The sequence below is a fragment of the Epinephelus moara genome, chromosome 22 (assembly GCF_006386435.1).
Source record: "Epinephelus moara isolate mb chromosome 22, YSFRI_EMoa_1.0, whole genome shotgun sequence".
Taxonomy (NCBI): Eukaryota; Metazoa; Chordata; class Actinopteri; order Perciformes; family Serranidae; genus Epinephelus; species Epinephelus moara.
In genome coordinates, this window is record NC_065527.1 from 21,523,541 (window position 1) to 21,595,629 (window position 72,089).

General features: G+C 39.2%; 3 protein-coding genes across 10 annotated transcripts in view; 1 reads left to right on the forward strand and 2 right to left on the reverse strand.

The window, feature by feature from the left end:
- Positions 1-15,978: 15,978 nt before the first annotated feature.
- On the forward strand, positions 15,979-52,355 carry LOC126383456 (myocyte-specific enhancer factor 2D homolog). Of its 7 annotated transcripts, none has more exons than XM_050033954.1 (13): positions 15,979-16,181; positions 24,966-25,364; positions 29,678-29,881; positions 30,300-30,437; positions 31,595-31,811; positions 32,697-32,753; positions 33,436-33,617; positions 35,813-35,842; positions 39,482-39,611; positions 41,378-41,579; positions 44,569-44,637; positions 47,473-47,523; positions 48,014-52,355. In XM_050033954.1, the coding sequence occupies exons 2-13, from the start codon at positions 25,311-25,313 to the stop codon at positions 48,486-48,488; spliced, it is 1,809 nt and encodes a 602-aa protein (XP_049889911.1). In that variant the 5' UTR covers positions 15,979-16,181; positions 24,966-25,310; the 3' UTR covers positions 48,489-52,355. The 7 variants fall into 7 exon arrangements, with proteins under 7 accessions (XP_049889911.1, XP_049889912.1, XP_049889914.1 ...); XM_050033955.1 differs by having other exon boundaries at positions 31,598-31,811; XM_050033957.1 differs by lacking the exon at positions 47,473-47,523.
- Positions 52,356-56,795: 4,440 nt separating this feature from the next.
- LOC126384075 (transmembrane protein 79-like) lies at positions 56,796-67,886 on the reverse strand. 2 transcript variants are annotated; one of them, XM_050034949.1, is made up of 5 exons: positions 67,584-67,886; positions 63,615-64,427; positions 61,073-61,267; positions 60,734-60,956; positions 56,796-58,212 (listed from the first exon to the last, which is right to left on the reverse strand). In XM_050034949.1, the coding sequence occupies exons 2-5, from the start codon at positions 64,312-64,314 to the stop codon at positions 58,023-58,025; spliced, it is 1,308 nt and encodes a 435-aa protein (XP_049890906.1). In that variant the 5' UTR covers positions 64,315-64,427; positions 67,584-67,886; the 3' UTR covers positions 56,796-58,022. The 2 variants fall into 2 exon arrangements, with proteins under 2 accessions (XP_049890906.1, XP_049890905.1); XM_050034948.1 differs by having other exon boundaries at positions 63,615-64,430.
- Positions 67,887-69,072: 1,186 nt separating this feature from the next.
- LOC126383846 (chromosomal protein D1-like) overlaps positions 69,073-72,089 on the reverse strand; it is a 5,317-nt gene continuing 2,300 nt past the window's right edge. The window contains exon 2 of the mRNA XM_050034563.1: positions 69,073-72,089. This exon is cut by the window's right edge and continues 585 nt beyond it. Within this exon, the coding sequence (XP_049890520.1) occupies positions 71,167-72,089 (923 nt within the window). The 3' untranslated portion in view covers positions 69,073-71,166.

Sequence of the window (72,089 nt, forward strand, 5' to 3'; positions counted from 1 at the left end):
CCACATATATCCAAATAATACGGACTTATAGAGAGTTGTAAACATGCCAGTGAAGATATGTTATAGAAATCATATTATCAGTGTCTATTTTAAGTCTTGTGTGCTCATTATAGCTAATGTTTTATCTCAGCATCATGAACATCACCACTTTGGACTATCTCCAATGTATATTAAAGTCTATAGTGTCTGCTGTCCTATCCTGAAACCCGTTAAAACTGATTGCAGGCCAGTGGTTTGTTCATGAATGCAGTGCATCCTGAGAACACAGACTTAAGATGGTTAGATGTGAAAAGTCATTTCTTTGTGTTTGGCTTCTCACCCAGAATTGACATATCTCAAACATGTCTCTGTCTGCAGCTGAAACTTGCGGAGACAGACTTGAGAGGCGCTCCGGCTTGGCTAATTATCATGATAATCACACCAGAAATCTTTTGAGTCAATGAAAGACGAATCCTCTCGAACGTTATTGTATAAGGCCTCAGTCTTGTCTGTGTGCATGCCCTAGATGGTGCTCATCATTTGCATTAGATAAAGTTAACTCAGACATGTTGATCCATCTAGAGTCTAGACTACATTAGTGTGTGGACATGCCTTCACACACAGGCCGCACTGTGGCATCCCCGTTTCCTCCACTCCCTGCAAAAACATACAATTCCTACATTTCAGAAGTACATATACCTTTTTGGTAGCACCTTTTGATAATAATAAGATGTGTTACAAAGGGTTTATAAGTTGTAGCCTAACTAATGGCTTTATTAATGGTTAGTTTTGTACCATTAATAAGAGCAAACTGTGGGTGATGAAAAATGCCTTTGACTGATTGTAGCTTGTTTCCTGCCAGTAAAAGATGTGCTCGGCCAAAATCCATTTACTTACTGCAACTTACTTTTACACTCTATACAAAAATGGTACAAACAGTACCCAAAGTGATTCTCTGGCCTGTTTTGGTGTTATATAGAACTCATCTTTGAAAGTGCTCTACAGCACTAATGGTGGTGTTGTCCAGAACTATAGGTGCACTATATTGATTTTAATATTTTTGAGCCTAGGGGGCCTTGACTGATGTCAGATAATACCATGAATGAGTCAATATGCTTATAAATGCCACTTTTACTTAAAATATGAATCATTATCAATCTTGTATTATAAAATATTGGTTTAAAGATTCATAGTCCTGTACTTAATGCTCACTGAGAAACACAACACCTTTTCAAAGCTGGAATATTTCCATGCGCAGCTACTGCTTTAACGTGTTATCCTCTGGAAATAGGCTGTTTCAATGTAGGCTAGTGTTTCTGTTCTTTCTCAAGTAAACTAAACTAGACTGCAAAACCAGTAGAGGACCTTTAAAAAACATATACAGAGGTTGAAAAGTTCTTTTTGTTGCAGCATTGCTGTATAGCACCCAACCCAGGCAGAAGAACTGCTTAGGAATCATCATTTTTCTGTGTAGGCTATATTAAGCATCTATTACCAACATTTATGCCATCATTATTACATTATTAGAGAGTGTTTGACAGCCTGGCATTGTAAAATGTGTTGTTATAATGGCACAAAACTGATAAGGAGTCAGTAAATGATTTATTAACCATTAATAAAGCTATTAGTCAGACAATATATAACCACTATATTAATGGTGGTTAATTAGTGGTAAAGTAAAGCCATTGTGATTCACTGATTGTGGCTCTAGCTATCAAAACTGCAAGTTAACAACACCGGACACAAATGAAACCCCACATCAGTCCTGTTTGTCAGGCTGCCAAAGGCCTGGTGGAGCTGAGAGATGCTCAGTAACCCGGGCAGAGCCGCCGGTACCGGACTGGCGGATATTAACGTACAGTGTGGCCGTTTTCCTTGTGCTGTATGCGTGGGAACCAGACACGTTTACTGGTCTGTGATGACATAACTCAAGTTCATTATCAACAGAGACCCTCCAACAACGCGTTCTCTGGGGAGCTACAGCGCACAGAGGCGCGCTCACATCAACACCGGCACGCGCATTGTTGCCAGGAGACCGTTGTGCCGAAAAACCAACCGGCAAGAAAACATAAACGTGGTTATAATTCTGAATAGTTTACAGTCCATAAAGTAGGCTAAATATTCTACTAGGCCTATTTGTGAGCTACACCTCAACACAGCCTTGTTCATAGGTTTAGGCCTACTTAATGATTTGACCTGCTGCCCGGGAGAGAACGGGACTGGCCGTCACACTCCTTAGGCTACTTTCATTTGAAACCATCAAAAAGTGTAACGTTAATAGTCTCCTTTTCAATGTTGATGAATGCCTAAAATGTCAGACAGGAATGGTGTGACCTCACTCTCCTGAAGCTTACTCCGTTCAAAAGATGGGGACTGACAAATAATCTACATTGTACACTTGTGAGAACCATCCCCATCATGGGGTTGGTTGTCCCTGTCTTTTTAATGGAGGGAAATTGAGCAATCTCAACAGTTAATTTAAAAAGTTTATTTTAATTGAAATGTTTTATTGAAATGGAACTACCTGACACATCTCCTGCATCAAGAGAACATAAACAGAAAAAATAATCACTAGGCCCATATGTAGGCTACATGTTCTATCCTTTAAAAAGAACAATACACGTGACAACTGACCCCGAAGAGATTGTGACAAGCATCCCCAACCTCAATGTTTTTGCTGGTGACAAAGCTAACAACCACATGTTGTAGCCCAGTTAACAAAGCAAAATATATCTATAGCTATCCTTTCATACTTTTCAATGATAATAATTGTTTTATTGTAACCTCATTGTGTTATAGCCTTGAAGAGAAACACAGAAACACTGAGTATTTACATTTAAACTTAATGTCAAGTGTCTTACTCCTGAAATGACTCTATAGGTAACCTTTGACCCCAGTTCAGAAAATATCAGTACCAACCTTTTTTTTTTTTTATCATGAGCCCTCAAAGGAGCGAGATCTAGTGAATGTGACCCATTCTGACTTACCTTAGAATTAGTTTGACCTGTATGGCCCCAAATCACAAGTTTGTCTAAGTGCTTTATAATTTATAATAGCACAGTTAGAATAGTACATAAGCTGAAAGACGTACAAAGAATTGATGCTAGTAACAGGATTTCAATAGGGTACTGAGGACCTGATTTAGCCCATAAAAATTTTTGGCCTATCATACACTCATAGGTCCATAGCTGCAGGAGGCCCATAGAAGTAAAATAGTTTTAATAATGTGGCTATGGGTTGTAGAAAAAACACCACAATGTAAAATACTGATCGTAAAAGTCTTAGGCCTACTTTAAAAATTATTCTCAATCAAAAGTGGGCTGCAGAAAAGTAGTGGTGAAATTCAAAAGTATGCTATCTTTGTTCAGAAAAAGGTGTCTCTGAGTGTTAGTGTCTAATGTAGGCTATGTTGGCAGCATTGATGGTTGTGATGTTAATAATTTAGATTAGGCTACTTCATATTGCTGGGTGGTTTAATCTAGACTATAACAACGCCATAATGTTATGTGTAAATCACGTTTTGTAAAATCAGTGAAGTAAAACCTACAATGTTGACCTCTGAGATGCAGAACTAGGCACATAGTGTAGCATACTATAGCCTGAATTACTACAATAAGACTATACCTCAAAGTTGTACTTCAGTACTTTGCATAGCCCTCCTACCAGCTGATAAAAGGCAGAATGGTTTCTCTTGATGGGAAGCACTAATACCAAAAGGTTACATTTATTGTAAGATAAAATAAAACTGAAAGTGGCTGATAAAACGAGTTATGTTGGCAACGACAGCAGCATCCAACTGAACTTTTTTTTCTGAGATAAAAGTAGCCTACGATTTTTTTCCACTTTACTTGGTTCGCACAAAGTCATAAAAAACAATAGCTTGTTGCCCTGATACTTATTGTAACGCGTTACACGGGCCGTGAGAAGCAGACAGTCTTTTGGCTGGTGGGTCACAGTCTGTCTCAGACCCTCCGACAGCAGTAAACCACCCTCCATTGTTTTACTGCTGCCTGCCAACCCAGACACCATGCAGGCTTCAGTGCGCACGGAGAGGCGCCGCGCATCGCGACAAAGCCAGCTTTTACGCACGTCGACGAGCAACATGTCAGTACAGTCGATACGCACAAACAACTCACCTGTTATTACAGTAAATATGAGCTGTAATGCCTTTGCCTGACCACAAGGATTCAGTGTATATTGGTGCCCATGCATGCATGCAGGGATCAGACCTGGCACCCTTTCACCCCCACGTCGCGCCAATATTCAAATTTGGATCCTCTGATTTGAATAGGAGTTTAATGAGACGCGGTGGTGTATAATAAATGAAAGTGGGGGTACTTCATGAGATTGAAGGCATGCAGCAGAGTTATTTCAGAAATGCTGCAGGAAATTAGAGGTTTGCATATTAAAACACTTTTTAAAAAAAAGCAGCCAAATAATAGTGACAGTTGCTTTGACCCCAGCTAAATGTCAAGAGTGTATAGGAGAATATATTTGCTGTTAAATCACAGTATATTTTTCTGGTGGATTTGATCCTACATGTTATCTGACAGCTGAAGCTCCTCAGAGGATTGCAGTGAGTCAACTGGTGGTCTTTGAAAAAGGACCATCAGCAAGTTCTCCGTCACTCTCAGGGGTCAGAGGACTCCTTGTTGTCAGGAGAGAATTTATATAATGTTCCTCTATGTTGTGCAGGACAGTCAAAGTGAACACAGATCTTTGCCATCATGAGAAACTGGAGAACTGGCACAAGAATTTGTAGTCAGATTTAATTATCTATTTATTTGAAAGTTTTTGCACTCAAGTCAAACTCTTGTATTTGTCCCTGCTTCGAGAAGATGGTCTATTGTGCAGTCTCATTTTACACTTAACACCACTGTGACATGGTGAACTTAGTGGCTGTCTCCCTGGTGTCCTGATTTAGGGAAGAGTGATGATTTACTTGACAAGCCCTGAAAGGAAAGCAAAGTGAGGTTTGTCCTTTTTTTGGCTTTATCAACGTGTGTTTGATAAAGCTTCAGTTAAACACCCTGAATGAGCCTTGAACACGAGCACCTCCTTGTTACTGCTCACATGAGGCCATATGCAGCATATTTTTTTAGTGTTTATTATTTTATCATAAAGGATCCTTGTTAAAAAATAATTAGCTATCCCTCTTGGGTTCCAAATATACCACAAATAGCTTACATTGAACATATTAAACTATTAGGCAAAATATAACTACAGACGAAATAATTCCCTGATGCAGTGATAAGGTCTTACTAAAGTCTGAAGTGTGTTTTAAAAGGCTTACACTCTGATTGTTTTACACATGCTCTCTACATTAACACTCTCTGTTGTGACCTGACCACTTCAGTTTTCTTGTTTTGTTTTAGAGGTGAACATTACTGTAAGCTTTTATGCTTTCTTATATGCATGCATGATGTTAACTGAAAGGAGAGCCCAAAATAAAGTCTCTCTGCTGTCACTTTATATTCCTGTAGCTGATACAAAAGTTGATCTTGATGCCCCACAGGTAAAATCAGGTACAAGACTAGATAGATGGATAGGTCCATTTTTTCCCCAGTTTAGTGTAGTTTAGATTAATGCCCTCCAAAAAGATTGAAAAAATTAGAATAAGAGTGTTTCTTGATTTCTAAAATAATTTTGATTCATTTTTATAGAAAAGTGAACCCTATTTGTTTTGTTTAGGTAATATGACATTTAAACTCCTTATAATATTTAATATCAACAAAATTAGGTTTTCTTGTGCTTTCCTTTGCTGCAGAAATGAGCCTAATTTTAAAAGTGTAAATTAAGGTTACACAGAAACAAAGCGGACAGACGGAGTGAGTGGAATTAAATGTCATAATGGGTCAATGTTCAACAGGCTTTTTGTTTTGAGCTTGTCACGAATGATAACTGTGGGCTGTGAGTTTCTGTGACTCGACTCTGAGACCAACAGGTTGACTTCAGGTACAACTTAACTGGAAAACTACGCAGCTGTTTACATAAATACAGAAACATTTAGGCTCGGATATGTCTGTGTGTAAATTAATTTAAAAATCCTGCTCTAAGATAAACACGTTTATGACAAATACTTTTTTCTGTATGCACACGTACCTCTAATGTTTAGCAGAGCCTGGAGGTTTTATTTCAGGTTTGTTTTTTTAAATTTCACACAGCGAAATAAACCGCACTGTCCTCTTTTTATTTTCTGCCTTTATGTTTTTATGCGCAACTGCATTTTCAACATCGACCTTTTGAAATTGAAAACTCAGATCCAGTTAAGAACACAACAAATCCTTTGTTCTGTTTCAAGACATTTTTCTCTAGTTTCACGTTTTTCTAAAATAACGCATTTCTGCATATATCGTCCATTATTTTGGATTTTATTTTGAATCCATTTGATTTCTCCTCCTTTCTTGAAGTCACAACAGAAAAAGGCCAAACCCTCATCAAATGAATTGCACCACCGTCAAAAAGGCTACATTCCCTTTTATTTTCTGTCTCACGACTGAAATCGATGATTAATTTACATTTTCAAACAGGAGTTGCTCACATTTTTATCTTTACAGTCTTGTAATTTTTGATTGCCCATTAATCATGAGTGTGTAATCGTTTCGGATACCATGCAGAGACATACATACACATGTCTATGCAGACATGCATAATCTGTTGATCTGTTGATCAGGTAGAAGCAGCTGATCAACAGATCATTTTATTAACTAGGATATTGGCTGAACAAATAAAAAAAAACTGGCACTGTATCAGATGTAAAGCAGCTGCAGTCTTTGAAAATATTTTGATTTTTGCAAACCAAAAACATCCGTTATTATGAAATCCTATCTCTTAAAAACATTAATATAAAAAAAGCATTATTCATGACAGCTTATCGATCACACATGAGGAACCTCAGTCTCGTATTTTCATTATCAGGGTACAGCGCAGGTCTTTTGAGAGGAGCAGCCGATTTAGATTTCTATGCATTTTTATTTTGTGGGGCTGGCCTCCACATAATGCACAGTACAGTGTGGTCTTTTTGCTGCTGTGGTCTTTAGGTAATTTCACCACTTCTGGTTATTTCTCAGCTGCAGTAATCAAACAGGTAAAAAGGTTTGAACCCCTAAAATCCTCTCCTACAGCATGTGGTGTGTTTGCAGTGTTTCCAGTAAAATCCAATGGTTTAATACGTTTTTTACAGAGTGAGCGCTTATACAAAGAAAATGTGATAAAGATATTTGGCCTCGTGATTGTACCATCGAGATGGCAATGCTGTTTTTGCAGCAGCTCGATGAGACCAGTTGAGGAAACCGACTCACAGCAGGATGCATGTTTCTCTGTGCTCGTGCTGCCATCATGAGGACATTTAGTGTATTACAGTCACACCACTGTGGATTGTTGAATCACAGCTATCTGCTGCCCCTTCTGGCCAAAAAGTGTACTGTCAGGGCTCCTGGACTAAATTATCTTCCCAACTGCTTTCATGCAAGCACCAATAATAACACAAATACTTCTCCCATCTCCTCTACAAATAGGGTCATTATGGGAATATGATATGGGCTGAGGAATAGTTTAAATTCTGTTATCACAAACAAACTACACAAAGTGGGGTTTGAAAGCTCTTTGTGAATTTGTTTTAATTAAGTAATAGCTGTTTTGTAAGCAAAAAGTAAATATAACACAGTGATTTAGACTTTAAGAAAGCTTTTCACTATTGTCATGGAACATAAATGAACAGTTAATTGAATTAATAGAATGGGAAAGAATTGACGAATCACTATGGGATAGTTCAGAGGGTATTTTTATTGCTTTACCTTGCCTTCAGACAGCCTGTTCCAATGCCATTAATGGCTTCACTTCCTCATCTGTGCTGTCTTCCAAGCTACCAGACTCCATTGACAAAAAAGTTATTTTGGCTCACTGAGCACAGCTGGTCTACCACCACCTCGATCAGTTATTGTGTGACTTTGGCTTTTAAAAGTGTCAGTTCAGATTCACCAAAGTCCCATAACAATGCAAACAAGCTAACTGATCGAGGCAGCTGTAGACCAGCAACTCCTGTGTTCTGCAAGGTAAAATTATTGTTTTTCTCAATGGAGTCTGGCTTTGAAGAGAGCGATCTAATGGCCTCAGTTCTCTGTCGGGAATCACTATCTGACAGAATGGTAAAGCGGTGAAAATATTCTTAATGTAGCCTACACTTAACTCATTAATTTTTCTTTAAATGGGACTTTCTTTGATAGCTGAAATACATTTTTTTCCACAGCAGTACATAGCTTAGCTTCCATGTTGGACTCCAGCCTGCTTCTCCAAACTGGGAGCGTGCAGACTGACATCTACTGTAGATGATACAGTGATTATGGATAAGTACCTCATAACACCACTTCAAGAGATCTGAATTATCCCTTCAAGTCAGGCAAGGTTGAACTGAAGAAATTATGTTTTTAACCTACTATTAGCATGGAAAATAACATCAAGGTGTAAAAATGACCTCCTTGTGTCTTCAACTGAATAAAGCATTAAAGGGACAGTTCACCGCAAAATCAAAAATACATGTTTTATCTGACCAGTAGTGGTGTTTATCATCTAGATTGTTTTGATGTGAGTTGCCAAAATAATCTAGTTCCAGTATAATGGAACTAGATGGCACTCTGTTTGTGGAGTTCAAAGTACCAAAAAAATACATTTGAAAAACTCAACAGCTATGTCTCTTTCATGTAGGAACTTTTTCTTTCTACTGAGCTACAGCCGCCAACTGTATCATCATGCAAAATTAAGCATACAGCTACAGCTAGCTCACCCAGCACCACTGGAGGAGGACCCATCCATCAGTTGATGCATGCTTCTCTGTGCGTTACACTTTTAGCACCACAAGCTGAGCACTGTCTAGTTCCAAAATATTTGAGAGAAGGCAGACATCTCTACGGCTCTGCAACTCACACCAAAAAAATATAGATTGATAAACAGCACCACAGGTAAGAGGAAAAATATGTTTTTGATTTTGGGGTGAGCTGTTCCTTTAAAGGAAAATGGTAGAATGATTTTGTTACTGGTTTTCTTGTCAGTAATCTTGTTTTATTTTTGTTTCATGTTATTTGGTCCATATTCAAATATTCTTGTGTGGACTGAGCAAAACACGACTGCTGCTTTATCTGTGAAATTACCAGCAGCTGAATTATGAGCTTTCTCTCTTTGTAGGTCTGCATGTTTATGGGCACATTTATCAGTGAAAATACATTTATGAAAAACACAAACTCCCTGCAGTAATAGAGTGAAGGCAGACTGAGGGAGAAGAATAGAAGTCGAGAATAGGAAAAGCTACGCAGGCACAAAGAGGAAATTTAAAATGTATAGGATACTGCGTTGTGTCATGCTGCCTCCCTCAGATTACTTTGGTCAAATTACTTTTTATTGTTTCTCAAACCAGTTTCTTTAGAGGTAAAAATGGTCACAACATGGTCACAAGTGGCAATACTGCTACGCACAAGTAGCTAAAATATCTTGCATATAAGATTTTCAAAACTACAGCAAAATGTTCTAAAGAGTATTAAAGTATCTACTTGTTTGGGCAGAGTGGTCCTTTTCAGAAAGTGATATATGTATCACATTATTAGTATCTGTTTATACATTCTCTGTGTGTGTGTAACGTGGAGGGGGCTACAACTAGGCCTACATTTTATTGTGCAATCCTGTATTGTAAGATGACAATAATAAATCCTTTAATCATTATTACTGATGCTAAAACAGGTAAGCAGCATTTTCATGTTACAGCTTTTATTTTATGATGCCCACGCTACTGGAAATTACATACAGTAGAGCCAACAGCAAGTAGGTTGTTAATAGTGATGGTCATCATCACCAGAAACTTTCAGCTCTGATTTGCAGGTGTCTGGGTCACATTCAGGTCATTGATTAACACGTGTTTGTGGGTTGGGTGGGTCCCATTGGCTCTCATAATAATTTCAAAAAAACCCTGACACACATTACTAGTAAGTAAGATTCATCCTCTTGGGACCATGAATGTCTGTACAAGTGGTATAAAAACAGACACAAAACAAGCATTGCTATGAAATGGTTATGCCCTAATTAGACTGACCAGGGTGCCATTAAAATTTGACAAAACTGCTACTAGTTTTTCCAAAGCTTTCAACCATATCATGACACAGTCTTCATCAGTAGCTGGGGTTTGCTCAGTTGTAATTGAGATGAATCTGTCAGCATGCAAGCTCAATGATGATTATGAGTTAATCCAGAAACCTGGAAAAAATCCAGTAATGTAGGTAGTAGCTAATTAGTTTTGGCTTTGTTTTTGTCAAAGGGTTTTGTGTAACTCACTTATGGCAATTAGTTGTGTAGCAGTAAAACATAGAAACGCCATGAACATAAACAAACATACAAATATAAATTAGTGCAAAATGTCAATACAAAAGTTAACTATTTCAAAATAAGCTCAATTATATATGCTCATATCACCTTTGAATGAACTTTCATGCTTAACTTATTATTGGTTTTTTTTTTCATGGTATGAGAAGTTGTCACATTTTGGCATGGTACTTTATTCAGTATAACTTGTTGATTTATTTTATCTTGGGAAGATATCAAATCAAGACTGACCTATTTTTCACTACAGTAATATGGATCTCAAAAGTAGCCCACTACTACTAGAAAACACACTCATGAGTGATAAGAGTGACTATTCTCCATTGTAAAATGAGATCATAAAAGAGGAACATGATGGCAGAGTGCAGTGCATGTGGGAGGCAGTGTGGAGTGTGCGTGGGCTGCAGAGTGGGGTAGACCTGCATGGAGAGCACTTTGGCTTGTTTTTGTCATTACCACAGTGACTGTAAAGCACATTACCAAGCATGCAGATGGGAAGTGATGACCCCTCACTACTGAGGATGGAAACACATTTGTCGGACTTGCTTGTTGTGCTCAGGGTGCACATGTGAACACGATGACTGTTTAATCACGGATGGTGGCTGCATAACTCCAAACCTGGAATATTTGCTGGAAACTGGTGGAATTATAACAAGAGATTTGATCTAGGTTTGTGCCAAATGACAATATAGATTGGCTATATACTGCGGGACAATATTCATTTGTCAAACATTGGAGATTGTGCCATACTGTTGCAGCTTTCTCTTTTGTGTCTCTGGGAGAGAAAGTTGTACTATGTGGTGATGCACCTTGACCTCACATCTATCTATCTATCTATCTATCCATCTATCCATCTATCCATCTATCCATCAAAATTGTCATGGGTCTATATATCCATGGACAAAAGACTTGTGCTTATGATGACATGAGATGTAGCTTAGTTGTTAGGTTAGCTAGCTCACTGGTGCTAGGTAAGCTAGCAGTAGATGCACCCTTCCTTCTTAGTGGTGATACGGCTCGAGGAACGTGACATAGACCTCAAGGTTTCGACTAGACCTCCAAATTCTCCAGATTCCAATCCAATTGAGCGTCCGTGGAACGTGCCGGTACCCTAGAAGTCCTGTGCCCATGCCTCCACAGGCCAGAGCCAAGTCCTATTCACTGTTGGGCCTCAGATTTGTTGACGCAAGGACACAAGACCCCTTGGGTTGTCATGTGGTGTCTGACACCGGGGCATGGGCGGCAGGCCTGTGGGTTCCGAGGTAAGGTATTGGCACGTCCCACCAATGCTCGAACGCATTGGGATTTGGGGACTTGGGAGGCTAGGTCAACACCTTAAGCCCTTTGTCACTTTCTACAGGCCATTTCTGGGTGAGCTTTTGAGTGAGTGCCATTGATATGATGGGCTGTACTTGGTCTGCAATTGTGTTTGGGTAGGTGGTGTGTGTCAAGTGGTATCCACATGAATACCAGAACCCAAGGTTTCTCAGTGGAACATTGCATTGTAACAAGATGATCAAGGTTATTCATTTAACCTGTCAGTGGTTTTAATGTTTTGGCTGATCGATGCTGTTATTGGTGGTGTTGTTGTCACGTTGCATAATTGTATTGTGAGGTGTTCTCTGTCTATGCCTAGTGGGCTACTATACATCCTGTCTGTATATGCCCCTTATATTGAACTGATGCTTAGTAACAGTAGCAGGCTATTGACAACTAGAAGCAGTTGTACAGGATCGTCGCCCTTACATTTTTATTGAGAATGCTGTTACGATTTGAAAAAAAAAAAGTCAACAGAATCATCAAACAAGCTTTTCACCCATGTAGCACATCGCTTAACAAAATCTCTTTTCAGATGAGCTTCTATCAACTCCTTACAGTTTACTCTCTCTCTTGTAAAGAGAGTTTCCAGAATGGAAATAAGTCTTGTACACTATTGAGTCATCCTTGACATTTTGTAGCTGTGTGTGATTCAGACGTCTGTCTGTACAGCTTCACCGCTCACAGTTAACAGCTTCTGCAATTTGGGGTTCGATGTTTAACTCAAGGACACTTCAACAGCACTGGCTCAAGGATCAAACCACCAACCTTGCAATTAACCCGCTCTATCAACTTATCTACAGTCGCCACACTAAATAGTTCAAGCTATTTAGACCTTTCTTCAGCTGGTGTTGAACATTTAACAGATGCCCACTCTGTTCTTTTGAGGAGCCTGAGGCCAATTCTTTCTGGAGTTTCTTCAGCTGAACTTTTCCTTCCTTTGCTGCCTGATCTCTCTGCCCTCTGCACCCTGCATTTTATATCTTATGTCTGCCCCTGGACACATGATGCTGCAGTATTTGAGTTTATACTTACCAATGGATTTCATTCAAATGACTTCTTTAACCTTTAAAAACTTCCAAGTCATTACAGGGTTGTTGCAATCCTTTGCTGCTTGTCTTTGGGGGCATTTAGGTCCCTTTACATGGTTTCTTTACTGCATCCACAAGAGCAGACCTGGTTCTTCTTATCCTCTGCTGCTTCACTATTCTATTTGACTGTCCTCCTGGTCCATAGTGGTGCCCATGCCTGTGCTGGGTGTCCATGACTCATCTTTATGCCTATTTGTAGCTTGTGGGTTTGAATCCAACAAATCAAGCCAGCCTTTGATACTGTGTTTCTAATCCAAGATGTCCCTTATGAGGCATTTTTCCAAGATGTCATGTGTTTTATCTCTGTCAGCCACTCTATTCCCAGTGGTCCACAGCACTGGGTCTGATACAGCATTTGTTTTTAAACTAGGACACAAGTCTGCCTAGAAACCTAGAGGAATGAAGAATAATGCGGGCAGCATGTTACTAGAGATGCAATGTTTTTTTAAAGCATTTTCTTTTCTTTTTTTAACTCCCTGGAGAGTCAGTGCACATCAGAGATCACTATTATCTCAGTTACAGGATGAGCTGTGCCCACTGGTTTCCCATTGGTAGCATATATCTGAGTCGACTGTCATGACTTGGTTATTTTAGCTTCAAAATTTGCATAAGAGCTCCCACTGAACTCTCCACAACTCCTCTCTGTGCATAGTTTATGCTCTTTGTAACCTCTGAATTCCCAAATGTGGAAATAGTTTAATATTTTTGGCAATACACTTTGCGTTCTTGCAGAGAAATAGATAAGAAGAGTCAGTCAGTCTGAGCACATATGTCCTCGTAAAAAACACATTTTAGTTTTTGTAGAGATTTTAAAAACAAGTTACATTATGCCAATTAGTGAGCTTTAGATGTGGCAGTAGACAGATTACTACCGGCTGGCTCTATAGCTTTATATTTAACGTGCAAACATGATAGCTTTATATTTAGCGTGCAAACATGACAGTGGTATCAATCTTTTCATCCAACTAGTATTTTTACAAAATATATAACTGATCTGCTAAGCACAGTGCAGGTAGCAGAAACAGATCATGGCAGCTTCATTGTGCACCCAGAGACCAACCAGAACTCCTGTTGTGGAATAAAACTACCTCTCAGGGCTCCAACATTTCTGTTAAATCATAAAGTTTCTTAGGAAATACATCACAATGTGTCAGTGTTTTCAAATGCAGTAAACCTTTTCACATTTTTTAAAAAAGGTCTGGGGAGCAACAGTATTACCTTGTTTAGTATACTGGATTTCATTTCCACACATCAAAAAAACCCTTCAAAGTGCCTGTCAGTGTTTTTTTCATTGATAAGAATGAGATACTGCTGCCAGCAAGCTAACAAGCGAGAGTCACTCACTGCCTGCTGAACCCATTTGAATGAAATTGGCCATGACAATAAGATGTTATTTGGCTGACAAGGACAACAGACAATTTCAATATTATATCACTAACTGCTCTTTAATTATGATCAAAACAACACATGGAAATGCTCTGTAGTGAAGGATACAGTTACAAACCTACAGTAAAACAGAAATAAACTTAAACCTATAGTTAATATATATACAGGTAAGAGCTTGACAGCAAACTACAGTGTCTGTGGACAAGTGAGGTTGTTGTATATAGCTTTGGTTGTGTTACAGTTAGTGCAGCTGTCCTGGGGCCCCCTGAGTGCCACAGTTTGACAATTAATTTGTGGTAATTTGATTTATTTGGCTTTTTTGGGAAGTATAGACTAGTGCAGCAATGAATCCTAAAACCCAGAAAAGAGTTAGCATTTTAGCACTCCTGGTTCTCTCGTCTTGAAGTCAGTGGGTATTTTGAATGGGTTTTTGGATAATTGCCTGAAATAAGGTATGAGGTTAACACAAGCTTAAGTTTTTTTCCACAACATAAAATATGTCAGTAAATATACCACTTGTGGACTTTGAAGCTTTTATGTGTCATATAAAAGGCGGTTGCTAACAAGTGGTTAAATCAGACAACAGCTCATCATCATGCCGAACATGACTTTACAGCATTGTTGTTGTGGCGATGTTAAGTCATGTGACTGTAGGGTAGTTCTTTATAGCCTTACATTAGCTTTTTACATCTCTGGCGATTGCATTTAGGCTTAAAAAAGTCATGAAAGTGGTGTAAATTTGTTTAGATTAACTTGCTGAACGATACATGTAAGTACCATAAAGTTTTGTTTGCTCAAGTTATTATCAAAAATCCAATGGTTTGTCCAGTTTTCCAATTGTCCAATCCAATTTTTGTCGAGGGAACCACTGCGATGCTAACTTCTATATTGGCCTACAAATTAATGTCATTTCTGCACCCCTCCATGGCATGACATAGTGAGGGCCTGCGAGATGGATGCTGCATTTGTGGAAATCGAATTCATATACTTTCAATATATCAGTTGATATTATACTTATGTGGTGCGTATTCCAAATAAATTTGTGTGTAATCAAAATTATTTTAATTTGGGAAGAAGATAGAGGCACCTGTAGGTCATTTTGCCCCAGGGCCCTCTAGCATGTTAATTCGGTCTGTATTGGATTATAAATGAGTCTGCAGAGAGGTGGTTTTATGTGAGATTTTATCTGTTCAGTAGGCTTAAATAGTCAGAGTATACTTACATATGATGATATAAAGATATCATGTATGTGTTGCACTATATTATATAAAGTACAGTGTATGTATTACAATGTATTTCACACATATTTTAGACCTCATGTCTGATCTAACTGTCCCCATATTTACTCTTCATGGGAACATTTTCACAAGACGAGCAGTTGGAATAAATCATTCCAGCAGGCCATTGTGTGATGCCATAATGTCTGATGGCATGATGAAAGAAGGTCTGGGAGAACAATTTCAGACGATTAACGCCTCACAACACTCAACATTTCTCTCCATAACAACCCTAACAGGCCTTAGCGGGCGGTTATTCGCCGCTTTACAGGGCTGTGGTGGTTACAGACGTGAAAAACAAATGGCCTAGCGGGCTCTCTTATGGAAAGCAGGCAGGGCACAGTGGGGCTACAGTGACATTTTCCCCACATGCAAAATCATGCAAAAGGTAAATACTGAAGCGGAGGGATACAAACACTATTGCAGAACATGGCCGTCACCTCCGTCATGTCCTCTCGCAAGGACCTGCCCACTTTTGCGACACTGCGCTCTGATTGGACGAGCGGCTCGCACGTCAGCTTCTTATTGGATTTCCAACGGGTCAATCACGGGCTAATGTCAATGACGTCTGTCGTACACTGGGTACGGTGTATCGCCTGGGTGGACAGTATAGTTACTTCAACATTAAATGGAATAAAATGCCGCGGATTCATGTAAATAAAGACGTCGCTTTAGCGTAATTAATTAACTGTTCTTAATTAAGACGTTAAGACGTCCGGAGCGCGCGACGGCAGGCCCATTTTCGGCTTTTTATCAGCAATATTTCAGGGTAAGTGGAGTGATACATTTCCTTCCTGCGTCTTTTCTCCTCGCTCAGGAGCAGACCTGCTTGCTTTATGATTTAAATATAGCAAAGTATATAGGCAACACTGTGCTGATTTATTTTACACAGAGGAATGGTGTTAATTTGAATACAAAATGTCCGTAATGTGATTGAAAGTAGTGCGTGCTACAGCTCGCACAGTCGAGTTATATGGAGAGTGTCAGGAAGGTAATGGCTGTCGGTCGACTCGTAACTTGAAAATTGTGAAATGGCCTGTTTAGAGTAGCTCGTCCTTGGCTCTTTTAATCAAACCCGGTTGTGGCGTCTTGACTAGGGGTATTTGGTCTGCTCAAAATCAGGACACACGGTTTGATAGCAGTATTAGCTCCCAACCTGTCAAATTAGACCCTGTAGGATACCTGCTGTCTGCCGTCAGTGGGCCTACTCAGTCTCCAGACTCCATCTGTCATGTTTGTAGGATACAGCTCTGAGTCCTGCTCCCGCTTTGATTAAAATCATTTAAACCTCGTGTGGACTCCACATACAAGATCTAACATGGTCAGTAGTTTAATGACGTTAAGGACAAAACAAACATATAAGAGACCCATTGTTCAAAGCTAGTCATCCAGCTGCTTTCCCCCAGCCTTACTCTTGACAAGAGCCTCCAGAAAAATAATAATATTTTCATGCACTGGTTTGAATTTGTGTGTGTAGTGACATGGTGAGATTTTGTGCAGAATACACGCCAGTATTTCCAGATGCCAAGGGGCAATGCTGATGGCAGGCGAAGGGCATTTTCATGGCTTTATTTACTGTATTGTTAAACATATACCATGCGAGCAACCTTAGTCAAATTAGGGCACCGATTGTGGTTTAACATGGGGCTGTGTGCATTCAGTGCAGTGGAAATCAGCAGCCATGATTTTCTGTGCCATCCCAGGGTAGATACCAAAGCTGTTGGGCAAGAAGTAGGCCAGTTTGACAGAGTGATACCGCCACTGTGTGTGCCATCCCTGCAGATGGATTCATATCAACATCTGAAGGTAGCACTGTCCCAGTGATTAAGAGCAGCGATGACACATTTCAGCAATCAGCTCTGTACCAGTAGCATGTTTTTTGTAATAAGTGGTTTGGATTTGCTGCTGGATCTGTATTCTTACGAGTCAAAGCCAAGTTCTCCATGTCCCAAAGATTCCTGTCTCTCTACTTGCCTCAAAGCAGGATCAACAACTTGGCTGGCCAGAAATCCTCGCTACAGTTTCATCAACAGAAGTATTTTATTAAAATGCTTGAAATAACAGTGTTGTTGAAACTTGCAGTTCCTATGGGCAGGACATTGAGCTGACAAAGCTGGGAGTGGTTGCCAAGATGAACAGAATTAAATCAACCGAGGGTTTCTCAAAGTCCACAACAGCAGTTCCTTAAGACTACATTCAGATCTTGAATTGGTTCGTCTGGGGTATGGGAGTTTGAATTTTTGTTTCTAGAGTAAAATAAAGCCAGACACCAAGCGGCAATGCATAGACAGCAAATCAAACAATTGATGATATTTGTTGATTTAACACAGATGTCTATTATAGAATACAACCATTCAATTTATTTTGAAACTGAAGTAAAGACAGTCAGAGAGGAGAGACCAGAAAAGAGGAGATTTTCTAAAATGACTGAAATAGACTTAAAAGTATTAACTGAAAGCAAACACTTAAAATGTACAGTTTGCAGTTAATGCAGTTGCAACATCTTTTATTCCACATGTCAGCCCTCTGAGTTGGTTGAAATACTTCTCGAAGTGTCCAAAAAGTTGTAATTTATTTCCCAACTTCTCAAAGTTTTACCAGGGTGATAATATTTACTTTCCTCGTTTCTCCTTTTGAGTCTGTCAAGTGGAAGAGGTACAATAAGACCTCTGGGCTTTCATTTGATTTGTCTTCTAATGGTAATTTTATAGCAAGGCATGAGGGAAAATAGTCCAAATGCTAAAGAGTTAAATGAGACATGAAAAATATGTTATTAAAATTGTTTAATTGGTAAGGTATTATGTTTTGAGGTAATGTTTTTTGTGCAGTCAACTTGTCTAATATTGTTTATTCTGTGGTGGTCACAACAGCTTGTTATCAGAGTGAGACTTATTACACAACTCCAACATGACACTTTTAGACACAACATTCAAGAAAATGATCAGCATGGTAATTGACAATGAAAACAAAAGTTAGGTTCAGCTCTCTAACGCTCATAGATGGCATTTATGGATCTTTCATCATGTTTCCTTTTATTGTCAGATGAAAGGTTGATGCAAAGTCAGAAGACTACGTTAGTGCACGTCAACGCTGTCCATCTTTGGGGAGTGGAGATTGAGCCATTAAGGCTGTTCTAAACCCCTGTCAGAGCCATGGATGGGCAAACCCCACTGCACGTCACGTTTGAGGCTCCGACCATTTATCTCAGGGCTTTGGCACATTTCATTGGCTAGTGCATAATCCACTAAAGGTCACAGCCACTAATTACACTCCTCCAAAACAGACAGATGCCTACTCTGAGCTTGATTGCGCTCTCCTTCATCAGAAGAATATTCATGGGTTGCATAACCATCACTTGGATGATTCAAATAACGTGCGTGGCTCACTTTACTAGAGTGTCCAAATGCATGCATGATGAGGCCAACCTGGTCCAGTCAAAAGTTATTAATTTACCACTATTATACACTTATCTCTAGTGTCATTAGATCGACTTGTGAAGTGTCTTTTCTGCTTCTTTGGGTTCCCGTATGTCACACAGCGAGTACGGTTTGGCTGGATGCAGGGCTCAGTTTTAGCCAAGCGGCGACCTCATTATCTTGGCGTCCAATCAGTCCTCCGGCCAGCTCCTAATTGACCCATCAGCGCCTTAAGGGGGAAGAGGAGGGATGAACGTGTCAATTACAGTAATGAGAGGGCAGCCATGCAGAGGGCAGTCAGGGAGAGGGAGGCTAGACAGAAACCTTGCAGTGTAGCCCCATTCTGGTCAATTCACAACTAATCAAAGGTAATATTGGAGCTTGACAATGGCAAAGTTACCCTCTCACAGTGGGATATTCCTACATGTTTTTTTGTTTAGATTTGGTGCCTTACAGTTGCAGCTAATGAATGATCTATGGTGATGCCCAGTGCTGCTGTGATTACAGATATAGTATAATGTATGAAACCACACCATACATGAATCTGCCTTTTGAAGTATTGTTAGTTTTGCAGCCTGTCCAATTTAATTGCCAGTCTGTATGTTGTTTGATAATGGACATCATTAAGAGGCTTTAACCACTTTCAAAGTCTTGTATCTTCGCTGCCATTACACAAAAGATTTGTATAAACATCTTGTAGCATTTGCTGTCTTCAACATAAATGTACTTTTCTGACACTATAATGTTATATTCAATAAACTGACTAAGTAGATCCTTCTACAGCAGTTTTTCCCAGCTGAACATCCTTGCATTTAGAGGGTGCGTACATGTTTTGAGCTAGTAGAGGCTATTATAAACTAAGGTGGCACCTAACGATTATTGTTTACTGATTAACAATTCTTAATCTATATTTAATCTATCAACTCATTTATTAATTCTTGTAAAGATGTTTTTTTCATTACTTGACTAATACAATGACAATTTACCCTCAAATAAATATAAAAAAAATATTTATTTAGTCACCTCCCCCTAAAAACAATGATAATGGCAATATTTTATACAAATGTGTCTAATTTCCACGTCTCTGCTGTATAATAATAATGATAATAATAATAATAATAATAACAATAATAATAGATCCTATTTTGTTAGATTCCTGACGAGAGAAATCCAGGACAGCAAATTCAAAAGGATTGCTGTGACACATAGATATATTTTATCACTGGCAGCCATTTCCCTGAACTGGAGAATTTGTATTTTTACTGAAGTACTTGACTTAAAACAGTCTATCACTGGAGTAATATGCAGTCAAGATAATTAGTGACAATTGTATTTTTGCATCAGTGTGGAGCAAGGGAAATTACTGAAACAATTTACAGTCTGTAGCAACGGTCTGTAAGTTAGTTTAAGCCATTTTCTTACTCGTGTATGGCCATAAAGGAAAACAGAAAATATAAAATGGCCGAATTACTTTTAGCATGGGCATGATAAAGAAACACTTAGAAAATCAATTTTGAGTGACTACTGCTAATATAAACATGTTCCTCAAGTTCATAATCTTAATATACCATTCTTGGCAAAAAGTAAACAGGACGGTGCTGTCCTGCCGCTGTCTTGGCAAAGCGCACTGGGATGCTTTCACTTCAAGTGTCTATGCACAGCAGTTGCAAATCGACGTATTTTCATTATTGATGATGTCAATATTTCACTTCAGCCCGACTGTACACTGCTCAAACAATTAGTCGATAGGCAAAAAATGGTTTAAGTTATTTATCAAGCAAGAATACCAAAGATTCACTTTTCAGTAGTCATGATTTGCAGCTTTTCTCGCAGTTTATTGTGTATCTTATGGGTTTTTCACTGTTGGTTAGACAAAAACAAGATGAAACAAGACACATTAGGCTCTGGGACATTGTGACGGACATTCGTCACTTTTTTTGTGACTTTATATAGATTAAAATGCATTGGTCAATAAAATGTAAAAAAAAAATAACTAAAAAATGCCAGTGTCGACTTTGCGGGGGTCAGAGTGCCCAGTGTAGTTGCACAAAAAGCCCTTAACCCAAAGTAATACAGTTTACTAATATACAGTGTGACAAAGAGAGGTGAGCATATCCTTCCATGTGAAAAGCTGGAATCCAAAAATGTGTTTCACCTTTCACTATTTTTGCTTAAAAATATCTGATATTTGACCAATTTACTGACTAATCAGTCCAGCTGTAGTTGCAGAACTGATAGTCACAATGACCAGCAACGATCCAGCTACAATAAGCTGACTTCACAGGAAATGCCCTTTTAACCAACCTGAGTCAGTTGTAACGCCTTAGCACCAAATGTTGTGTAAAGTCTGGAAATACATCAACATTTTCTCTCCTGATACTGTTACTGGTTGCTAAATAGAAATCATTGGAGTCATTTTTATGTAGGGTAACTTGAGGCCAGGAAATGCTATGGCCACTGAATGAAAAGTGATAGTGAAAACACTGAATTTTTATAATGATATAAACTAAAAAAACTGTATTTATGGTGGATGGTCACCTCATGGCTGACACCTGATCTACTTAATCAGGTCAGTATTTGTACTGATACTGATCGGGCATATCAAATTGGTGTGACCCCCCTAAAAAAACTAGTTAGCAGGCAGACAGAAGTCAAAATGGATTGCTAAAAATAAATACGGGTGATACAGAGGGCTGAAGTTTCATAAACTGCTGTTGACGTAATGCATGGCACTGATAAATGACACTGAGATTTTCAGAGTTGAATCTAATGTGCTGGATTTTATTACAACTTCTGATTAATTCTCAAGCTGGACACTCTGAAGTGTTGAAGTGTGGCTTGTGGAGGCCCCATGTGCACTCCACTGGCGTTTTCCAATTTTTTCCGTCTGGCCTAACAACAGTCCCTCAGGACAGCACGGACATGGAGGGTCAAGACTGGAGGGAAAACTTAACACGACTGGGCTGAGGCTGTGTAGGAAGGAGAATGGATTTCTTTTAGGGGAGCTAATGTATTTAAGAAATGTAAAAGTCTTGTTTTGTTTCCAGTTTTCGCCTCAGCAGTGTTGTCTCATTTTCACCTCCAGAGATATGGTCACACATCAAACCAGTTCATATCCCTCTTCCATGATGCAGTATATTAAACACACACACACACACACACACACACACACACACACACACACACACACACACACACACCCGACATTAATGTCAAGTATGAAGTTAAATAAAATGATGCCTAATTTAAAGATAGTAATGGAGCTGCATTCAAAATCATAGTGGAAACAAACCTCTAACATTGAAGAAGTTGAAACCAGTTCATATGTGGCATCTCTGCATGAACAAATAAAAAAAAATCATCAATCAATTATATAAAAAAATGCTGCCAATTATCTTTCTGTCGATCTTCTAAATAATTGCAGATTAATCGACCATTCTTTTCAGCACCAGAGTGTTTGATTAAGTGCACCAGAGCAGCCCTCCTAAATGCAAAGCATCAGCATCACACCTGAACAAGTTTAATTGTTTAAGCTAGAGTTGTGATTATGAACTGTGCAGTGCTACTGTAAACTTAAATCACAGCTATTGATTATATTTTATATATTAATCAGAATAACTCCATCTAAATGGTGCCACTAAGCCTGTTACCCCGGCAGGAATATCACTTCGGAAACCATTAATCATTAGATTGAGGAAGTGTGTAACATGACAGTCACCAGTTTCCTTTGTAACTCATGCAGAGGTGGCAGAGCTCTCAAGGCTTTTCCTATTCATCATCTGTACATTTTTTCATCTCATATTCATAACTCTCAGCCCTTCATATCAAGGAGGATTTCAAAGTATGTCCAAAATAAAGATCACCAAACAGTGACTCAGTCAGCACACAAAGCCAACTGACAGTACAGCTACAAAGACGTGTGAAGCCCTTATCGTTGATAATATTCCACATAATGACGACGTGCAACTTTTGAACTGCTCTGGGTGAAGCTGACAATAAAACCTTAAGTTTCATATTGTGTCTTAATTTCTTTCGTGTGTAAATATGATCTAAAACACTTGAGCCTTGACTTTTGCAAGCTCTTAAGCTGCCCATACTGAATTCAGTTCACTGAAAGCTTTTATAATGTAGCCCTGCTCTGAGTTTCCTTCAAAAGGAAAGTAGCGTTGCTTGTTTCAGTGTGATCACTGAACTGCTCTGACTGTTTTCTTGTACCTTCTGATGACTCACAGGTTTAAGTATTAGCATTAATAATGTGTTAATCTACTCAATCAATTAATCATTTAGTCAAACGTTAATCATGAATTTCCAAAGTGATGTCTTCGCATGATTTTTGTGGCTGTAGATTGTTATGTGGTTATAAGTCATCAGGTATAGTCACATAAATAGAGTCACATAAATATAACTAGGTTGGCAAAGGTGGAATTGTGCATTCTTGGCTTTTTTTAGTATGAAATAGTGTACATATATATGTATATAGCATGTGACGATATGAATCATACTGCAATCATTAAACCTTACATTTGATTGAGAAAATATATAATTTTTTTGCATCACCGATACAACACACGTTTTTTAGTGATCATTTTTTGAGGTCGGTGCATACACAGCCTGTTTTTGCAGAGTCTGCCATTCATTGTTAGTCGTTCAGCAGTCTCTGTTGGTGCTGTTTGACACGATATTCACCATTATTCCATTCCCTTGTAGGAAATTTATAGGATGATATATAACAAGGAATTTTTAAACTGTTTAACACTCAAGTTTGTTGTTGGACATGAGTTAGTAATCCACTAGGTAGAATGTAGGTGATGGTAGGTATGTATGGAGTGATTTTGGACACAGCTAGTGGAAAGTAAAAGACTCCTCACATTTGAAAAGCTTTACTTTAATATTTGACTCATTAGCCCTTTTTAGATAGGAATTGTGCAAATTTGCAGGAAAGCCCAATCAGTCTTCTTTCAGCATTGGCAGTATAAAAGCAAAATCGGGGAGTGCGGTAAAATGCCGCCTGCCTACTTTTGTTGATACAGAATGTGCCTTTTTCGGGGCAATGGGGGGCGTGAGCAAGTAACAAAACGTGTAGCTCAGCGTGTGACGTAAACAGTGACATGCTCCGAGGGAAACCTCGGCTGGTCAGTCCTTAGGCCATTCTCCTTTAAGTCGGCCCGTCCTTCAACGTCCCCGTCATTTGACGGTTAATGGCCTCTTCATTTGCGAGGGCAAGGAGGGCGCGCAATTCTTTGTCTCCCCAGTTGCTCATCTTTACAGTGTCATTCAGGTTTGCATTTCCCTCTTGCTACTAGCTGCTTGATCATTCCTGCTATCAGCTATTTCCTGTTTATCCACCACCAGTGGGTCGCACATGCGGCGTCATCAACAGCTCCTCCCACAAGTCATCAACAGGCCCTCCCATGGCGGAAGGGCGCCTCGTTCTTTTTAAACCAAAAAGGTTCCGGCAACCCGCCGTCTGCCCTACGAGGCGGAAAATTGGGCATCTCGGATCAACTTGCCGAAAATCTGGCAGTGTAAAAGGGGCTAGTGTTGTCATTGATGAGATCGACATTGGTCTGACATTGAAGCCTAACTGTCTTTTTCAATACATGACAGTGTTAGCATGTAATTATATGTTTTATTGTATTCTGACGCTGTCATTTCGTTTAGATTATACCGTTAGTAGTTTCATGGATCATGAGTATATTTGTTAAAGATACCTGCCAATTTGACCAATTTTCCTCTTTGTTAATAGACATATCATCATATTAAAAGTTGCATCTTGTATATGGCAAATCTAAATTGCCGGACCTCATTTGATATTTAACTCACCTCCCAAGCATGTATCGAAGTTATCTTGACTGAATTTTCCAAGGCCATTAGAATAACATATTTAGATTCTTAAATCAGGTGGTTTTCTTCTTTAATGTGTGTCTGTGACCCCCTGCTGTAATAATCAGACAGCAATGTTGTCCCTGTGGGTTAAGGTTAGGCATTTTATTTCTAACATGACAAGAATATGATGATATATTGATTTACGAATACATAATCTCCATCAACTGTTATCATCCATTTATTTTCCTCACACGTCCTGTTTTGATGTTTGTGTGATATTTGAGTAACCTTTCTGTCTCTGTCTCTTGCAGGAGAGGAGCGACATCCTCCTCACCACAACAGCTGCAGGGAAGTTTGTCACCTTTGTCCCTGTTGAACAAACGATGAACTGAGGACCTCCGAGCCTCAACATCACACATCTCTGCGGCGTCCACACTTCACTCTCGCCACCGCGCCAGTAAGAGGAGTCGACAGTGTTGCCTCACCACACCTGGGCAGAGAAATGTGTGTGAGCGTGTGTCCTCGGATGCATGACTGTGTCTGAGTGTTTTTGGGCTGAAGTAAGAGGTCGTAGGCTGCACTTCCTCTCTCATCCTCTGAGAGGCGCTTCTCCACTTGACTGACTACGACGTTTGTCTCCACAACTGCAAAGCATCATGGGTAGGAAAAAGATTCAGATCCAACGGATCACCGATGAAAGGAACAAGCAGGTGAGTCTGAAGTTTTTATCCGTTTCTCTTTTCGGTGCCTTAAATCAACATTACAATTAAGAGAGATGCCCCAACAATCCCTTTCGCATTTTTGTTTTGTGAAATCACAGTTACAGATACTTTGTACAGATACTAATTTTCAACCAGCTTTGTACCATAACAGTGTGGATATTATGTGTAAATGAGCTCTGGTAAACTTCCCTCCGTCTTACCAGCGCCCAGATCTCCCTGCTCAAATCCGTTGAATGAGGCATTTCCAGTCATCCAGCAGATTTTTGCTGGCTCGGGCTGTTGCTCATATTTTAAATTCCTGTTTGCTACCAGCCAAACACTGTATTGTTACCTGTGTCAGAATGCCCAAGCTTACATTATGTCACCGTCGAGCGGTGACATTTATTGGTCTAGTACGGCACAGTGCGTTCTGGTAGTTGTAGGCTTTGAGCGGAAGCGAATGCCACAGCCCTTTTTCTGTGTTTTCTGTGGTCACTTAGCACCAATTTCAAAATTATTTGCGTCCTCCTACTGCATTGACAGCCCAGTTTTCAGGGTTCTCATGGTCATGGAAAACCTGGAAAAGTTATGGAATTACACAATAATATTTTCCAGGCCTGGAAAGTCATGGAATTTGTGAAAATCATCAAACGTTTTGGAAAAGTCATGGAATTTTGTTGTGTGTTATGAAATTGTTGGTAATCTTCCTTGGACAAGTATTGTAACATAAGGGCAAATCTGATTTCTGTAGCTGTCGGTGATAGCTTGAATATGAATCAGTGTGTGGCGTTTTGTTTACTATCACATACATTTCTTTATTTTGCTCCCCATATTCTGTCTCTCCCTTCATGTATGCCAGCTAGCTGAAATTATGTTTGAATATAGTTTGAAACTGATAGGTTAAAAATTGCCAGGCAAGTGGGGCAAGAAAACACATGTTTTTTTAATCATGGGTCCATGAAAAGTCACGAAAAAGGTTTGAAATTTTGTCCATGAAACAGGGTTGGAAATGAACTTTCTTGTGCATGTGCTACTGTGGCTGATATATTCCAAAATCGGCCAGCCGCTTAATAGATGAGCGTTGTTTTCTTGGTTGGTTAGTGAAGCAAATCAAGCAGCCACTTGCATATTGCTAATTGCCAACCCTGCCATAAAAATGTGTGGAACCCTGATTATTATGAAAAGACCACCTTTCCAGCACTTAAGTACTTCTTTAAGAGCCACACTTAATTTTATTGATTGAATCAGAGTGGTGTGCTACAGGACTCTTTGTTTAGAAGTGATCAGATGGGGCGTCGGTGGCTTAGTGGTAGAGCAGGCGCCCCATGTACAAGGCTGTTGCCACAGCAGCCCGGGTTCGAGTCCAGCCTGTGGCCCTTTGCTGCATGTCATCCCCTCTCTCTCTCCCCCTTTCACACTTAACTGTCCTGTCCATTAAAGGCAAAAAATGCCCAAAAAAATATCTTAAAAAAAAAAAGAAAAGAAAAAAAAGAAATGATCAGATAAAAATCAGACTGTCTTAGATATTATGAAAATGTAACTGTTGTAAGACATTTTATTAATTTTTGGAGTGCTTTAAAAACTGAGAAGTTGTGTTCCCCAGGCAGTATAGTGCAAAATTGATTTTTTTCTAAAATTAATGCCATGAATTAAATTTTAATAAAGACCATTTTAAGTGCTGATATTTTAATGTATTCTTAAAATATGGTCTTCATGTTTATTAAAAGGCTCAGAGATTAAAAGAATCGTAGCATCAACATATTAAAATCATAAGTAATTTGTGCAATTTAATGATGTCACACAATGTGATGTGATTTTTGGTGCTGAGCTTTTCGTTATCTTTCACTACAAGCCTGAGACTTCAGGGGTTTTGCTCATACTGAAGCTGCTATATTATAGTTTTTGCGTTACGCTTGCAACAATGCCCCATTTCAAATATACAAATATTCTGCAGTGAAAGGTCTCAAATACTGTACTGCAGGATGTCCTCAAAAATTTGCCTTTTTCAGCTCCATTTGTTGTTTCCGCTCTCCTCACACGTCTTCGCTGCGTGAGGCTGCCACCCCACTTCACAGTAGGGGTGGTGTTGGATGAGTGATGAGAGGAGTTTGGGTTCTGCCAAACAAAGTGCTTTGTATCACTGCTGAAAAGTTCAATTATGGCTTCATCACACCACAGAATATTTTGCCTCATGCTCTCAGTCCTCCACATGTTTTTTTTTTTTTTCCAATATTCAAGCACACTGTCATGTGTCATGTCTTTTTCTTTCTTTGGGCCTGCCTACCATGCAGCCCAGATTTGTGAAGTGCTGCACTGATTGTTGTTCTTTTAGATAGATCCACAATCACAGCAGCTCCCTCACAGTGGCGCTTGGTTTCCTCCCTGACCAACATCTTTCTTGTTTTCTCAGTTGGGTTGGATGAGTAGTAATACAAAAATGTTAATTCTGCATTTTTTCTTTCTTTTTCTACTGGTTATCACACTTTTCTTTTGTGAACCACCTCCTCACAGCTCTGACTGTAAGCTCCTGCAGACGAATCTTGAAATCATTTGGACAGTAAATACTGAAAATGTTTAACTTTATATCATCAGTAAAATTGTTACGATGCAAGACATTTAGAATTGGTGTGCAGCATAATGTTGCGGAAGCTAAGCAATGTACTGCTGTTGATAGGGGCAGCAGCAAAATGTATTTTAAAAAATCAATATATGTTCATATTTAGAATATTTTCACTGCTTCACCTTGCTGACATTGAAGCCATTTTCTAGGCTCTATTCAAAGCCACCAGACTGCATTTACAGAAACTAATTTTACCACGCAGAACACAGGAGTTGCTGGTCTAACACTCCCTCAGTCAGTTTGGCTTAGTGACAAAGGAACTGATTGAGGCAGCAGCTTCTGTGAACTGCAAGGTAAAATTACTGGTTTTATGAAAGGAGTCTGGCGGCTTTGACAAGCGCTTAAATAACGGCTTCAGCTCCTCATCAGAAAGGGCCGTCTGATAGGAAGGTTAGACGGCCTCTACAAACTGGGGGCGTGCTGACTGCCATGTACTGTAGGTAATACACTGATTATGGTTAAGTATCTGATGCAACCCCACTTCAAAAAATCTGAACAATCATTTTAAGTTACTTAAAGCATCTCAATGTTCTGATTTAATGAACATAATTTAGTTTGAACTCAGGTTGTAACTGCCTACATCACCATGGGAAATTAGTTAAAAAGCTGTTATGGCAGAAGAGTTGGCCACCAAGTCATCTGTGCTTTTGGCCTCTAATTTAGGACTGACAATAAACCTATTTCCATTGATTGATTGATTGATTGAAATCTTTATTTCGAACATGTGAGAAAAGAAAAAAAATAATAATAAAGTAAATAAATAAAAGTAATAAGCCAAACAAACAACAACAACAACAAAAAAACAAACAATTCCATCATACAAAATTAAGATAAATATCAAAGTTGCTTCTGTCAACATGCTTGAAAGGGAGTAGGAAGAAGAAATACTTATTTAATCCTACCCCTTTTTACTATACGAAATTTATCACCCTTCAAATTTGTCGTTATACAAATATACATATATCTTTAATACTATACAAATATATTACATCATTAATTTTATTTATTTATTTAATTAGGCCACTATGTAAATCTTAAGTTGAACCAACGCTTGTACTGCATGTACAGTAGGTTTGTGTGGACCACATCTAATGGTGATGATGGCAGCAGCAGCAGCAGTGGGAACTCGAGAATCTAAGCTATGATATAGCTTCAATGCATATAACTGGTTGTTATAGCATTGAAACCTGTCAATGGGGTATAATTTTAAAAAACAATCACTGCTTTAGTGCTTAAAAGCCAATGTCTGATGCTATTATTTCTTTGTGCTAATAGTCAGGAGCCATAAAAGGTCCACAAAAACAAGGATGCTTCATTATAGATGCTGAAAACTGACTCCGCTGTGTTTCAGTGATTGTTGAGACAGCCAAAGAGCACCAGAAAATACTATTTGCTGGATATGTTACTGTTAATGTGTCTGCCAGTAATGTGACTGCATATATTTTCTTCATTACTAGGCAACTGAAAGATTATTCATAGGTCACCAACATCTTCTCCTGAATTGTGAATTATTGCTGAAATATATTATCTCAAAGACCTGAAAAGACAGGGAAATAGAGGATCGTGATCAGAGAAAGTTTTACAGGAAAAAAAATTGAGCTTTATTTATATTTAAGGGTTGTATACTCACATACCCTTTTGTTTTTTCCCCATTCACTGTCCTGTTTCTCCCTCCCAAACTTCCTCTGCTGTTTTCTCTCAGGTGACCTTCACAAAACGAAAGTTTGGCTTGATGAAGAAAGCCTACGAGCTGAGTGTGTTGTGCGACTGCGAGATCGCTCTGATCATCTTCAACCATGCAAACAAGCTGTTTCAGTATGCCAGTACTGACATGGACAAGGTCTTGCTCAAATACACAGAGTACAACGAGCCTCACGAGAGCCGGACCAATGCAGACATTATTGAGGTAAATCCATCACATTGATGGACATGTACTAATGCTGGAGTTTGAGGTCATCTAAAAGAAATGTTCCTGTGTTGCCACATCTGCTGTTACAGGGTGACTTTGCCCTTAAACAGAGATAACATGCCAAGTAGTATTTATGGATGCTAACAACTTCCTCTTTAAAGTAGCAGCCAGTAAATTAAGTATTGATGAGTGTATTCAAACAGTAAACAAGTCAGGCATTGCAACGAAAACGCCAGTCCTCCCATTCATTTGAATGTGCACAGGTCAATTCAGGGTGTTTGTCATATGCACAGTTAAAAGCAAGTTTCCTCTGTACAGTTATATTCTTCCTTTGTCTTCCACTCTAAATGCCGTTTTAACAGTGAAACAAGGTATAAAAAACTCTCACTGATTTCCTTTCTGTTTAACTTTACAGACTTTGAGAAAGAAAGGCTTCAACGGTTGTGACAGTCCAGAGCCGGACGGTGAAGACTCCATCGACCAAAGTCCCCTAAATGATGACAAGTACCGTAAGACCACAGAGGACCTGGATGTTCTCTTCAAACGCTACGGAGTAAGTCATCTAACCTGCACTTCATTAACTAATATTTCATGTTCTGCTTCTCTCTTGACTGTTGAGTTGTTGGTCAAATATTTCTGTTATTATTCTGTGTTAAGTTTGAATGCCAACAGGAAACAGCTACTGGGGTGAAGTTCCTCTAACTGGTCGTTTGACACACTTTTCTTTTTACTCATCATAGGAAATAACTGATATATAAACAGTTTTTGGCCTCTGTCATGTTTGACCTTAGGTCTCAAAGTCTGGGTAAAGTAATACCAGAGATTTGTCTCTAATCATGTTGCACATGTAAGAAAATAATTACTAAAAACATATGATAAGACTTTGTACTATATAGTATAAGTTGTGGAGTTAAAACATAAAGCTGTTTTTCATAGTTTTTGTGACCAGGATTTTTTGGGCGGGCCTGAAAGCATGGCTCGATGATGCACTGGAATGTCAGTGGTAGTTATTGTTGATGCTCATTCTCAAGTCGTCAAATACCGACGCAGCCCTTAATATGTATACATTTATTGCATGAATACAAGGCAATTAAACATAGCTTCTCTTTCACTGTTTTTACACAATTTTATTCATAGCATTGGATGTTAGGCTACAAAATCAGCTGTCAAACATGGGTGGTAACAGAATTACTTAGGCTATTCATAAAATGTTCTAAAACAAACATACTTGTAAAATAATATTTTTATTATTGCTTTGTGTGTCGGCTCTGTCTTCTGCGCCACATCAGTCAGGTGTGTTACTAACAGACATGTTAATGTTTAGCTAATGTGCTGCTCAGTATTATCAGATTAAGCAAAAGATATTTAAATTGCATGTCCTGAATTACCTTCGCGTTAATGTATATTATCTTAGTTTCACATATATGAAATGTCCCCAAATGATCACTGTAAAGGTGCTGCCTAAGTGAATTTATTGAACAGTGCATGGTTATTAAGAGGATCTGCAGTTTCGGGTCAGGCCGTGGATCTTATGTTGGCAGATTTGGTTGGATTGCAAAGGTAGTTGGTCATTTGTGCGCTCGACTGCATGTTTCAATGGTGGGGCGGGAGAAGGTCTTAAAAATCAGACCCGTGAAGGACTCAGAGGAGCGGCGAGTGGTTGTCGTATGGTGAGAACTACAAGTGAAGTTTTGTCTCTCCACTTTCCAGCAGTCGGCAGCTCCGCCCCAGACGTTCTCCATGCCAGTCACAGTCCAGGCGTCCAATCAAAGCACACTGCAGTTCAGTAACCCTGGCAACGCACTGGTAACTACCTCCTATGTAACATCATCGTCGCTCACGGATACCCACCTCCTGTCACCACAGCAACCGGCTCTCCAGAGAAATACGGTGTCTCCTGGGTTGCCACAGCGACCAGCCAGTGCAGGTGAGCGAGTGATACTCTGCCTAGTGTGTCAAGACTGAAGTCGTCAGTAGACTTTTATAAATACCAGCAGAAACAGACAGAAAACCATCGAGCAGCCTCGTCCTCTTAGTCAGAGATAATTCTGTCATGAAGGAAAAACAACTTCTCAAGTTGTTGTTTTGGCTGCAGCCTCAATCTGCGTTTTTTTTCTCCTCCTACACTTTGTGCTCTTCTTCATGTTTACCTCCTTAAGGATAACATAATGTCATATCTATTGTTATCAGTTGTTGTTCTCTCATTATCCTGCTGTGAATATTGTATGTAGTTCCTGATTACATGTAAAGAGCTGATTAGTTCCTCAGGGAGTGGTGCACATTCCTCTGCTCTGGACTAATCTGCAGTGTGTGACATTTGCTGCACTCCCCCTCCAACTTTTTAAAGTGTTTCACTTCTGTATAACCTTTAAATTATTCATAGCTCCATCAACCAAATATTATAGGTATACTATGCAGTATTTCCCTAAAAAAAACAACCAATGTATAGACTCATACAAAAGTTATCCCTCATCGCTTATAACCCACTTGAAGTGTGTGGCAGTGTATTGGCCCTTCTCCAGTACAGAGGGAGGTGATAAAGCACCTGAAGCTTTTTGGTCACTGCCATAAACATCAGAAAAAGTAGAAAGATCATTTTTGCTCTTAAGCCTTTTGGCGTTATTGTGGATCCCACTGCTTTTCATGTCAAGGTCCACCCTACTGTGCTGTGAAGGTCTCGCAGTTTTTGATTTTATTATAAATTAGTCTTTTCAAAGCTGGAACTTGTTACATGCCAGTACAACTCCAATAAGTTGATGCTCTTAGTGTTGTTTTGGTTCTTGATTCACATCCTTTTACCCTTTTTCAATAGGTGCTCTTCTTGGAGGCGACCTGAATAATTCAAATGGAGGATGCCCAAGTCCAGTCCGTGAGTACTTTACTGTGCTGTATCTGTTCAAATCATGAGTTCCCTTGGTGTCTGGTCTGTATTGGAGTATTTATCCCAAATCTTTCCCAAGGTTCTTTCTTTCCTCTCCTCCTCTGCACCATCTGTGATTAGAGGGATCAGGGGATGCCGCCAGTAACATTCACAGGCATGCATGGGATTCCCAGTAGCTTTAAAGATCACTTTTTAACATTAGGACACATTAAAGCCTATTTATTGTTTTTGGTTCTTTGTTTTAAATGTTTGCACAGGAAAATGTTGTATACCTTATTTTCATCTGATATTTAAAATAAAATGAAAGGAATCCTTTGGCTCCCTAATCAGGTTTACTATGTGAGGAGATACTGACATTTTAGTGTGAGGAATAAATTTGTCTTCATGTCTTATAATCAGCGACACAAAAATCATCTTTTAGCTGCTGTTAGATGAGATTTTTACTCTGATAAGGTGACATTTGCTTTTATTAACGGCTTCATTCTGTCGTCGTTGACATGTCTTTAAATTAGAGCGTCTCAGAATAGAAGAGTCGTTTGAAAAAGAACGCTGCTGAGGATTATTTTAACACAACTTTTGAGTGCACACAATGTTCGTACCCCGCTGTCTGCATTCACCTGTTTGATTTTCCTATTGATTTCTGTCCATGCGCACCTCTTTCTCCCCGCAGCTAATGGATACACCAGTGCCAGGGCCTCCCCAGGCCTCCTCACCGTTTCCAACGGCAACAGTCTGGGGAAAGTAGTTCCGGCCAAGTCTCCACCCCCACCTCCCAGCCCCCAGATGGTCAACAGCCGCAAGCCAGACCTCCGAGTCATCACCTCACAGGGCGGAAAGAGCCTCATGCAGATGGTGAGCCTAACCAAGCCGAACTTGTGTCGTCTGGGTCCTTTTAGTTAACATTGTGAACCTTATACAAAGAAAAGTGTCACTTTCTACCTCTGTTGACACACCTGGGATAATAAAAAGTAAGGATCTTACAAACAATAAGGAAACCAAGACACCTGAATTCCTAAAGATTTGTTAAAGAACACAAGAAGGGAATAAAATTTATTTTCATTTTCTCAGAAAAGCAAATCTTCACTGGCCAATGAATGAGGTGGAAACCCATGTGAAAACATTGGGAACTGATATATTTATATTGTGTATATAAAAGATAAACAGTCCGTGAGAGGCTGTTTGCCATCATTTTTATGTTTTTAGTAAAGACCCGAGAGCAGAGACTTGTGTTCTTGTTGAACATCTCATTATTTACTCTGGCAAAGTTGGTTAAGTCTCGGATGAGTCAGTCGACTCCCACTGACATACTGAGGAGATTTCTCATAGTCTTTTTAACTAAACATGTACCCACCTTAAGTTATAGCTTTATCTTATGGCTGTGACAAATGTGGGCCAGTTAATAGCTGTTCAGGAGCTTTTTGATCATATCACACAATCTTGCCCACTACAAACTCACATTTTAATGAGCTCTATAAACCTGCAATATTTCTACAGTATATATTTTAGCTTTACGGCCAACAGCTTTAGTGTTTTGATTTAGTCTAAAGTCTAGTCTTGTCAGGGTCGACCCAAAGTGCTTTCCAGTCTAGCCAGAGAGGGTTGGAGCTGCCTCAATACAGGTATACATGATTAAAGACATAAAAAGGACATTAAAGGTGATATGTAATACAATGAAACTGGGAAGGCAAGACTAAAAGTGGTAGGCATGACATTGCTTAACAATAAGGTTGCCCGATTGCCCGGGTCAAGTAAAAATCCATGTCAGACTAGTCAGTCTATCAGCGCACTTGCCTGATCAGGCAAGTGATTAAAAAAAGAATCAAACACACCACTTATTCCATAGCTGATGATGGAAGTACTCCGTTCTCATCTCTGTTGAGAGTTGTACATGCGCAGTACTGATCAGGTACCAGCGAGAAAATGGGGGTGGATACAGGCATAGTTTATGAGCTGAAGTGAGCATTTCAGTTGTCTTGGTAACGGAGTTTACCTGAGTGGCATTAGAGGATGTGGGTTAAACTCAGCCTAAACTATTTATTGCACAGTTTGCATATTTGAGAGTTAGGTTGATAAAATGTTTTGATAACTGCTAAAAAATAAAACCATTTGTGCAGGGGCAAGTAAAAAGTGAGTTCGGGCAACTAGTTTTCTGACGCTAACATTGAACCCTGTAAGTCTCAGAATGGAAACCTCAAACAACTTGATAAAATCAAAGTTTAAAGAAGGAAATTAGGAGAAACAGAAGAATCAACAACTGATAAAGAAGGCAGTAAAAGAACTTAAGAAATAAGTTCAGACGCTGTACTCGACCTGCCCAGCTCTGAACGGCAGACAGACACAGTTAGTGACTAGCAGGTGACCATAGAGAAGTATTTAGGGGCTAAAAAGAGAGATATTTCACCAGGAGTTGGCAGAGGTCAAAACAGAGCGTATAGGAAAGCAGATATTGGGCTGAGAAACAGAAAAAAAACTCCTGAATGCTCCATGAATGCTAACAATGCTCCATGTCCGCTAGCTGTATAACTAGGCATCTCTTTGCTAATTTTATTTATTGTTTATTCAGCAGGGATAATGCACAATATATGTACTGTACCAAACACAGCTAAAAGCTAAGTTTCATCTGTAGTCCCTGGGCAGAGGCCACTAGTGATGCACATTTACTGTGGTGAATCAAAACCTTACACTTACCCTATTGTTCATGTTTGTTTTAAATTAAGATTGATGTTAGAAAACTGTGAAGGATCACTGTGATATGATCTTGTGATATGATCAAAAGCTGCCGCACAGATACCAAGTTAACCTTGTGGTTAGATTTTTATGTCAGCTATTTAATTTGTGCTGTCCTCATATGACTGGAGGCAGAGTGATGGCACCTTCTGTAATTTCAGGTCCCACACATTTACTGTAACGATTATTATACTCCAATTTATTTCATAGGTTACTTAAATTAATCTGCTATTTTTTGTGTATTTTTTAAATTGCTTTATTTACTATTAGGCACAAATATGAATCAGAGTTGTAACTCTTTCTATTACCACCCTTTGCAGACAGAGGATGAGCTGGAATTGGTAAACGAGGTGATTTCCCCTGCGTCAGTCACACGCATGAGTCGATGGCTATCGACTGTCCGCACATTATTAGCATGGTTACAATACTGTAGAAGAGTTTGTCACTGTTTTGGTCTTGCTCCACTGACATTTCTTGGGATGGTCTTCAGCCTGTCGTTCCCACCTGACTGCATGTGGTTCAGGGCTCATGGTTGTGTTGTTAGGATCATGATCTTCACAGTGATAATCTAGAAAAATAGACCTTCATAGTTATCAGTGCTTCAGCAGAGTTTTCTTTGAGTGAGTCAGGTTTTTTTTTTACCTCAGGCCCATTTACTTCATCATGTGATGCCACTTAAAGGGATAGTTCAGATTTTTCAAAGTGGGGTTGTATGAGGTACTTAGCCATAGTCAGTGTATTAGATACAGTAGATAGCGACTGGGACACCCCCAGTTTGGAGTACAGCCACAGAAGATAAGCAATGTACTGCTATGAACGAAGGCAGCAGCAAAAAGTATTTTAAAAAGTATATCTGCTGTCTCGATTGGTTAGTTTGTTTGTGTTGTTGTGCAACTTTGGTGAGTTAAAGGGTGAGTTCAGATTCACCAGTCACACAATAACACAAACAGACTTGCTGATTGAGGCAGCAGTAGGCCAGCAGCTTCTGTGTTCTGTAAGATGAAGTCACTGTGTCTGTCTGTGGCTTTGAAGAGAGCGATACAACATCTTCAGTTCACTGTTGGCAAGGTAAATTTTTAAAATAATCTAAATTAGCGTACACTTGAAGTGATATTGATTTTTTTTTAGGTGGCTAAAATACATTTTGCTGCTGCACTCGTCCACAACAGTACATTGCTGAGCTTCAATGGCGCTACTCCTTCCTGCCTCTCCAAACTGGGGGCATGCTGACCGTCATCTGCTATATGTAATACACCGGCTATGGATGAGTACCTTATACAACCCCACTTCAAAAAATATGAACCATCCCTCCAAAGCATGGGTGTCTCTTCACTTGGCATTGTGGTGCAAAGTGGTGCGGAGCATGTTCCCCGTTCACTGACACTCATTTTCACCTCCCACCAAATTGTCAATTAGAGATGTTTTAAGAACTAACTGGCATTACATTAAAGGCATTTCCCTCAAATGTTTTTCCTCCATCACGACTTTATGTGTAGCTCCAAAGAAACAAAACTTAAAGTGTTTAATATTTCAAGATTGTGTGCCTCCTAGTCTTTTGTCAAGTTTTATTATTAAATCAAGTGATAGGTGTTGAAACCAGTGGTTGGTTATTCAGTTAGTAGATCAAGAGAAACATAAATGGCAAGTATTTTGATAACTGATTAATAGAATCACTAATATTCAAGCAAAAATGGCAAATATTTTTCTGATTTCAGCCTTTCAGATGTGAGGATTTGGTGCTTAACTCTCTCATTTAAGAAAGTAAACTAAATATCTTTCAGTTTTGGACTGTGGGTCGGACAAAACAAGCAATGTCAACATGTCACCTCAGCTTTTTGGAAATTATAACAGCATTTTTCACTATTTTGATACATTTTGTAGAAGGTTTATCGATTAATCCCTAAAATAATGGAACAATTAATCAGTAATGACAAGAACTGTTAATTGGAGCCCTACATATGATGCCTGTCCTAAAATAAAGAAATAAATGTATTGTGATGTGCACGATAATTCATTTTTATAAATGTATGTACAAGGGCTTATTATCCTGTGAAATCACATTTTTAGCTGAATTTACTCAGAGAGAGAGATGATGGCCGCTGCTTTCTGCTGCTGGTGCCGTTTGTCAGTCACCCTCCTTTTACAATTCCACTCAAAGTTGACAGGCAAGAATCTCATTTTCCAGAAGATAGTGATTCATTTTCATCACTCTCACCCTGCCGCCCCTCCTCACTTCTTCACAAAGGCAGTTAATTGAATCTGGCCCCTCTCTGTGGTCTATCTCCTCTCTCTCTTTCTGTAAATTCAGCCAGTGTTTCCTCTCAGGACAATCTGCATTCACAAGGTCTCACAATTCAGAAGAGTAATTTCAGACCAGAATTATTGCATCTTTGGCTTTTTGTATGCAAGGGCTCTTATTTTTTTTCTCTTACAAAGGGACCTTAGTTTGCTTTTATCAGTGTTATAATTCATCTTACCCAGACTCTGGAGTATTGTGCTACTTCAGAGATTTGTGTCTTTCAGTGCAGGTACAGTACACGATAATGAAAACCTCATGGTAGCAGTTTCACAGATTTAGCAGCATGTCTGATGCAACTGTTTTGAGAAACACTGGATATTTTGTCATCTAAGTGACTGACTTAATGTGCAAACGCCGAGGAGACAGCAGGTTTGTACTCTGTTCTCGGAAAATGAGTGATTGAGACATAAACAACATGGTTAACAGAAGTGCACCCAAGCATCGCACTGTAAGGCCTGTAGTGACATCCACTGGAGAAACATGAGAGAGCTGCACACTCAAGTAAATGTCAAACAACAGCTGGGTCACAATAGTCAAAGATAACTTCCAGTGCTTGTCTTAATCTACATGGATGATTTGACAGTTTTACTTTATGTATTAAGACTTAAAGACCTAAAATTTATTATGAAATGTTTTAGATTTAAAAAAGTTGTATATAAAATGCAGAGTGTACAGTTTCTACAGTATAGTAGACTGTATTGTAGCTGACATTAGTCATGAATTGATTTGTCCTTCTTCCGAAAATTAATTAAAAAAAAGAAAAGTATGATGTAATTTTATGATTCTAGCTCCTTAAATGTGAATGTTTGTTGTATTTTTCTTGTTCTACAAAAAAATAAACTGAAAATCTGCAAGTTGTGGACTATTGGTCGGAGAAAAAGAGGAATTTGAAAACGTCAAATTAGGTTTTGGGACCTTGTAACAGGCTTTCTACCATTTTCTTACATGTTATAGATCAAGCGATTACTTGATTAATCACAAAAATAATGGCTTAAATGCGGTGGTGTCGGTTTATGAGTCTTAAGAAATCATAAATCATTTTAGAAAGAGTAGATGTTTACCGCAAGCTGGTTCAGCTCTGTTAAATTTGACAATATGTTGAAAGAGCATGGCAAGCTAATCACTAACACAGCTGGTTAAAAAGTTAAACAGCTAATGCTATGAGATGACTATTGTGAACTAACTCAGGCTGTCTGACAGAACAGAGCCAACTATTTTTTCTTGTCTTAAAGAATAAAGAACTTTTGCCCTAGTTTTTGTTGTCAGCATCCTTTTTTTGTTAATGTAAATGACACAATTTAGTCATTTAGTTGATTATGAACTGCAGTATCTCTGGTTAGTGTCTGTCTCTCTGTCCCCTAATTTCCTGTCATCTGTCACTGTTTAAAAACAAATCCTTAAAAAACACCCTGGTACATAATTATATCTGATGGTTGAATAAATTGCCTTTAATGTAATACACTCAAAATAAGGAAACTGTTTTTGATGCATGACATCAAGAACCTCCTGATAGTAAATCCACTTTACTTTGAGATTTACTCAGTTTACATCATTATGAATCCAGCCATATGCACATCGTCATTCCCAGCATGTCAGAATCTACAACATCGAGATAAGTCTTTCAGCTTGAGGCCACGTGAGAAAAAGTTGTTTCTGCTGTGACTAACATGTTGGTGTCTTCTTCTGGCAGAATGCTCAGCGGCTGGCAGCAGGAGCCCAGGTGGCACAAACCCTCACCACACCGGTGGTCTCTGTGGCCACACCGAGCCTCCTGGCACAGGGGCTGCCCTTCTCCGCCATGCCAACAGCATACAACACAGGTGAACTGAACACACAGCAGTGAAAATATAAACACTGAATCAAAGAAGTGGACCTCCGGGTCTGAAAGGTAAAGCCAAAGTCGAAGTGCCTTCAACCTGCATTCTTTCTAATGGTCAGCAGGGGTCAGTCCACTGGTTGCAAAAAATAAATCTGATTACAAGAAGAATGAGTTTATAGTCTCAATTGCTAGTTTCAAGTCTTCTTCAGTAGACCCTGATGTTGATTTGTAATTCACAGTCCCATTTTGAGTAAAATAAACAAAACCGGTCAAGACCACAACTGCAGGGATATCACTTAATTGCCTGTGTGTCAAATAAAGATGGTTAAGTTAATTTTAGCTCTGTTTGCTCATAGTAAACAAGACATTTCTAATGGTTAACACAGCAGGCAATTCAGTTGTTTTTCTCAAGTCAGATCTTTAAGACAGACTGTCCACACTGTTATTTGAAAGACATGAGATCAAATTTGTTACCAGACATCACCAACCTTGCTGTTGTAACGACGTAGGCGTCAGTAACTACGTAGCAACGCTGGTGATGCAGTTTTCCAATGTGGAAGCATCAGTCAAAAGGGGTCCATCATTTCGCCCTCCAAACAATTAATTTTTGTCTTTCCATGAACTGTTTTCCCTCATGTTGTCCTCTTTAGCGCTGTGCTAATAGCAGCATGGATCTACTCAGCTGTTCTGTCACTCTGGATTTGACATTGTCATTGTGTGTTGTGTTCAAACACACTTTGAATCCGTAGAAATCTTACTGGAATCACATTTCAAGTCACCTTCAAATATGGTTTGGATCAGATTTGCCAAAATGTCCTTTTTGCTGTCCAAACTTTCTAAAATCAATATAGAAAGAATCTGGATATGCCAAAAAAAAAACTGAATTTGGCTAGCAGTCTGAACAAGGCCTCCAACACAGAAATTAATTGAGAGTATGGCAATAAAAGGAATCTTCCTTTGTTTTCTGTGGGTGATTTTATGGGAATGTGGATCTTTCTGATCAATTTGAGGAGTGTGTATGTTCCAAATTTTATCATAGTTTGTCATGCAATGTAGGAACCGCACTGGTCTGGTCTTGGTCATGACTTGGTCTCAACTCTTCAAATTCTTGGTTTTGATTCGGTCTCGCTCTCCCTTGGTCTTACTCTTGACTCAGTCTCAACCCCTCAGAGTCTTGGTCTCATCTTGGTCTTGATACACTCTTTCTTGGTCATGTCTTGTTCTTGGTTTAGATGGTCTTCACTTCAACGCTACTTTAGGGCATGGCTACCTTGTGATTGACAAGTTGCTGACATGGTGACTTGTCAGTAGTGTCAGTGGGTTCTAGGCCAGATCCAGCCCATGCTCCCCCACAGCACCACCCCTCTCATCCAAATATGGTCGCTTCTGGCTCCAAAAAAAACCAAGATAGCGATGGCCAAAAAACCAAAGTTGAGGCGTTAAAACGGTACTCCACAAACCAATGGATGACATCACAGTGGCTACATCCACTTCTTTAGTCCAGTCTGTTGAAAATATCATTCTTAGTTTTACCTCCATGGTTTGGTAAAGATAAAATATTCAATTCAACTGCATTTTATTTATAAAGCCCAGTATCACAAATCACAATGTGCATTGGAGGGCTTTACAGCATACGACATCTGTCCTTGGACCCTCACAGCAGATAAGGAAAAAGCCCCCCCAAAAAACCTTTAATGCAGCAACTGTATCCAAAATTTTGAAAATGTGAGCCTTATTATGTGACTGTTTTGTCCTTCACTCTCTCAGAGTACCAGCTGACCAGTGCAGACATCACTGCTTTACACGCTCTGGCTTCACCTGGCGGCTTGTTGCCAACGAGTGTGTCCACATGGCAACAGCAGCAGGCTGTTTCCCAGCAGCAGCAGCAGCAACAGCAACAACAGCAAGCACAGCAACAACAACAACAACAGCAGCAACAACTTAATCTCGCATCACTCAGCAACTTGGTGTAAGTCTCCTCTTCAGTTTCTCATCAGCGCTGCGTCTTTGTTTTAAATCTGGTTTCCTAAAAGCTCCTCCATCACTCACATCTAGTGTCAGGGATGATGAATATGTTGATGATGATGATGATGATGATGATGTTAAAGACAGCAGGTGACATATTTGTGGTGTACAAGCTCTCAGTTTACTGATAACCCTCCTAACACTGAAATACTTTACTACTGACCTTTCCAGTCAGCTTGCATGATATCCATACCATGACCTTTATATGCAAGCAATTCACATTCCTCTTAGTGAATTGGTGTCTCACCAGCATCTCACCATCTCAGCCTCCTCATAACATCTATCTGAATATCTTGTTCACCGCCTCAAAGATCCTTAAATAGAAACATGAGTAACATCTGTAACTGCAGAACTAATTTTTAGAAACTTGGCATCTTTTATCAATGAGTTCCCCTCAGTGATTCTCCATTACGACGTGTTTTTCACCCTGGCAACTAGGGCTGCATGATACCAGGAAAATATGCTATAACATGGTTAAATATTGCGATAATTACCATTTTGTACCGTTAAAATACGAGAAATAGCTTGTTTAATTAAAAAAATGAAAGGAAGCTGTTTCAACATTCTTTTATGAACAAGCTGAACACTGAACAGAGTGAAAAAATAATTATGATTACAATTTAAAGTGCAATTTTCAACTAACGCAAAAAAAAACCCTAAATGCAATTATGCAGTTTTCCATGATGTTTATCTCGAAAGTTGACATCACGATTAAGATTAAAACAATTTTAAAAAACAATGAATTGTGCAGCCCTACTGGTAAACCAGAAGTGGTACTTATAAATGGCTTTTATCTGACCTATGAAACATTAGTATCATTAATTAAGCCATTATTTTCTTTATTTACATATAAACTGAAGCTAGTTGATATAATTTTAATCAATATTTAAATGCACACATGTATCCTAACAACTAACAAATTAGCACATTTTAACTTTAGCAATTTATTCTTCCTGATTTTCCTGCTGAATTATTTACATGCACTAAACATTTAAAAGAGATATATTGAAGTAAGAACAGCAGCATAAACCTCAGTTTATCTCAGTACCTCAGTATAATTTATGTTAACACGCTTCCACTGAACCTCTGCACTGATGCATCAGGTTGCTGGTTTATTACTGGTTTAGGTTAATGTGTTATGTTATGGCATGAGTAATGGCCCCAGTTCTGGCCATCATGCGCTCTTCAGTGGCTAAAACCTGATTTATAGAACAGCTCACAAACACACACAGCAAGGAAAACATAATGTCAGAATATTCTTAATAATATCCAAGTAATATATACACGTTTTACACAACTGGTATACAGACATTATTCAGTGTACACAATGAACTTTATCAGGATTAAGGCAGTTAATGTTATCTCCTCATTCTCCTTTAGATGTAAAATTAATATCAGGCTTAAATTAAAGGTATTTTAATAAGAGTGTAACAGCCAACAAAACTCCACAATTCGCTATGTTTTTGGTACAGCAGACAATACAAAAAAATATAGAAAAAATATTTTTATTTTAATTCATTTTGAAACATTTAATAGTGGCTCTGTGGCCATAATTCTTTATGTAACAGGTTAGACACTCAGATACTGGTATATTTTTTAGAAAAAATATAAATAAATAACACAAATGTAATGTAAATGTAATGCTCCATCATAAGACTGTGACCTGTTGGTAATTTCTGAACTGTAGCCCAAGCACTTAAAACATATGCTTTAAATATGTCTTCTCTATGACGTAAGTTATGTTATATGTGAGTTTGGTCGAATATCCGCAGTGATAAACACTCTAAAGCATCAGTTATTACTTGGAACAGTCCAGATCTGCAGTGGGAAGCTGCCCTAACGCTGTGAGGGGAAGGACTCACCTCCCATTCACATATTTGGGTGATGCTGAAATGTTTGAAGCATTTCCACAGATAAAGCGACTTCAGCTTAACAATGTCTGGGTACTGCTTGACACAAATCGTCCATTTAGCTTGACTAGCCCGGCTATCAGGGCAAAGCTGACTAGCATGGTACAGATGATCGATAGGAACTAGTGCACTGCCCAACTTTCCTGGGAAAACTTGGGTTCCAGTTTCTGTGACATGTGTGCGACTACTAGATATACCACTATTTTGACTGTTTAGGTCACAGGGCATACTGAACGTGTGTTGCATACCAAACCTAACATACTGCACTTAAGGGATGAATACATGTGCTGTTACTTTGCGAGCGACTGGATTTTCTGTAAAAGTTAAGTGTATGACCCTGCTGTCCTATTCCTCTCAGGCAGCATTATAAAATACATACTCAATAATTTTAGGTAATAAAAGGTCCCAGTTATAAATGGAGGACTTGCTGGCAAAGTTTTGCCAGGTGATTGAACAAACAACTTTGTTAACTCTTAACATTAAACATAGTTTCAGTATCCTGATTCATATGGATCTTCATAATCAGGAGAAAGACTTGCACACTTGTGTGTCGTGTTGCTGTCCCAGTACTGTTAACACAACTTTGTTCCAAGACATTAATGGTGATATTCATAACTTAAAAATTAACTGTAATTTTAAGAGGTGAAAGATTCTGCCAGTGGTGTAAAAATAATTTCTCATGACTTAAATGTAATTTACTGTGTAGATGCGGTATGCAGGGATTTCCTAGAAATGAGGCGCAAAGACAAATCACAAGAATCAAGTAAAGGGAGCGTGATTTGAGGAAATTCTTAATGAAGCAGAGTTTTTTTAGAACATCCTTGGCAGATATTTTTCCCTTTTTCTCCTTTTACATAAGATTTTATATCACGAGTTAATAAAGAAGACGACTGAGAAGCCTCTTAATCAGATTAAAGGACTTGTTGAGTGCAGCTGTGTGACGAGAGCTGCAGGGTCTCCAGTTGTGTCTTTGGTAGCATGAACACCAGATCCTTGAAGTGTATTCTCTCCTCTTGTCCACAGCATGTGGGGCGTGGACAAACAGAGCAGCGAGCTGTCTAGCCAGGTGTCCAGTCTGGCTGCCAATCTGAGGTGAACAGCCACTACTAGTGTGTGCGTGTGTGAAGTGTCATGACCTTGTCTGTGGGGGGGTCTGTAGTCCATTTTGCATTTGAAGGGTTTTTGTCTAAAACGAAACTACATGCAGTAAATGTTGCCTTAAGGGCAGCCTTACAACTGGCCTTAAACTTAAATTGTCTAAACTTTAAAAATATGATGGTCGTTGTTAATTTCTCTGACTATTAGGAAATATTCCGATTTTTTAAGATAGCAGAGCGCTCAGACTATATTAAACAAAAATATTTGGATTTAATAAAAGGTGATAGACAATGGACATTGACTTTGCATATTAAAGTCCACTGCATGTGTATTTGCTTTAAGTCTACATTTACATACATATATCTGGAGTAACTAGGCTACCAGCTATGTAAGGTTTTCATTTCCCCCTTTGATTTAAAACAAAAATGTTGTCTAACTCCATGGGCGAGGCGAGTGACCCAATAATCAAGGCTGACTAAAAAAGTTCCTGTTAAGCTGAATAAAAACTAGATGTAAAGATGAATCCGTGGTATTGATACAAAACAGTAAAGAGGCGTATGCTGAGTTATGATGTTGAACTCATAACCCTGAGTACGCAGCCTTAAAGTGCAGCTCTGTGTCTTGAAAATGTAGCTCCTGTGTTTAAATGAATTACTTCTTACAAATAAGCACTTTGTTGCTTTTTAAAATTCTATTTAGCATTATTAGATTTAAACTGTAATACAGCTTTTGGTGCAAGTAATCCAAGAACTTATGTCGTTTTTAATACTTGTGCTAATAATTAATGATTCAGAGAAACTTTAAAATATAAGATCCAAAGTGTGCATGCTGTTAGCTGAGTTTCTGTGATGGATGAACCACCAATTACTGTATATAATAATTATAGTTACTTTTATTTATCACAAATAACAAAAAGCACAAAGTAAAATTCTTCGTTTTCTCGTTTTCTTTTTGGTTTTTTTCCCCCATGTGGGTGCAACCGACAAATAATTGCAAGCCTTAGCTTTGAGAAATCATCTGGATAATTTCCTTAATTTCTGCACTTTCCCTTCTGCTTCAGCCCTGGAACACCAACAGATACAGTGGCCTCTAAGGACCAAACACATGCAAGAGTAGGCCTGTCATGATAATTATGTTATTGTCTTATTATAGGATATATGGACATGACCTTGATTACTTTGCTGACCTGGATACTTCCTGTCGTGTTTACATAAGAATGTCACCAACATTATAGCCAACATGATGCCAGAATAAACAGCAGGGGTTTCCCAACAGTTATAAGACTTGGGTGGAGCCCCTCTCCTACTTACCCAATTCCAAGAAAAATACGCAGCATAACTTACCGGCTTCACTTTTGGAGTGGAAGATACACAGTCCTGATATTGGTGAGCTTGCCAACCGCTGGCAACGAGCCATAAAAAGTTTGTCGTTTGTAGTTTTACCCTTCAACCACCTCATCCCCCACTATGTAAATGCATCAGCAAACTGCCCGGCTCTCAGGTCGTCCATCCCTGCGAGCACACAGGCCAAATTATGGAGGTAACTTAGATGTTCCCGGAGCTTCGCTTGGCTTGTCTATAGCCGCAAGTGGCATCACTTAGTTTTGTTTTTGTTGGCTAAATTTTGTATCAAGTCTCAAACTGAGTAATTTTGGGCTGCTCTGATAAAGGTAATTTAATTATTACACATCCTTGTCAGTAATGGCCACGGCCAGAGGGATTATTTTTTGTCCATCTCCTTCTCGTGAACGCGATATCTCAAGAACACCTTGAGGGATTTTCTTCAAATTTGGCACAAATGTCCACTTGGACTCAAGGGTAAACTGCTTAGATTTTGGTGGCCAGAGATTTACAGGTCAAGGTCACTGTGACCTGGTCCATCTCATTCTAGTGAACGTGATATCTCGAAAATATTTTGAGGAAATATCTTTAAATTTGGCACAAACATCCACTTCAACACAAATATGAACTGATAAGAATTTGGTGGTCAAAGGTCAAGGTCACTGTGACCTCACAAAACATGTTTTTGGCCACAACTCAGTAATTGATCTGCTAATTATGACTACGTTTTATTCAAATTCATTGTCTGGACAGACATGGATTTAAATATTTTAATATAAACTTTGTGTATATTAACAGGTGTAAATCAACTTTTTAAATGTTAGATATTTTTTCATATTTTAGTTCCAAAGTCTGAATAGGTGTACTTGCATTGTTATGCTATTAGCATTATATCAGTTGCATAAAATGGTCTCAATATGGCATTAATATCTTTTATCAAAATTATTTCTGCAACAAAATATCAGCCAACACAAGTAGATATCATGACAGGCCTGTGCGAGAGTAAAAGCCCGGCACTCCGTATCATGAATTGCTGCAAATGCCAAATGCACACAAAAGGCAAAAAATTAATTGTGCTCCCTCTCGTACACATTAATGTTTTGTCTTTTTTAGCATTTGCAACCTTTGGGATACATAACTGGACAAGATTTAATGTTTTTGCATTTACTCTTGTATACAATTTTGTCCTTAAGGGCCACAGTGCGCACCCTGTAGAAAGGCAAAGTTTCAAAAAGCATCACTGTCCTGATAAACACATTTATTCTTGTGTTTGTAGGTACAGATTTTTATGTCTGGATTTTTGGGTGCTAGAACAAAAATTCTGCAGATTAGGGTCTATTGTGTTTCTGATGCTAAGACATTATTGACATTATTGCTGTTGTTGAAGAAACTTTGCTCGCAATAATGTTTCACACTTTTCTCCACACATGCCTTCTAACCCACCTCTTCCCCTTGGTTTGGGCTCCAACATTTTGTTTTCTCCCTACAGTGTTGGCTCTCCGTCCAACCTGCTCTTGGGTAGAGATGAGTGGTTGGGCCGGTACTGTATCACACTTCCTTTTTCCTGTGTGTCTGTGCGCTTTTGGCTGGCTCCCCCCTAAGCATGCCTGGTGCTGTCTGCAGTCAAACAGGAAAGAGACGTAGTTCCGGTTTCCACCATGTTCTCTAACCCGAGATTTGTCATCTGTAGTTTCTCCACATCATAGCTGTCTCACTGCGAACCACCCTGTCACACAAATCATTTCATGCTTCCTGGGCTGTTGTGTTGATCTTTTTGGGAGCAGTGGAGGGGTTACTTCTGCTTTGAAGCCTCAGAATTGGTTATTGAATAATCGAATGTGGCTTTTCCCTGTTGGTGCTGTGCCTTGTAATGTTGGTTTTTGTCTTGATGCGAGTGACCTTCCAGTTTCTCATATGCCGTTTGTCAAGTCGCTAATCATTGAATGTTCTGTTTTCTCGCCTTTCCTCTTTGTTCTGTCCCTTATCTTCCATTGTCTTCCTCTCTCTGTCCTCTCTGACCCTGTTCTCAGGCCTGTGACTCATATACCTCAAGGCGCCATGCTGACTGTCAACACAAACTCCAGTGTGAGCATCAAGTCAGAGCCCGTCTCGCCAGGCCGGGATCGCAGCACCCCATGCCCTCCTCCATCTTCCACCACGCCGTCCTCAACCTCAGGGGGAGCCATCCTGACTGCACCGCCACAGTACCCCGGCTCCCTGCTGTGCCTAGAGCCCCCGACCGGCCGCTCGCCCGCAGACAGCGTCAGCAGCAACGCCAGCTCCTTTGAAGGCAGTGATCGCGATGATGCCGCTGCAGCTGGTGGCGGAGGCACAAGTGGAGGTGGTGGCGGTGGTGGGGGCAATGCAGCTGGTGCTACGGGAAGCGTCGGCACCGGCAGCCGCCCTGACTTCAGTCCCTCGGCTGAGCTCCTCAGGGCGTCGAACGAACCAGAGCAGGAGGGAGGAAACATCAAGCGCATGAGATTGGACACCTGGGTCACATAGAGTCATCTGCCACACCTCTCTGCACCCACAGTGAAGTTTTGGTGACCCACAACATACACCCACACTCATTCTTAAACCCCCCACTGCCCTGACCCCACTGCCATGTGACACTATCATCACACATCTGCCTCTGTCCAAAATTATACAACTCAGCTGCGTCACCCAGACTTATGAGGCTTTGCCAAAAAAAAAAAAAATCGAAATAAAAATCCTTTGGGGATCACACTCTGAGTGAGGAGAGGATGACTCAGCTGGATATTTTGTCCGATAAATAGAGGGACAGTAGATTTTTAAAGCCTTCTTGCTTGAATGGACTCCCATATAGTAATTTCTTTTGGTAGAAATGAGGTGTTGAACCTTTTCGCAATCTGACAAAACCATAAAAACATTTAGATGGTTTCACCGTCATGTATTTACATCGAGCTCTGCTACATTGTTCACGATGTGATTGGTGGCTTGTCATCATCATGGGACTTGTATGACTCACCACTTCCTGCTCTTTGAAATCCAGCGTCGCTCGGATCGTGTGCTGTCCATTCTTCCATAAGTCACTTCCAAACTGCACTTTTGGATAGAACTTAATCTGGACGTGTTTGAGGACTGAGCATCAATCTGGCACTGAGCAAACAGACTCAAACAGGGTCTTCTAGGTAAAGACACCTCAGCGTGAATGGTTCCTTCTGCTGCCACATTTCCCAACCTTGTACACCCAGGCAGGCCCCTCAGGTGGAGCTGAGCACCTTGCCAGAGTGCCAATATCAACCTCTCTACAACAACAACAACGACGACGACAAAAAAATGCCAAATGCCTCTCGCACACGGTGCAGGGACACTGACGAATTATCACTCGCACTGTCACGGAAACGAGAACTAGAAAACTGTTGATGCTTTTCAGGCTTTGAATTCGCCGTCACTCTCTCCTCAGATGGGGCGCTCCTCCCGTCCTCTCACCTCATCTCCTCTGGATGGAAATTGTTGCACCAGAAATCCAGCCAGCCACTCAGCTTATTACCAGGAGTAGATGCCATCCAGTTAAAATGCACAGTATGAGTTTTATGAGCCTCGCTGGTGGCTTTTTTGGATAGGGAAAGTATTTGGTTCTTTCAGTCCAAGTGTTCTTTATCTGTTGGTATTTAAAAAAGAAAATCTGTTTTGAAGGTCCGTTAGTTGTCCAGAAGTAGGAATTCTGACTTTGTATAAAAATCACTCCTTATACAAAAGCTTTGATGTCCTCCTTAGCTCTCTCTAGCTCTCCTTAGCTCCTTGCCGTGTTTCAAAAAGTGAAAGGAAAAAGACATTTTCTATATTTCTACCGCTTCAGTTGGCGACAAAGTAAAATAGCTTTTCAGCTTCAACGACGTGTATGTACATATGACTATATTTGCATAGACTTTGCTAGGTATCCCTAAAAACAAGCAATGTGTTGATTCTCAGTGGATCTGTTTGCATATATGAGTGTGAATTTGATATGTTTCGAGCTACGGTGCAGGGGTTACGCCACACTAGGTAGTGCTGGTGGATCGGACTTGTTTCAGTAAACCTATTTTATGCTAGTGTTGATGGTGTGTGCACTTTCTGTCTCACTCACAGAGGCCTGCTTGGTTGTGGTGTCATCATATTCTCCTACCACACACATTTTTAAAAAACCCACGATCAAACGAGTCAAATTGTCCGTAACCACCTGAACATGAAACGATTAGGACACTGCCATTCACTTATAATGTAGTAAAGACTTAAATCGCACTTCTTCACACATATTTTGATCGACAGAATATTTTCCACGTTAAGCAGACACAGATTAAGCCTTTTTTCACTTTAAGTCAAGAATTTGGCTACCAAGTGCTGTGTTTGTTGTTTAATTGTATGTTTTCTAGTAAAAATTTGTTTAGTCTGAACCATTTCAAGTTTGCGTGTATGAGTGTGTGTACACAGGTTGTTTATAGCCCACAAATAGAAAGTTTCTCCTGATTGCTTGACCTCTTTTTCCTTGAGATGATGCTCAAAGTGCAGACTGGCGTGCCAGCTGCTGTTTGTTGACTGTTTATTATCTACTTAAACAAATCTACACTTAAAGTCAGTGTAGGCGAAGTGGACGTGGTTGCTTTTATGAACTGATGCCGTTTGGTGCGATTAGTCGCAGCCCACTGCAGAGAGTGAAACCATTGTCTGTCACAAAGACTGTGGGTTTGTGGTGAGTGTCCGGAAAAAAACGTCATTGTGCTGTGTGACATTTTCACACCAGTGTTGGTGATGTTTTCCAAGATCAGGTCATTTTTTTCCGTCCCTCATTCAGCAGTGTGGTGGGTAGATTTTCACTCTGATAATTTCAGGTTAGTACTGTATTCATCTTTCAGTCATCAGTTTAACATCCAACACTTAATGAAGTCATGTTTGAGGAAATTTGCCTTTTTAAATTGTAAAAGGAAGAGTTCTGCATTTTAGGAAACTCGCTCTAGTTGCACTCTTACTGAGAGTTGGATAAGAAGATCGATACTCATGTTTGTGCAGCTCGTTATTTTAGCAGGAAACGGGCAAACGGCTAGTCTGGCTCTGTGCAAAGCTAACAAAACTCACCGTCCAGCACCTCTGAAGCTCATGTCTAATGCTGCATTCAGCTGATGTCCTTTTGACTGTTATAACGATCGAATAATTTGCATGCAAATTTAGCAAAAATTTAACATGTTTTTTTCACAAATTCTGCAAAAGAAAAAGTGAAATATAGCAGCAGGCTGCAATCCTTTTTCAAGCCCTTTCTCGGGCAACAGAACGAAGCAGCGCAACTGCCAAAATAAAAGGTGCATGCAACAGAACCAGGTTTCAGGCTTCACAAAGCTGAGCAAAGTCACTTCAGCTTGTTAAATTCTGTCTGAAGGAGTGAAACCAATCACACACTCAAAGTCTCACCTATTTGCTTCCCCCTTATCGGATGTGAACAAAACTCGGTGTGTACGTTCAGGACCTAGCGCAGGCCGAGTGAAAGCCAATTTCCTGCTTAGCCCCGTCCTTGGGGATTTTTTTTTTTTTCCATTTATGGCGGCTGATCTTGCACATTTATAATAGAAATGTGCATTTCTGTCCCACAAGGTCATAAACCAAATTTGGTGTTGATCAACAAAAAGGTCTATTCATAATACTGTTTTTAACATTATGCAAATTAGCAATAAATCCATCATGGTGAACCTTTATGTATCTAACTTCTCTAACTCTGCAGGAAAGCGGATAAGCACATTTCCCAAAATGTTGAACTTTTCCTCACTAAGTCCAGCTGATGAGCGGCACCGGCCCTCATGGCAGAGCTGATGAGTCATGTCCATTTTTGCAAAAACTAATTTCCGTGGAAACTCTTTGTGTTTGTGGGCGCTGATGGTTGACTGAAATGTGACACCACACCGATTGGCTTCCTGCCTCGTGCAGGTTTGTTCATGTACAAAAAGGTTCTCTGTCCAATCTAGCAGTGTAGTCACAAGACAATCTATATGAGAAATGAAAACCTGCACCCCTGTTACTTGTTGTGTACAATGTTTTTTAGAATCTCACTATTTTTGGATTAATTTGTGCTGGTGACAGTTCCATTGTCTATTATTATGATGATATTATTATGGAGCTTTTATTTTATTGCTATTTTTGTGTAGGATAGTTTTTATTTTCTCTTATTTTATCTTCCTTATCATAAACATATAGTACTGGTTTCCTTTTTTTAAAACAACTTGCTGAAAATTGCACGATCAGTTATTGTGGTATTAGCAAATGCAATGAAGGAAATACCAGTTAAATGCTGCAATTTTAATTAAGATATAGAATATATTTATAAAAATGGGAAACAACTGAAATTAGTAATTCATGAAATTTGAAAAAAAAAAAAGTAAATGCATGGGATACAGGTAACAACAAAACTTATGTTACGTACAGTAATGATAAAGGACATGCATCACAAATGAGTTTGAAAACAACTCAGAATAATGTAGCATATGAAATACTAAAGATGAAATTTATAGCTAATATATTGTGTTGAGCTAGTCTGCTTTGGGTTTTTGTTGTAAAGAAAATATTTCTTTTTGTTGTTTTTTTTTGAGAATGATATACAATTTGTGTATATTTTCATATACAAAGTATGCACTGATATGTTATTGAAATTCTATACCGCTTTTACAAAAAAAGTGTTTGTTGTACCAAAGTATCCAAGTCCCTTGAAACCTTACCCTTTTTGCGTATGTTTTACCGTATTTTATATATTAAATAGACAAACTGAGTGAAATTAATTTGAGTTTGTGGTTTTATTTTTATATTTACTGTGTTACAAAGCAAAAGTGCCTCTGACATAGATCATAAAGACTAAATCAGAAACTTTTGGTTTGAGTAAAATCTAGAAATTTTTATAAATTGACCAGAAATGTAACTCAACCCATTTTCAGAAGTGCAGAAAGTGTTTGTCCTCTATTATTTTATCTTTTTTCCCTCATTCTCAGCTCATTGTCACAGTTACAAACACGTGTGATGATGCTTCATTTCACACATTCAGTGATAACTACACGGCTATATTTAGCTGATCTCTCATGACCTCCCGTGACTGAACAATAATTTAACCCAAGAGCAATAACAAACTTCTGTCATGTGATCGTTTACCCAACTTTAATATTACTATTTCTTTGTCTGATGTTGTGCTTTTTAAGCTGTCAATAAAATCTGCATAAGTAAAAGCAACAATACTACAATAAAAAAATAGATTACCAGATAATGTATTAATAGCAAAAGAAAACTGACCCCTGAGAGCATCATATTATTACTGCTTTGATAATCAATTAATCATTTAAAATGCCAGAAATTCTTTGGTTTTAGCTTCTTAAAAGTAACAATTTTCTAGTTTTCTTAGTGTTCTGTAATACTCAACTAGATATCTTCAGATGTTGGATAAAACAAGACATTTGAAGTTATCACCTTAAGCTCTGGGATATTGTGATGGACATTTTATTGACCAAGTTATCACTCAAAGTAAGACAGACTAATCAATAAAGAAAATGTTAGTTAAGACATTATTTAATTATTACTACAAATGTATGACTGTGCAAGTAACTTTTTACTGTTGTTGGTTCCAGTAAAGTACTTTATGTAATTTTGGGTACCTTAAGTAATAGCAATACATATTTGTAAGATGATTACAGGTTTCCTATCTAAATCTTAATCTAAAATATATATTTATTAGAAAATGGGGAAAAAAGTATCACATTTACTTGTAAAAGAAACATAAAATGTAACTACCTAAGTACAATACATTAAAAGGTGTACTCAGTTAGATTCCACTACTGATAGTTGATAAACATTATAAAGTGATACATGTGTAGTTTTGGTTATCGTCCTCAGCCTTATAACCATTAAAAATAGTCAAACTTAAGATTTTTTTTCGTGATTAAAAGTGACAGCCAATATGTGTGAGAGTTCATTTTCAGGGTCACTTTTCTGGTGTTTTCATTGGACCTGCTTTCAATCCTCCAATAAAATAAAATGTTTCTATTTATTTCACACTGTGCTCAGAATTATACTTTTATCTGCTGTAGGAATGTTGTTTGTACGATAAAGAGAAGAACAAGAGGTTTGACATTGCAGCTGTATTTGTATCACTTTCCAGTGGTGGACTGTAACAAAGTACATTTGTTCAGGTACTTCAACTTAAAGGCTCTCTAAGTCTTCCTAAGCTTGAAAAGTTTTTGTCACATAGAGCAAACATCTCCTCACGATCCGCTAGCTACATGTCCTCTGAATATGCTGTGAACAAATCCGGTCTCTGTAGGCAGCCCAGGCTCCGCAATGGCAACAAAAACATTTTGGTCCAGGCTGCACCAACCAGCCAGCACGAGACCAGTGAAAGCAAGCATACACACATGAATGCGGTGCCCAGAGAGGCAGTTAGAGCTACAGGCTACAATGAAGCTAAAAGGCGAGCTAGCTCTCTGTTTGATAACATTGTTGAACGTAAACAGAAGTGAAATGTTTTTGTTGCCATTTGCGGAGCCTGGGCTGCCTACAGAGACTGGACTTTTTCACAGCATATTCAGAGGACATTGTAGCTAGCAGATCGTGTGGAGATGTTTGCTGTATGTGACAAAAACTTTTCAAGCTTAGGAAGATTTAGTCTTTAGTATGACATTAAAAATATCATATAAAAAGTCTTAGTTTACTATGCAATAATGATTTCCTGATTTAGTGTGTCATTAAAAATTTCATTTAAAAAATGTCAGTGTTATAAGTTATGAAAACGTCATAAGTGATGGCATAGTATATTTAAAATTTAACTTAAAAAGTGTTACAAAAACGTCAGAGTATGGTTTTTCGTAAAAATGTAATGAAGTAATAGTTAACTATGCAAAAAAGTGTCGTAGTATAGTATCTCATGGAAATGTTAAAATAAAAAAGTCATACTATCTCATAAAAATGTAAATAAAAAAAATCTAAGTATAGTATGTCATAAAAATGTAAAAAAAAAAAAAAGTCATGATAAAATAAATATTTAAAAAAGTCAAAGTGTAGCATGTCATAACGTAGAAAAAAAGTCAAAGTATGGCATGTCACAAAAGTCATGATACAATAAAAAATATTTTAAAGTCATAGTATAGCATGTCATAAAAAATGTATGACAAAAAAGGTCATGGTATAGTAAAGAATGTTTGTTTTTTTAAAAGTCATAGTATAGCATGTTATAACATGTAAAAAAAAAAGTCAGTATAGTATGTCACAAAATATGTTAAAAAAATCAAAGTGTAGCATGTAAAAAATGTAAAAAAAAGAAAAAAGAATCATAGTATGTCATAAAAAATGTAATAAAAATATCACAGTATAGTGAGTCTAAATCAGCCTATCGACATTAAAAGTAGTTCTAAATGAGCATTCAAAAATATGTTTTACCACAAGATGGCTCCTTTGTAGTGGGCTAATTATGATTATTTGGTATTTTAACTCTGCAAACAAATCTGTCCACCCGCTAATAAATTCTTGATTTTCCTCCGAGTCTTTTACTTCTGTGGATTCAGAATCCATTCCTAGTCTAGCTAGGGGACACTCAAGACTCCCCACTGCTGCTGAGGTTTGGCACAATTTAGAGGAAAAGGTGCCTGGCCGCAGACAGATGACGCTCATTTTAGCTGATGAAATGTTAAAACTTTTTTAATTAATGCATAGGATACACATTTTTACAACTGGAGAGTAAGAATTCTTTGAGGCCTTCAAAAATTTATAAATATAAATTAATAACTTATTCATTTGAATGTGATTTTATTTTTCCAAAGCCACAGAGACCCACAGGAGAGGGGTTAAAGAGTCGCATATGGCTCCAGAGCCTCTGGTATAACGTCATAAAAAATGTAGAAAATGTCATAGTAAAGTATGTCATAAAAAATTGTCATAGTACAGTATCACATAAAAATGTTTATAAAATCTCATTGATCTCATCTCTCTCTCTCTGATCTTAAGTCCTCTTGGGAGGGATCTCCAAGACTTCATTGAAGGTGGGTAATAAGTGATGTCATAGGCCACTGGGTTTAAAGTGCACAGGGATGTGGTGTTTGTTGAAGATTCTCCTGCGACACAAGGAATGACAATGCTTCGTTTTTGTGTCTCTTCCTCTCTGTCTGCTCTGGGTCTTTTAGAGGTTTTAAACCCAGTAACACACTGAGACAGAAACCTGTCCACCCCAAGGACAAAACACCCAGATATAAGCAGAGTAATGTAGTGTATGCAGTTCAGTGCAGCCAGGAATGCACAGAATCATACAGTGGGGAAACAAAACAACCACTCCAAAGGCACGTGGCAAAACACAGGAGAGCCAGCTCCTCAGGTCAAGACTCAGCTGTCCACTTACATCTACAGGAGAAGGGACACTCTTGAGGACAGCAATGTGCCCATCTTGGCCAAAGAAAAAAGATGGTTTGAAAGAGGAGTAAAAGAAGCCATCTACGTCAAACTGGAACAACCATCGTTGGTCTATGACACCACTTATCACCCACCTACAATGCAGTCTTGGGATCCCTCTCCAGATGATTTCACACGACTGTTTTTCCGTATCTGAACTTTGACCATGACATTGCAGTTTTTTTTCTTCACAACAGTTTACCTTCATTTGTTGTTGTTCAAGACTGGCCACATTTTTTGAGGTTTTAAATTTGGGCACAGACTATATGATCTTGTTGAAACTTGCCTCATGAATCATGATCAGAGCGGACCAACATTTGCAACTTTTATATAATAATGTTTTTTGTTTCTGTCTGAGATCATCAGCGAAGTGTCATTTGGATCTGAATCATCAGCTGCTGCACAGTGTTGAGTATCATTTGTTTTTGCTTTATTGAACTCATTCAAAATCCCAAATGTTGGTTTGAATTTCACTCATACACTAAAAAAGTTCCTTCAAAAGAAAGAAAGGAAACAGCCTGACAAAGCTGTTATAAACAAAGAAAAGCTTTTGATCAGTAAAACAAAGATGCATTCAACAGTCTCACTTATAAATAAAAAGACTACCATTAGTATTAGTTGTGTGATGACAAAATAAAAACGGGAAAATTCATAAAACAATTTCATAACTCAATCTCATATAAAACATTTTTATCATTTACTTCTGATATCCAACTCACTTTTGGCTGTACATTTTTCATATCTTACTTTTCTGTCTTCATTTTGCTGCATCACATCCAAACACTGGGTGCTGTACACCGACACACTTCCTGCTCACAAACTCACGTGATGGAAGCTCAGTGAAATTAATAACACACACTGTAAAAAGAGGCCTCATTCAGACCACATCTCTCTTTTTTTTTTTTAATATGCACACACACATAAGAGCTTTTTTGTTGTACGTAAACTTTTTCAACTTCCTCTCTTAACTTGCATGTGTATATTGTTGGATTTCTTCATGTATGTATACATTTAATTTAATTTACAAATAAACCCACAACCCGCTTCATGTCACTGATTTCTTTGTTAAGAAAGGCAAAAGAAATGATCAAACACTTAAAGTTATAATCCTTGAGATTTTCACTTAACATTTTTTGGGTGGTGGCGGGGTCCGCCATCCCTGACTGCCTTCATAAACTCACGGAAAATGATGCATGTATGTGATCCAATGTGATTTCATCTCACTGATGAACAGTCACAATGTGCTGAGGCAAACTTGACACTTCCTGCTGCTGCTTCAAATTAAAAGCGTTCAACTGGAGAATCACACAGTGGCTTTTATTGTGACACAGCCACAGGAAATGCAAAATCTTTGTCACCATGTTTTTTTTTTAAACAGTGGCTAATTATTGATTTAAAAGTAAAAACAGCTGCTAAAGGAGTGTTTGCTGTAGTACAAACAGCAGTTGTTTTTACCATGGCAACCACAGGTGTCGCCAAATCAACCAGGTCTGAAATCTGAAGGATTACAACTTTAAAAGGACACAGAAGGAACAAGACACGCCATCTGGCTTAGTGTTTTTGTGTCATGATATTAAAAAGTGTTTTGCAGTTGTTGTTCTCTGAGCTCCTCACCGCCTCTTTGGTCGTCACCATTTAACCCCACCAGCGCTGCCTGGGAGGAGCTGTCGTGGGAGGTTCCACGTCGAAAATCGCCCCTTGTCCGACCGACGAGCAGACATAGTACAGGTTGACGCCCAGCATGACCAGTATTGGGAAGAAGGAGAAGCCGAAGCCGAGGCCCCTGATGCTGCTGTCCAGAGAGAGGCAGAGCCAGTAGATCAGCCTGCAGCACAGAAAATAACACAAGTGATTCGAGGCACATAATACGGATTTACTCCATTGTCTCTGTCTGACATTTATTTATAATCAGCTTCATTTGGATAAATAATGACAAAAAGATCTGATCGACACCCACATCAGCCCACACACAGACTCTCCCCTTTCAGCAGGAACATTAGATGACCTCGCTCCTTCACACCTTTCATCAGTTTGTATGTCAAGTGCTCCATGACTCAAAGGATCTAGACTGATAAATGAAAAGATGCTTTTTTTACTTGTTCTAATTTTCCCTAAATATGTTTTTGATTCTGCCTGAGAATAATTTTTCAGAGTCCGATTGTTCAAGTCATATACATTATTAACATAAATTTGTATTTAAATGCAATACGACGAATACTGTGTATGAGTCTGTATCCAAGATGATTTTGGGACTAGATTGCCAATGTACATAACTAAATAAAATATTTAAATCTGAAGTACCGTACTGTAATTATGCTGAATTACACTGCACAAGCTGTGTGGAGGTTTGTAAACAGATGTTTTGATATACAGTAGTTTTGCTGTTGTTAACTGCAGACCCCTATGACTCCATTTCTTAAAAAATATTCTCCGTTTTTGGATTCTTTGTTCACTGTGGAGGCAAGTGAGAAACAAAGTTTTCTTCATGATATCAAAGCAACAAAGGGCGAGTATTTGCTACACAAATGGTCATTTGGGGGATGAAGTGCTTCTTTAGTATCTCATCCTGTGTAAATGCAAACTGGAAAAGAAAAGACTTTGTTAACCTCATGAGTAAATAAATGAATTGGGCATGCAGCCTTATGAGTCATCAGGTTCAAAACACATCTTCAGTTTAACGAGTTCATGTATAAGTGGAAAAGATGACTGTATTCAAAATGACTGCTGCAACTGTCCATCTACTCTGTGAAACTTTGATCTGTGGCCATGCATGCAAAGTTATAACAGGAAGTAGCTAGTGCTCCCACACACAAGTGGTGTAGACAGTATGGTTAAACTGAGGATTGTATTAATCCTTCCTGATCAGCTCACTGTGTGTTGTAACGATGTGTCTTAGCAGTGTCATGCTGAGAAGGAGAAATGTAATTCTCATTGGAATGAACAACTTAAAGTACAGAAGGACAATTCTTTTGGCCTCGACTCACACATTCATTTAACTGACAAACCCAGCATGAGCTCTCAGCAGGAAACAACACTGTATCTGTCGCTGATATTCATTTGGCTGTTTCAACCACATCAAAGTTCGCCAACGTTAACAGGAGGATTTCACAAGCTAGACAGTTATTTCAATATTCCGAAGACCCACAGATCATTTCATTCCTGAGCCAAAGTGCAACTAAAACTTATTATAGCACCAAGCAGTGTATCAGTCATGTTTGGGAGGACGTGCTTAAAAGTTAAAAACATTTTGAAATATCCACTGTTGTGTACTTAAAAATTAAAATAGCCATCATCACATAAAAAGCTTTGTTTATTTTCATGAAGATAAAAATATTTCCGATTTGGATCACAAAGGCCTTGTTTTAAATGAGTACTAAAAAAATTCCATCAGCCTCAACTGCACTTTGTGTTTAGTGCTTATTAGTATTAGTTAGCATGCTGACACACTTAACATGGATTATGATCATAGTGGACGTTATACCTGCAAAGCATCAGCATCTTATCATTGTTGCTGTGAGAATGTTAGCATGCTAATGCTAGCATTTACCTCAAAGTACAGCCTCGCAGAGCTGCTGGTTTGACTGTAGACAGTCACATTAGTGGCTTTTGAAAAACAGAAACATTTTTTTCAATTATGATATGAATATCTACAGATGCAGCCACTTAGAATTTCCCATTCCTCCGTGATGGGTCCCAGGCAGATCCATGACGGATCCCTGCCAGGACCCTGCCTGGTCCTTGGCTGGCCCTTGGCTGAAATGAGATTGTGTGTGCCTACAGTTAAATCTAGACTTACCCTGTCAGGAAACCAGTGGCTGGGTGACTGGCAGCCGGCTGGCAGCCGAAAGGCTTTCAGCTGGAAGGGAAATTCTAGGTGGATCTGTATATTCCAGCTCCGTCTGTATATTTTCCCTCGTAAAGGAACTTTGACTCATCGGTTTTGTGGTGTTGTATAACTATCAAAAATACTGCCATGGCTGTTTTTCTAGATTTCCTCGAGCCATGGGAACTTTCAAAGTTTGTTTTAAAGCTGTTCACCTCTTATGGCCTTTGCTGCTGCCGTACATATTTAATATTACTGAATTTTTGACAAAATGTATTGTTTTCATTTAACTGACAAAGTCTGGTAAGTGTTGCCTCTGCAAGTGAACATCTCTTTGACACTAGACTAATTGCACCTGTCAACGGAAGGAAAAATCAATTTGTAGAAATAACCATAAACTGTATTATTAAAGTATAATCCTGCAAACATGTAATAACCAAACCAACACTTAGAATCATCTGTACATTCACCCTTCCCTGATCTGGATCTTTAACATTAAAAGGTTAACAGCGAGCACGCATACCTGCCAAAAACAAAAATGATGGTGAGAAGTGGCACCAGTTTGACCAGGTCCTGGCTGATGTACGTTGCCATGACAGCCAGCTGCAGGAAGTAGAAGAGGAAGAGGGCCAACGATTCGTTGATGTAGTGCCAGTGCACCGCCACCTCTCTGTTCACCAGCTTAGTCTGGCAGAGGGGCTTCAGGGAGCTGTAGCGCAGCCGGGCCACGCCCTGCACCACCACACCTGCAGAGGGACAAGTGTCAGTATTACCTGGTTTTATTCTGTGGAAGTTTTACAGTGTTCATTTTAGATTATATTAGGTGTTTCAATGTATGATAAACTAAAACATGAGGTCTTACCGAGCAAGATGGGGATGATGGCGAAAAAGGAGCAGCGCAGAGTGTACACCACCCTGAGGGGGGTGCTCTGCAGCAGCGGTGAGTCAAAGGGAAGAAGGGCGTAACCTCCCCACACCAGGAGAGGGAAGAGGATCCCTGCAGCCGCCGTCGCCAGAGCCAGCCTCAGTTTTTCACTACACAGACGCTCACACAAGTCTAAAGATGGAGAATGGATCATTTTAATACAATGTGCCTCATTTCTGTCTGTATTGGGACAGCACTGTGACAGCGAGACAAAGAGGATGAGACGGAAATCATAGCATGATTCATCTCAAGACATGTAATTATGTCTGATTGAGGAGAAAAGAGATCATAACGCAGTGACACACTTACTTACTGAGTGAAAATGTGTTTCAGAAAAACACTTTAAACTCCCTGGATTAAAACAAACACAGCAATCTGATATGTGACCAGCTAATCAATTATTATTATTCATTTAAAACCCTCCCTTCTAAGAATATACTTAAAATCTTATCTGTTCCTGGCTGCAGGGACTAAATTATTTAAAATCCACAGCACAGCGGGCTCTGATGTTCCTCACATTTGGAGACAAGAAGATTATGTTCCCTTCTTCTTCTCAAAAAGAACAAAACAGGATTTAGAATTACAATGACGGAGTGGCTTTTGAGCATCTGTCTTAATGATAATCTTACTTAATCTGGCCTTAATTTGATTTGATATCCGTTGAAAGAGGATATTTGGCCAGGAAATCACTAAACAGTTAGTAAAGAAGGATTAGGGGGTTTAAGAAATCTGATGCTTGGGTGGTCTGGAGGGTTTAAGGCACCAATCACGAGCTGCAACACCTCTGGTTTGAGATGAAACAGACACCTTTGACATTCCTTTATCTCTCCCTTCATCTCTACTGTCTCACCAATAAAATGCCCATAAACGACTTGAAACAGCAGACATTTTCACTTGTCATAGTAGAAAAAGCACAGGTGTTACCACCGCGTCCATTATAATCAACTGAAGCTGCTACACTGACCACAGACGCCATGCTTGCCAATGCAGGCACCGTGCTGCTCGATGTTAATTTTAAGCGGCTGGTCTATTTATTTTTCTTGGCGTGACTCAAACAGGTACAAACACAGAGCATGCAAACATAGAACTGTGTAATAATGATTACAATCTGTTTAAAGATGAAGCAGCAGATTAACCTTGTGTGTGTTTTTACATTTCACATTAACATAAATCGATGCACCCTGTCGTTGTTAAAACAATCCAGTTAATTAATTCAGCCCCACCTAATAAAGCCAGCACTTCCAAACCCTGCATAATCAGCTGCATTATCACTTGGCGAAACTCAATTCACACACAGTGAAGCTGGCAGTAATCACACGTTGCAGAGATGGAGTCTAAAAAAAAAAAGTGACACATCCCTACCCCATGTATTTCAGCTGTTAGACTTAGGTGAGGTAGTTTCTTTCTACCCAGCTTCACCTGCCAACCGTATCACTGTGCACAAAGACGAGTGCATTTACAGCTAGCACACCTAGCACCACTGAGCTAGTTTCAGCTCAGCCGAGGAGGACGGTATTTATGTTTAAATCTCACACTGTCACAACCACGAGTCTTTCGTCCATGTGTAGATGCACGCTTCCTTCTGAGCGATGATACGGTTGGCAGGTGTAGTTCAGTGGAAAGAAAATAGTTCCTACATGAAACTGCTCACAACAAGCTCTGCGGATTATCATGAATAACTGTGTCATGATTTCTGGAAAGAGAGAAAGAGTGCCATCTAGTTCCATGATATTCAAGTGAAGGCAGACATCTCTACGGACGATATCTCCAACACTCACCAACTCACGTAAAACAATCTAGACTAAAAAATACCAGTGCAGGTAAAATGAAAAATATGTATTGATAATTTTTGGGGTGCTGTCTCTTTAAGAATTCATTTTTAATTCCTATTTCTACACTTTGATGTTATATTAGATTGCTGTTAATTTCATCGGTTAAATTAAACGTGTTTTTTTTCCCTGTTGGACAATGTGCAGATGAAGTGTAAATCAGTCTCTGATTGGCTGTTCCTGCTCAAGTTAACATATGCTCAATGCTGTGACGACTCTTTAAAAAGGTCTAGTTTGTATGATTTAGGGACATCTATTGGCAGAAATTGAATATTCATTACTATGTTTTCATTAGTTTACAATCACCTGAAAATAAGAATTGTGTTTTCGTTACCTAAGAATGAACCGTTTATATTTACATACCCAGCAGGTCCTCGTCCACGGTGTCTGCCATGTTGTTTTAAAGCAGCTCAGAAGGGACAAATCAAACACTGGCTCTAGATAGGGCCATTCACAATTTTGTGTTGGCCGCCGTAGTTCTCCTACACGCTTGTTCCAGTTCAGCAACCACACCACTAGATGCCACTAAATCCTGCGCACTAGACTTATTTGACGAATAACTTTTTACTCCTATGTTTGTTTTTTATGTAATTCTTGATAAACGTGGGTCCAGAGATGCAGTAAAGTCTAGTTTGTGTATATATACTCACAGTACTTGTCGTCCTGTTCTGTCCACTCTGGATAAAACTGTGCTGCTGAGTCAGGCTCCATCTGTGGCTCCTTCTCGATGTCCTTGTCTATGTATAGCTTGCTCTCCTCAGGAAACTCTTTGCTGGACGGACGCACAATCGTGACATGTGGAGTGAAACCCAGAGCAGCTTTCTCTGAGATCCAATTCGTCTCTTCGTCGTCGTCCTCCTCCTCCTCCTCCTCTTCATCGTCTGCCAGTGAGCCGTCTCCTTTATCATCCCGCTGCACCTCCATCTCATCGTCCCTCCACTTCTCGCCCTCAGGCATACTCTCCCTCCACTTGCTCTTTCTGTTGCTCTCTGCCTGGCTCCGCTCCTCTGACAGGTCCTGGCTTCCTCCGCTGATCCCCGTGTCCCTCTCTTCAGGCTCCGAAACTCCTTTATCTGACCAGACTCCCCCATCGTTGTCTGTCTGAGGCCTCTTGTCTTTGTCCCCAGGCCATGGCAGAGTGCTCGGCTCCAGATGTGCAGAGCTGGTCACTTCTTCCTCCTCCTCTTCCTCCTCCTCCCTCGAGTCCTCTCCTTCCTCATCTGTAACCTCACTTCTTTTATCTATGCTGTTGCTTTCTTCTGGCTTTTTACTTCCTCCTATTTGTGGCTCTGTAGGTGAAAGTGTCACCTCTTCAGGTAAATCTGTGACTAAACCACCTGGTCCAGACATTTTTAAATTCAGTTTTCTCTCTTTTCAGTCAATACCCGTTGCAATATCAAGAGTCTGGCTTTTAGCAAAGCTTCTTCTAGTTGCTGAAAGTCATTTTTGGTCACCTTTGTTGACTTCTGTGCAAGAGGAGAAAAAAGTTACAACCATGTTTGAAACAATGTCCTGCTCCACCTTCAGCTTCAAAAAAAAGAAAGAAATCAAAGTTCACTGTTTATCATGGGTGTGTTGCCCTATATGGCTTGTCCTGCTCCTGCACAGGCCAACACTGTGTGTACATGTTTCTGTAGCTGTCAGACAAATCCAGTGAGAGTAAATCAGAAGCGCTGTTGATATATCAGCACTGAATATGTCCAATTATGTGAAGGACATGACAGAAATACATCTTTTTACTACTGTTAAAATAAAGCCCAAATCATATTTTAAGTTCACAGTTCACTCCAAAATCAAAAATGCATACTTTTCCTCTTACCTGTAGTGCTATTTAGCAGTCTAGATTGTTTTGGTGTGAGTTGCAGAGTGTCTGAGATATCGGCCGTAGAGATGTCTGCCTTCTCTCGACTATAATGTAACTAGATGGCACTTGGCTTGTGGTGCTCAAAGCGCTAAAAACATACATTTGAAAAACTCAACAGCAATGTCTCTTTCCAGATATCATGACTCTGTTACTCACGATAATCCACAGACCTTGTTGTGAGCAGTTTAATGTCGGAGCTATTTTCTCTCCACCAAACTACACCCGCCAATCGTATCATCATGCAGAAGGAAGCGTGCATCTACTGCTAGCTCACCTGGCACTAGTAGGCTACTTCATATCATGTGAGATGAAATGGTACTGAGCGTGTCTGGGACTGTGAAACAGTAAAATGTCAGTGGCGTAGGATGTAATCGACAATCTGTAATCTTAAAACGCAAAATCTAGAAACATTAAAAACACTATCCAAAAATTCACCGTCATCTGAGACTTAATTTACGTGCAGGTATCACGGAGCTATGCGCCTATGTGACATTGGCATAGAGTACTTTTCTTATTTAGTTGGATGATGATTAATGTGTCACATAAAACACCTTAAAGTGATGCCAGACTGTTTCTGCTTCTGAAGTAAAGACCGGAAAAGTACTTAACGACTGATGAGGTCGATATGAGCGAAATGTGGCATTTTTAATAACGGGAGCCAGTTAACAGTGTGTGGATTATTTTACTAATAAAATATAATCTGTTATATCCTCGTTCTCATCACAAAGGTGTCTCATGTTATTTTGAGCTGCAGTGATGGAGTCAGAGTGTAAAAGAAGCAGCACCATCACTGTGGACTAAAATAAACTTAATCATTTCAAATCCTGCTAAAATCACGTGGTTAATGTTGTAAACGATCTCTCCGTTTGTTAGAAGCTCTGTTTTAAACCAGTGGAAAAAGAGCCCTAGATCAATGAAGAACTCTTTTTACCTGTCACTCCGGACTTTCGCTCATGGGTACTTTTTCTTTAGTGATCTGACTGGTCAGTGGTTGGGGTGTTGACAGGCTGTGATCCAATACTCCACTTCAGCATACGTTGCCATGGTGATTTATCACAGTAAAAAGTGAACCAGCTTCATAGTACTGAAAACCCAGATTTTACCCCGAAGTTACCTCGCTACCTCGATGTAGCAATTTTATTGATGTAGCAATTTCATTTTATCTTTTATTTATCTATTATTATCTATAATTTTTATATTTGATTTTTTCTCTTTAATCTTATTCTATTTAATGTCCTTTGGTTTTGTCTTGTGCTGCTGTGATACTTGAATGTCCCACCTGGGGGATCAATAAAGTATATCTTATCTTAACTTCAAATCCTGCTTAGTAGTACAGGCCTCTGGTCATGATTTCCAGACAGGGACACTGTTGTTTGGTTTTTCAAAAGTATTTTCATGGTACTTTCATGGTACGAGCAAAATGCCATCTAGTTCCATTACATTAGAGAGCAACTGCTTGTACTGTCAAGTCAAAGTCATTCAGTTTACTAACACAGAAGACAAACTAATTTTGGTATTTTGCTTGAGAAATAACTTAATTATTGATCACTTTCATTCTAATTTGGGGGAATTCATCTTGGACTCTGCACTGCAATTCAATTCAATTCATACAATAAACACAAATTGAAGACATAAGATTAGCCTATATTCTTGCGGAAAAACTTACACAAAGTACATACAGTACGAGAGTTAAAAACAAATGCCTATTGCACAAACCCCTGGGCCAGATGATGCACCTTTAAGTTTAAAATACCAACATTAACATTTCCCCAAAACTGACACACCAAACTGTAATGTTAACAATTTGTAAAACATGCAGCCTCTTAAAGATTTGCAGAGAAAGTATTTTACAATTCAGGACTGACAACAGCGTGATTAACTAAATCCATGCTTCCACCAGACGAGATCCAAAATCTAATAAATCTGAAATTCACTTGTACTTGACTTATCTGTGCCATGTAAGGTTATTCTACCTGGCCAATTATTAACAGGAAACACTGAATCATTTCAGACATAGCGCCGGATACAAGCTATTTAAACATGGCTGCATTCCTGCTCTCTGAAACAGTGTGGACTTTGCCTGTCTGCCACAGTCTGACTACAAACAGCAGGCTGTGACACCAGCAGCTGAAATATCCTTAATGTTAAGTTAATGTGTTGTGACTGTGTGATGAAGGTATAAAAACATGGCTGGGGTTGTAATAAAATCAAAGATAAGTAAGATATATTTTAAGCTTTAAAAACAGGCTCTGTCAAGTCTAATCAGTGTTTTGAGTCTGGTTTCAGGAGGCATTTGTTAATGTTTAAAAACATGAGTACAGCCTACTCTATTTCCCTGTGAATATCAGATTATGTACTGTATTTCCCTCTCAGTGTCAACTTAACTTACTTTACTGTTATGGTCCTTTTTCAGTTTTAACCAGGCCTAAATTAGTGCCACACAGTACAATACAAACACTGAAACTCTTCTGTGAGAGCAATACTTTGAGCCTGAGCTGTCAACAGCCTACTTTAGTTTTTCACTTTAAAACAGCCTTTGTTTATCAGCTGTGTGGTAGAGTCTGCTGTAAAGTGTTACAAAGGTTTCTCCCTCCTGTACACCCACCGAGGTGCAGCTCATTAGGCCTGACACCGACCAGGGAGGAATGTAGTTTCAGGCTGAAGCTAAAACTTGTTCAGCAACTCTGTCTTCAGGACCCAGTCTTATGATACTGTGACACAGATAAAATAAACTGAACGTTAATGGCGGACGTACCTGTTGTTACTCCGGTCCCATCACCGAAACAGTCCGTACCTTTGTGTGAAAGTAGCGCGCTCACTGTTTTAATTTGTTCCTCACAGAGGGAGTGAAAAGTTACCTGGCAGGTGTTTCCAGGTGCCTAATCCACAGAGAGCAGGAAACGGTAAAGAGGTGTCACTCTGATGCTATTTCCACCCACTGAAAACGTCACCAAACGTCGAGTTTGACGTCTTGTTGTAGTCCTTTTGGCCCAACGGTCACTTCCCTCTTAAGTTCTATATAGAGCCAGTGTATGGTTTTCTCATTCTGGGGCTGGCTGACTCCTCGGAAAAGGACGTCTGCTTCCTACGTAGGCTAGATATGAATGGCTCATTCCAAGGTGACAGAAAACAGATCGTTGGTTACATTGATAAAAAAAAAATAAAAAAAATAATAATAATACATCCCCCTAAAATGTACATGCTGGACCTTTAATAGCATGTGCTTTTGATTTAATAATTTTTGCTCTTAATTTAATAAGTCATGTCCTTAATTAGTAATTTGTGGTTGTAATTTAATAGTTTGTGCTCCCTAATAATTAGTGATGTCAAATAAGAAATTTGTGATTTACATATAATTCATGCTCTTGATCTAATCATTCGAGCTGTCGATGGAGGAACATGCGCTCTCTTTTTAATACTGTCTGCCTATTTAATTCATTTATTTGATCTACATTTAATAATTAACCCTCTCAAATTAGCAATTTGTGCTCCCAAGTATCCGAGCACTTCCCAGGCTCCAAACTCTGTCTTTCTTTGTAGGATTTCTTTCTTTTTTTTTTTTTTAATGCCTGAGTTATTGACTCAGGATCCATTTACTATCTCCACAGCTGACTGATACAACAAAACAGCTCTAATTGTTTTTTAATGAGTAAAATGAAATGTTATATATATCTATAGAGCTTATCTTAATTAACAGATTTTTTCAGGTAAGTTAAAAAAAAAAAGGGGGGGGGGGGGGGGATATAGTCTGCACTTTCTGCATGCCAACAGGCACTTCCTCTTTGTGTCTTAGCCTTATCTTGTTGATGTTTAATTATAAAGTAGGAACCTTGATACTTAGAGTACATTATACCGTCTGCAGTTGTGAGTGCATCTTAGTAAAAACACTGGTCACTGTGATAACAAATAATGCTAATGCTCCCAGCACAGTATTTGTTAGCAAAACAGCAGATCAAGTTGTACAGGTTTTCCAGATCAGAGTGATTCATCAGTCAAAACACACACACACACACACCTTTCTTTTAGCCTGACTCAACATAGCATCAGTCAGGTTATCAAACAGGGCCAGTGAGGGCGGAGCTGATACTCACAGTCAATACAATAAACAGAGAAATACTACCGCCTATGTGTTCGCCTACATCATTAGGTTATGTAAACTGCCTGGAGATGGATAATTGAATATAAAGAAATTAATAGGACATAAAGGGACCTTGAGTCTGATCCAAACGTCACACCACATAGTGGAAATTAAAACAGCAAGATCAACATTTTATTTCAAGAGCAAAATCTCACAAATTATTGACTTTTTCTTCAAAACACACAAAATCCAAATATGTCCACTTAAAATGATTTGACGTCACAATGCCGGATTGAATTTTGATGTTGATAACTTGACACACCGAAGCACAATTTGGCATTTAGAAACTTCAATTGTTTGACCAGAACCCTTAAGATGTTAATATAAGTAATAATGATGTCACACAATTTCAACACTAGGTGCTTAAAAAAACAAAAAAAACAAAAACAAAAAAAACCAACAAAAAAACAAGCACAAAAAACAGTAAATGAATGTTTGTGAAATCAGATCACTTGAATTTAAGCTCATGACAGTCCCAAGTTAAAGAAAACAAAAAAGAAAGGGATTCACAGCTACATGTCGACATTAAGAAAATTGAGTAAAATAACTATAGCAATAGTTTAAACTAAAAAGTAAATGTTATAAGCGGAGGAGGAAATCTTCGCGACTGTGAGTGGTGGGAGGGTGTTTGATGCTGAGCTTTTCCTGCTGTCAAGGAATGCATTAAAAGCAGAACAGCTCATTCAATGAAGTAACGGTAACTGATGGTACATTCAACGCTTTGGCAATTAAGAGAAAAAAATAAAAAAAATAAAGACACAATAAAACAGTGAAATGGCATTGAGAAACTTACGACATCATTTAGACGTGTTTTATCTCGCAAGCACTCAAGCTTTTCTCGCAGATTCTTCATAGAGAGCCGAAGTGAAACCGCAACATCCGGGTTTTGGAAAAACAGAAATGACGTAAAATCTGGTCTCACTCCACAGGACTACATGTGGTTCTTATATTGTTGTTTATTCTGCATTTCTGTATTAAGCAGACTTTAACAATTTGATACCAATGAACAAACAAAAAAATTCAAGTTGTAATTCTGTGTGCTTGAGTTAAGTTATCTCGGCAGTTATCAAATAACAAAGTTAATTATCATTAAAAACAGCCAGTTTTTCCACCCTGCTTTCAAACTTGCAGCAAACTGCACGATACATTGTTGCAGTTTCGCCCTTGCTGTTTAAAAATTATTACAGTATTTGAATTTACAAGTCAAAAAACGTACACGTCACTACTGGGCAGACTCTGGTTTCAAATAATTTCACCACTGCAAGATGGCAGCTGCGGTATCCAGGACATTTTGATTTCACTTTTGTACGATGGGAGGAAGTGGAGATGCGTCATCCATTTTTAAAAACGGTCTATGGTTGAGCCCTGGTTTAGCCCAGTACTAAATACAAGTTAACACACATCAATTATAATTATCTACTCATTAAAATCCCCCTCCGCTCTTCCTGTAAAAATATACTGACGACACATTTAGCCACCAGCTAACCCCACCCATCATACAATTCCACACTTGACAGTTAGCTAATGTGTCTCGGCTAGCAGCACAATCTCATAATAGATGCGAGTTGGGAAAAACTTTTACATTTTCAAAAAATGGGATAGAGCCTAGCACTGCTCTGTATTCAGTTTGTCCTAAAATATAAAAAGTAAACCCAGGAACATTTAATTTTTCTCAGAGACAGATGAAAGAATGAGAGATTGTGTTGATTTACAGAGGCTAGTGGAGCAGAGGCTAGCCCAGATGTGTCGTCAAGACTTCGGCTCTCTATAATTGTACTTTTTTTGTCTTAATTTTATTTTCCCGTCTCTTCTACATTTGTTTGGGCTTTTTTTTCTCCTCTTCCAAGTCATTCCCCAGCAACTGTTTTACAGTTAAACTGACAAACACTACATCTAAAAGCTAAATGAAAACTAGAACAATCAGTCTATAATAATAAACTCTACATGCTAGTTCTAGTAAAAGATTATTAGTACTACTGCTTACTCAGATGACAGAAATAAAGTACTTTATATAAAAAAAACAAAAAAAAACAAACAAAACAAAAACACAATAAGATGGACAAGTTAGTCAGGGAAACAGAAGAGCTGCTGATATCTATCCTACCTGACTGACAAAATGTTAAAAACCGCTTTTAGATTGTTTTCTATGACTTAAACAGCAACTACTACAGCAACTTTTTGGTCAGACCGGGATGGTTCATCAAGCCTGGTTACTAACTTCAAAGCTTGCATCCTGATCGATGGACGTCTCTGTATCTTGCTCGACCTCCTCCTCTTCTTCTTCTTGCTGGACTTCTTCCTCTACTTGTTCAACCTCCTCTTCTACCAGCTCTCCGTCATGCTCCATCTCCTCTTCTACCACCTCTCCTGCTTGTTCCACCGCAACAGGAGACGACTCATCCGTTGCTTTTGAATGGTTGAGCGAGCTGTCCAGCTGTGTTTCACTTCTGACTTTACTTTTCTTGGCTGAACCCTTAGGGCGGCCCCTTTTCCTTGGGGTGCCAGCATCACTTTTTTGAGCACTTGGGGGACGGCCCCTTTTCCTTGGGGATCCGACATTGGGGGTGCGTTGTGTGGACGCAGAGGCAGACAGACCCTTGCGTAAGTGAGCGCCTTTCTTGGACTCTGACTTGCGAGGCCGACCACGGCTTCTGCGAGGGGTTGTGGGAGTGCCCTCTGGAGTATCAGCGCGTGGATATTTCCTTGGCCTTCCCAGTGGCTTCCATACTTTGGGCTTTTTCAGCTCCTCGGGTGACGGTAGAGGGTACTTTCTTGGCCTTCCCCTTTTGGCTGGTTGTAGTCTTGGTCGTCCACGCTTCCCTTTCCCGGGCTTGCTTCTTGGAGTTCGGCCTACCTTAACGTGCAGCTTGTATGCAGGGGGTTTTTTGTTTGGGGAGCCTTTAGGCCGTCCTCTTCCCCTCTTAACTGACTGGGAGCCATCTGTGACCATGTCTTTCTGTTGTACATTTTTTCTTGGCCTTCCTCTCCCTCTACCAGACTTTGCCAAGATGCCATTGGGTGTATCTTGTGAGTTATTCACCTGCAACTTTCTTGGCTGACTTCTCCTCTTCATAACGGGGGTACCATTTGCCTCGTCCCCCTCACTGCCCCCCTCCGTCTCCA

Excerpts from the sequence above, each read along its gene's own strand:
- LOC126383456 (XM_050033954.1), top strand. The coding sequence starts at position 25,311 with ATGGGTAGGAAAAAGATTCAGATCCAACGGATCACCGATGAAAGGAAC. Across the intron at positions 25,365-29,677 it reads CCGATGAAAGGAACAAGCAG|GTGACCTTCACAAAACGAAA; the intron begins GTGAGTCTGAAG and ends GTTTTCTCTCAG. Across the intron at positions 44,638-47,472 it reads AGTCTGGCTGCCAATCTGAG|TGTTGGCTCTCCGTCCAACC; the intron begins GTGAACAGCCAC and ends TTCTCCCTACAG.
- LOC126384075 (XM_050034949.1), bottom strand. The coding sequence starts at position 64,314 with ATGTCTGGACCAGGTGGTTTAGTCACAGATTTACCTGAAGAGGTGACA. Across the intron at positions 60,957-61,072 it reads CATCATCCCCATCTTGCTCG|GTGTGGTGGTGCAGGGCGTG; the intron begins GTAAGACCTCAT and ends GTCCCTCTGCAG. Across the intron at positions 58,213-60,733 it reads ATCATTTTTGTTTTTGGCAG|GCTGATCTACTGGCTCTGCC; the intron begins GTATGCGTGCTC and ends TCTGTGCTGCAG.